The sequence below is a fragment of the Leucoraja erinacea genome, chromosome 23 (assembly GCF_028641065.1).
Source record: "Leucoraja erinacea ecotype New England chromosome 23, Leri_hhj_1, whole genome shotgun sequence".
NCBI classification, from domain to species: Eukaryota; Metazoa; Chordata; class Chondrichthyes; order Rajiformes; family Rajidae; genus Leucoraja; species Leucoraja erinaceus.
Window position 1 is genome coordinate 13,833,512 of NC_073399.1, and position 72,089 is coordinate 13,905,600.

At 43.4% G+C, this 72,089-nt stretch overlaps 1 protein-coding gene and 1 long non-coding RNA gene across 2 annotated transcripts; one reads left to right on the forward strand and one right to left on the reverse strand.

Annotated features, from left to right (window-relative positions):
* Positions 1-2,965: 2,965 nt before the first annotated feature.
* LOC129708257 (uncharacterized) lies at positions 2,966-52,191 on the reverse strand. The gene is made up of 3 exons (XR_008725313.1): positions 51,019-52,191; positions 14,625-14,749; positions 2,966-4,613 (listed from the first exon to the last, which is right to left on the reverse strand). It is a non-coding gene; the product is annotated as an uncharacterized LOC129708257 (long non-coding RNA).
* A 1,601-nt stretch (positions 52,192-53,792) lies between these two features.
* Positions 53,793-59,361, forward strand: sox9a (SRY-box transcription factor 9a). The gene is made up of 3 exons (XM_055653902.1): positions 53,793-54,429; positions 55,542-55,795; positions 56,932-59,361. Exons 1-3 carry the CDS (start codon positions 54,002-54,004, stop codon positions 57,666-57,668), a joined length of 1,419 nt encoding a protein of 472 aa, XP_055509877.1. The 5' UTR covers positions 53,793-54,001; the 3' UTR covers positions 57,669-59,361.
* Positions 59,362-72,089: the final 12,728 nt, after the last annotated feature.

The window sequence follows — 72,089 nt, forward strand, 5'->3', positions numbered from 1 at the left end:
GGCCAAAGGGCCTGTTTACACACTGTCTAAATCGAAAGTCTAAAGTCCAAAGATATTCATGATGTGTCCATATTTCAGCATTATTTCCGGATCAATTTGTAGGTGTGTTTTCATTCTCGATAAATGACAAAAAAAAATCTTCACTATCAAGATACATCAAATTCTCAATCTTGCAAAATTGCAATAAGATTAAAATCAGAAAAAATACTTACAAACTAGTTCAGACATGATTATGCCTTCAACAAAACCTTCATTTCCATTCATGTTCTTGCCCCAACTCCAGCCTTTAACCTTCACCATCCTGGCACTGTCCAGCAAATCACACTGACGCATCAGAATATGTAGGAAGGAACTGCAGATGCTGGTTTACAACGAAGGTAGACACAAAATGCTGGAGTAACCCAGCGGGAAAGGCAGAATCCCCGGAGTTGCAGCCTTCTTCAGACTGCAGTCTAAAGAAGGGTCTCAACCCGAAACACCTCCCATTCCTTCTCTCCAGAGATGCTGCCTGTCCCGCTGAGTTACTCCATTTTGTGCCTAGACCACCACACAAACCAACCTCCCTTCTATTGACTCCATTTTTATCTCATGCTGCCTCGGCAAGGCCAACAGCATAATCAAGGACGAGTCGCACCCTGGCCACTCCCTCTTCACCCCTCTCCCATTCAGCAAAAGATATAGCAGTGTGAAAACGCACACCACCAGATTCCGAGACAGTTTCTTCCCTGCTGTTATCAGGCAACGGAATCATCCTACCACAACCAGAGAGCAGTGCTGAACTACTATTTACCTCTTTGATGGCCCTCGGACTATCCTTGATTGGCCTTTGATGGCTAATGGGCCTTCCCCATTTAGGCTATTTTGGTGACTGCTGGCGACTGTCATAGTCGTAGCAAGTCACTGAAAGACCAGTGACTGGACGCCCCTTCGACATAACAATTGAAATAGAATCATTACTGTAACAAAAAAAATGAAGTCAGCACCGGCAACAACCTACGTTAACCTGGCGACAACTACGACAGCACCTACGTCAGGAGAAGTCAATCTACGCTCATTGGCGTCAAACCCACTGTCGCCGACTGTCTCCTAAAAATTTTCAACGTTGAAAAACAAGATGCTACGACTCTTTGGATGACTGAGGAGACGACTCACGACCGTACAGACGACACCCCGGCGACCCTGCGGCGACAGTCTAGTCACCTGTAGTCGCCTAAAAACATCGCCCAAGTGGGACAGCCCCTGTAACCTTGCACTAAACGTTATTCCCATATCATGTAGCAATACACACGGTAAATGGATGGATTGTAATCATGTACTGTCTTTCTGCTGACCGGTTAGCACGCAACAAAAGCTTTTCACTGCACCTTGGTACACGTGGCAATAAACTAAACTGAACTGAACAGACAGAACTGAAAATTTCCCGCTCACTGGCCAATAAATTTCTTCACAACCCTCCATTTGGCTTCTTGACGACAAACTTATACTAATGGCTTCAACTTTTAGTCTTTTCCACATCTGGAAACACTCTCTCTGTCCGCTCCATTGAAATATTTTATAATTTTAAAGACTTCTATAAGTCGTTCCTCAGCTTTCTCCTTTCAAGGGAAGAGATCCAAGTCTGTTTCTGATAAGTAAACTTCACATTTATCAAGCCATTCCTGTCTATATTTATTGTATCATCTACAGTTTTTTTTTAAAGTATGGCTACCAGAACTGATCGCGAAACTCCCTGTGTGGTGTCATCAAGATCAAATTCGCCTCACATTTCAATTTCATTCCTGGTATTTGCTTCAGTTTTGCTATATCATTAACAGAGTCATAGAGTGATACAGTGTGGAAATAAGCCCTTTGGCCCAACTTGCCCACACCGGCCAACATGTCCCAACTACACTGGTACCACCTGCCAACGTTTGGCCCATATTCCTCCAAACCTGTCCTTTCTATGTACCTGTCCAACTGTTTCTAAAACGTTGGGATAGTCCCAGCCTCAACTACCTCCTCTGGCAGCTTGTTCCATACACCCACCACCCTTTGTGTGAAAACGTTACCCCTTAGATTCCTATTAAATCTTTTCCCTTTCACCTTAAACCTATATCCTCCAGTCCTCTTTTCACCTACTCTGGGCAAGAGACTCCGTACATCTTCCCAATCAATTCCTCTCGTGATTTTATACACATCTATAAGATCACCCCTCATCCTCCTGCGCTCCAAGGAATACAGCCCCAGCCTACTCAACCTCTCCCTATTGCTCAGGCCGTCTAGTCCTGGCAACATCCTCGTGACAACTTTGCATTTTAAACCTTATTAATTCGATGAATACAATCGGAACAACATTATTATAGAATCTGAGAATCTTGAACAAAGTTCAAATCTATTTTTGCAAAAACTTTCCTGTAATTAGTGAATCACTGGTCTAAATGTAGTCTCCGTGACTCAGTAAGGCAATGGTCCAGATTGTATTGTCATTGCCTACTGCTATTACATCAGGAAATTAAATGTAACTCTGGAAACTCAATGCGTAGGTAATGGCAGGTTTGCTGCAAGCCGCACTATTGCAGCCTTTTGTGTTGCAATCAAAGAAAATCCCTAAAATTGACAGAAATTAAATATATTTATCAGCCATAGTTCTAATGTGGAAACACCCCAGCAAATATCAGGCTTTGTCAAATGAGGATTCTTTTTTAAACATCACCCATCCATGTTCTCCGCGGTTGCTGCCAGACCTTACTAGTTACTTCAGCATTTTGTGTCATTCCTTTTTAAATGGCAATCAAAATTACAATGACTGTTCAGCAAACAAAGAAACCGCAAAACTATATCATGCATTGGATTGTAATTTTTAGTTTAGAGATACACCACGGACACCACCGAGTCCACGCAGACCAGCAATCCCCGCACACTTACACTATCACACACACACACGAGGGACAGTATACAATTTTACTGAAGCCAATTAAGCTACAGACCTGTACGTCTTTGGAATGTGGGAGGAAACCGAAGATCTCGGAGAAAACCCACGCAGGTCACAGGGAGAATGTACAAACTCCGTACGGACAGCACCCGTTTACAGGGTCAAACCCGGGTCTCTGGTGCTGTAAGGCAGTAGCTCTACCGTTACGCGCCGTGCATTCTGTTTTTTCAGATAAATATGGCAAAGTACACTTTTGTTAGTACAAAGGTTGCCACCAGAGCTTCTACCTTAATATTATGTGTATCTTTCAACTTTCATTTCTAGCTTGGCACAATGTGTAAACAATGTTCAGGTGAAGATCTTCAACATCATCCATTTCTCTGTCCAACGATGCCATTTGACCTGTTGAATGTCTCCAGAATTTCAGTATCTGTCGTAGTTTTTCAATGCACATTCAATTTGACGGATAACTGCACTTAGGCTAGACATCTCCATGACTGATACCTGGCCACAATGGACAACATTCAGAGCGAGGTCCGTATAATGAGAGGCTGTTAAAGATGGACACAAAATGCTGGAGTAACTCAGGAGTCAGGCAGCATCGCTGGAGAAAAGGAGACATTTTGTGACATTTCGGGTCGAGACCCTTCTTCAGATTGAGAGTCAGGGGAAGAGGGAAACTAGAGGTATGAAAAGGTAAAAAGAACAAATGAATGAAAGGTATGGGAAGAATAAATCAAAGCCAGCACCGAAGATCAAGGAAATGTGGAGCCCACAATGGTCCATTGTGGGCTGCGGAAAAGCTGCTAACAAGCAGATACAAACAGTGAACTAAGACGGATGACAGTGAAACTTATAAGGGAGGGGAGGAGAGAGAGGGAATGCAACGATTACTTGAAAGTAGCGAAATCAATATTCACACCGCAGGTTTGTTAGCAGCATCGAGCAAAACATGAGGTGCTGTTCAATTTGCATTGGGCCTCACTCTGACAGTGGATGAGGCCCAGGACAGGAAGTTCAGTGTGAAAATGTGAAGGAGAGTTAAAGTGTTTGGCAGATCAGGAGATCGAGTGGGTCTCGACCCGAAACGTCCCCCATTCCTTCTCTCCAGAGATGCTGCCAGTCCCGCTGAGTTACTCCAGCATTTTGTGTCTGCCATCACATAGGTCAAGGCAGGCTTGTTCATTTTTGCTTATCCATTCCTTCCACCGATGCCGCTTTACCTGTTGAGTTCCCCCATCACTTTGGGCTTTAAAAAGAATAAATGATATCCAGGATATTCAGAAAGTGTTTCCCTTTGTGATGTCCTCAGACCAATAAGATCACTTTACAGTCTTAGATTCACTTCCCTATTGTTTATTTACTTTAATGCAGTAGAGACTTGTTATTATTCTATTTTTTGTTATTCATGCTTTGACTACAGCCATTCCAAGTGACATTCTTCGTTCCCCAGTTGATGCATTTATTATATGATGGTAATGATCAAAATCAAAATTGACAATATTAATAATATATGACTGATATACATGAAATGTTTATAATATGTGTTTGCTTCTAATAAAAATATATATTTTTTCATCAAAATCAATATTGCTTAACTATTTTAAAGTTTATTTTCCAATAAAGGCTGATCAAAAATCAAATGTGTTTTGCTTCTTTCCTTTTGCTGGTCTTCTTCCCTTCAGGGAAATGCAGTCTTCAGCTATGAACAAAAAGGAGACATTTGGCAATATAGAGATTATATAGAGACAGATAGTAAAATGGCAAGGCACGCAGACATAACATGAAATACAAGAAAGCAATTCCTTAGGATTGGGGTAAGAATTATGTTCATACTCAGATCAAAACTAAGTATATTTTTTTGGCATTATTTAAAGCTGGATGTAAAATGATATTAATTTGCTCTGTGACTGGATGCACTACAAACACATTGCTGTGCAATATGACTCTCAGAGGAAATATGACGTGCCTCAGAGAAAGGCGAGATTCAGAATAATGGCACTGTCATGCAAAATTAGACAATAGACAATAGACAACAGGTGCAGGAGAAGGCCATTCGGTCCTTCGAGCCAGCACCGCCATTCATTGTGATCATGGCTGATCATCCACAATCAATACCCTGCCTTCTCCCCGTATCCCTTGACTCCGCTATCTTTAACAGCTCTATCTAACTCTCGGTTGAAAGCATCCAGAGAATTGGCCTCCACTGCCTTCTGAGGCAGAGAATTCCACAGATTCACAACTCTCTGGGTGAAAATGTTTTTCCTCAACTCTGTTCTAAATGGCTTTACTGGCTTTAGGAGTGTCAGGGGTTATGGAGAGAAAGTAGGAGAATGGAGTTACACTTGCAAGATGCCGCCCAACCCCGGTGACTATTTGCGTCCTAGCCACAGAAGCAGATGTACAAACTCATATTACAATTGCTCCACACTTTTAAATCTCTATAACTGAAGGCCTTCAGACTTTCCTTGATCGGGCTTTGCTGGCTTTCCCTTGCACTAAACATTATTCCCTGACCATTTATCGGTACACTGTAAATGGCTCAATTGTAATCATGTATTGTCTTTCTGCTGACTGGATAGCATGCAACAAAAGCTTTTCACTGTACCTCTGAACACGTGACAATAAACTAAACTTAAATACTGAGCAGGACTTGATGGACCGAATGGCTTAATTCTGCTCCAATCACGTATTAACTGATGAACTTTCTAGTCAAATCAAGTCAAGTCAAGTCAAGTCAAGTTTACTTGTCACATACACATACGAGATGTGCAGTGAAATGAAAGTGGCAATGCTCGCGGACTTTTGTGCAAAAGCCAAACAACAAAACAACCAAACAAATTATAAACACAATCATAACACACATATTCTTTTACATAATAAATAATAATGGAAGGAAAAACGTTCAATAGAGTTAGTCCCTGGTGAGATAGGCGTTTACAGTCCGAATGGCCTCTGGGAGGAAACTCCTTCTCAACCACTCCATTCTCACCGCATGGCAACGGAGGCGTTTGCCTGACCGTAGCAGCTGGAACATTCCGTTGCAGGGGTGGAAGGGGTCTCTAGTGCAGATCCGTGTGATAAATGTGTCATGAAGATTACTAACGAGAACGCCCCACCACCCAGATGATCACCTTCGTGAAGGCCGGAGTGCAGCTGCCAAGAACCACAGCAGCCAGGAATCAGTCAGGAATCCTGGCGACTGCGCAGGACTGGCAGCTTTCCGTAGACCTGGTGAAACAGCTGAAGTTTCCACACCACATTGCCACGACCACCCTGAGGCCAGATATCCTCCTGGTCTCAGAGGCGACCAAAAACATCGTCTTGTTGGAACTGACAGTGCCGTGGGAGGATCGTCTGCAGGAGGCCCACGAGAGGAAGATGGCCAAATATGAAGAGCTGGTCATAGACTGCCGCAAGCAGGGCTGGAAGACAAGGTGTATGCCCATCGAGGTTGGCTGCAGAGGTTTTGCAGGGTAATCACTGTACAAAGCCTTGAGTGCACTGGGCATCAACGGAGTGGCGAGGAGAAGGGCCATCAAGAACACCACAGAGGCAGCAGAGAAGGCCTTGAGATGGCTCTGGATCAGGAGAGGAGGTCCATGGGGAGGAGCGAATGCCACCTGAACACAAGTCGTGGTCGGATCAACCACGGCTGGGTCGCCTGGGTGAGGGTGTCTGATGTTGAAAGACCCGAAACACCCAATGACCCCAGGTTACATCACTGATGATGTGTTCAGGAGCATCTATCGATGTATTTGTATCAATCACTGCTCCGCGACTATTACTGATGAAACAAGTCAGCCTAAAGGAGGCCTTGCTGGGAGTTACAACATGGGTTTAAACAAAGTGATCTCTGTGTCTGTCCCCAGGTGTGTAGTCATCATCCCTATTCCCAGAAGAAGATTCAATACAACTGCTTAACTAATTGGTGTAGGAAGGAACTGCAGAAGCTTGTTTACATCGAAGATAGACAGAAAATGCTGGAGTAACTCAGCGGGACAGGCAGCCTCTCTGGAGAGAAGGAATCGGTGACGTTTCGGGTTGGAACCCTTGTTCATTGTAGATTTTAATGGGATTAACATCGGGAGGTTATGGAGCAAAAAGGTAAGCCCCAGCAAATTATATATATTTTTTAATATCGGAGCCAATTATAAACTCTTATAAATAGCTTTTGACAGCTGACAAGGTTCCACAACACACTTTATGGAGAAGGGTCTGAACTCAGAAGAAGGGTCTCGACCATTCCTTCTTTCCTGAGATGCTGCCTGTCCCCAACTGAGTTACTCCAGAATTTTGTGTCCATCATCAATGCTCTATTTTCTATGTGGTTGCCATTTCCCCACTTGACTTCTTCTTTTGGTCTTCCTTGTTCTGCTCTTTCAACCAACCCCTGCACTTTCCCCATCGTGATCAACGTTAATAGATTCTGTACCAACATCTTCAAGAGGCAAGAATGTTTAACTGTCTTCCCTGCTTAAGTAATTTATTGTTTACTCCTGATCAGCACAACAAATTCAAGCACAGCACAGTTAGTCTAACAGCTGAAAATGTGTCGATATAATATGAATGTTAACTCAACTCTCCTCTAATAGGCACTAATTGGTTGTTTGTTTTCTCACACTGCATCTCTGCCAATAAATTACTGAGCTTTGCAGAACAAGCTAAGAAAATGTTTTAGCGTCAGCTCAGGTGCTAGTTTATAGAATCTGCTGCAGAGGTATGTCACAGCTAATGAAGGCATCAGAGTTGTGATAAGCATTACTTACACTTTACTTGTACCCAAACACTATGTGTCAACATCAACCCGTGCCCAAACTCACTGATCAAGGTAGCCAAACACTCAATGGATGCAATAAATTATACCGTTTCACACTGGCCGAGTTATACCTGACATACTAAATGAAGACAGTTGTGCCTGTTCGAGGCTAATGATACAAACCTCGCCCGTCACTATCAGAGTTCCTCGGGGAAATGTTCCATGTCCCAGGCCATCACTCCTAAAGTTGCTCAGGGCAACAATCTCAGTCCTACCATTCAGCGCACACCTCCAGATTTAGGGACAGTTTCTACCCCAGCCGTCATCAGGCAACTGAACCATCCTATCGACAACTGGTGTGTGGTCCTGAGCTACCATCTGCCTTATTGGAGGCCCTCACTTTAATCTCACTTTACAGGACTTTATCGTGCATTATTCGTTATTCCCTTTATCCCGTATCTAATCATAATCATAATTTATTAGCCAAGTATGTTTTGCAACATACGAGGAATTCGAACTGCTCGATTGTAATCATGTATAGTCTTATCGCTGACTGGATAGCACCCAACAAAAAGCTTTTCACTGTAGCTCTTCACTACTTTCTATTTAATTTATTTTGGCATCATCTGCAAACTTACTAATCATACCACCTATATTTTCATCCAAATTGTTAATAAATATAATGAATAAATATGAATAAACCACCAATTTGTGGTCATCACTCGTCATAGATTCCCAGCTGAAAAAAATACCTCCATTGTCACCCTATGCCTCTAGCAGCAAGCCTATTTGGTATCCAGTTGGCTAAGGTCATCGTGGATCCTAAATGTCCTAACCTTCTGAATCACCCTACAATTTAGGACCATGTTAAAAATCGTTCCAAAGTCCAAGTAGACATGTCTACTGCCCTGCCTTCATCAATCCTCTTCCCCATGTCTTCAAAAAGCTCTGAAGAGGAACTTCAAAAGAGTCTGAAGAAGGGTCTCAACCCGAAACGTTGCCCATTCCTTCTCTCCAGAGATGCTGCCTGTCCCGCTGAGTTACTCCAGCACTTTGTGGCTATCTTCAAAAAGCTCAATCATTATAATCATCAAGTCAATCAGGAAGCACAGAGCATTTTCAATGACTTTTATATTAGTTAATAAGGACAGAATGGTTGAAAATGTTCAATCTGAAGCACTATTGCAGGCTCGATTATAATGATGTATTGTCTTTCTGCTGACCGCGACCAAAGCATTTACACTGTACCTCGGTACACGTGCCAATAAACTCAACTGAACTAAACTATCCTCAGCCTAAGAAGCAGTAGACCAAATCATGCTTATTTTGACCCACCACTCCCCTACTTCCTGAAGATGTCTGAGGAAAGGATCTCGACTCGAAACGTCACCTATTCCTTTGCTCCATAGATGCTGCCTCTCCTGCTGAGTTTCTCCAGCATTTTTGTTTGCCTACTTCCTCCTTCCTCCTTCTCAACCTACGTGCACTAACCTGGTGTGGGTATTTCAATTATCACGGGCCTCCCAGTCCTAGAATTGAGAAGATAGATGCCTCAATGTATGCCTCCGTGCTTGAAGACCCTGACAAACCTCAACAGAAGGCAAGTTTGGTGCAGAAAGACACAAAGTGCTGGTGTAATTCAACGGTTCAGGCAGCAACTCTGGAGAGTGTGGATAGGTGACATTTCAGGTCAGGACCTTTCTTCTGAGTTCAGACCCTTCTCCACAAAGTGTGTTGTGGATCTTTGACTCCTGTCAAAAACTATTGACGTTTTATAAGAGTTTATATAGTTGGCTTTGATATTAAATAAGTAAAATATAATTTGCTGGGCTTATTTTTTTAGCTTCGTAAACTCTGTTTCAAGAGGTTAGTCCCATTTAAATCTACACTGGAAGAGGGTTCCAACCCAAAAAGTCACCTATTCTTTTTCTCCAGTGATGATGCCTGGCCGGTTGGGTTACTCCAGCATTTTGTGTCTCCCTTCGGTGTAAAACAGGATCTGTAGTTCCTTCCAATGCAAAATCGACCGCAGGTCCATGTGGGGGTGGGGGGGGGGGGGAGGTTGGGAGGCGGGGGGGGGGGGTGATGGAGGGAGGGGGGGGGGGGGGGGGGGGGGGTGCCGTAGAGAACAGAGAGGGATCATTGGGGTCCACAAATGAACAGTTTGTAACTGTCGGCGCCCAATAGGTGGCGACTGTTTACATACTTTGTGTGTGATTCACAATACAAAGAATTTCACTGTCACATGTCACATGTGATAATAAAGATTCAATCAATCAATCAGTTTGGTGTCTACAGATGGAATGATTGGCAGGCGTACATGCATTTGTCATAGCCTATCCAGGCTGCAGCATATCACTCACTCAAAGGTTACCTACTAAATGCTTAAGAAGCAACTGCAAATGCTGGCTTACACCGAAGATAGACACAAATGCTGGGTTGACTCAGCGGGACAGGCAGCATCTCTGGAGAGAAGGAATGGGTGAAGTTTTGGGTTGAGACCCTTCGTCAGACTGGCCTCGAAGGGCCTCGAGCCGAAACGTCACCCATTCCTTCTCTCCAGAGATGCTGCCTGTCCCGCTGCGTTACTCCAGCATTTTGTCTTTTCCAACTAATTGATGCTGGTTTCCATCAGAATATCATCACAGTCACCTCTAATGGACTCATTATTAATTAATTGCCTCCTCATTTTTGATACTGATAAACCACATGGATGACATTTGGAGATTCTAACAGTCTGCTAAACTTACTAATGCAACATGTCTTAGCCTGTCAGATTTTTTTCCCATCTATTTCTGTTACAGTTCTTGTTTCATATAAATTTTTCCTCTATATTATGTCTTTAGCTAAACACACATTGGCTGTAATTCAATCTCTGGCATTATCCACAGAAACTTTACATAACGTGTATATAATAAAGTGACATTAAAAAATAACCATGCAATATAATTTAATCAGTGAGATGTCAAGCAGCATTTAAACTGCAAATTCATAAGTTCATAAATGGTAGGGGCAGAATTAGGCCATTCAGCCCATCAAGTCTACTCCACCATTCAAGCATGGCTGATCTATCTTTCCCTCCCAACCCCATTCTCCTGCCTTCTTCTCATAACCCCTGACAACCATATTAATCAATAATCTACCTGTCTCTGCCTTAAAAATCTTCACTGACTTGGCCTCCACAGCCTTCTGTGACCTAAAGGAGAAGATTGGTATGACTTGGCTTTTAAAAAAAGATTTAAAATTGAGTTTAATTCCCTTGATAATGTTTCAAATATTATGTAAATTTCTTACAGCAGCAACAGCAGTATGTTATGTTGTATAGAGGGAATAATTACCATGCACGTTTCAGAAGGTACCGCCCAGCAAATTGCAGGTAGATTTGAAAGACCCAGTTTGGTGTCTGACCCAAAGAATTATAGCTGTCAATGCACTCGGTATTTAAGTGGGACAACACTGAACTGGTGTATGGAATGGTTGGCGTGGATTCAGTGGGCCAAAGATCCTGTTTCCACGCTGTATCTCTAAACTAAAGTAACTAATGAATTTGATCAATAAGAGTTACCGTGAAATCAAAGAACTGATGTTTAAATAGAGCAGAAGGGTGGCACGGTGGCGCAGTGGGAGTGTTGCTGCATTACAACTCCGGAGACCCGGGTTCGATCCTGAATACGGGTGCTGTCAGTACGGAGTTTTTACGTTCTCCCCGTGACCTGCGTGGGTTTTCTCCAAGATCTTTGGTTTCCTCCCACACTCCAAAGACGTACAGGTTTTGTAGGCTAATTGGTTGGGTATAATTTCAAATTGTCCCTAGTGTGTGTTGGATAGTGTTAATGGGCGGGGATCGCTGGTCAGCGTGGACTCAGTGGGCCGAAGGGCCTGTTTCCATGCTGTATCTCTAAGCTAAACTAAATTCAATCGAGTTCCCTCAAGATCTTGGATTTGGTTGGAAGTCTGGGACAAATGCAGTCCAGGTGTCACCATTGGCCTCAATTCCCCCAAAGATCACGGCAGCGAAAATGGACAAAATACAGCTGGATTAAGTATTATCTCCTGATTGTTCCTTGGTTGCTGCCATGGGAACATGCACAAGCACAAGCACTTGGCCAAGAATCAGATCACCATGGTGACTTGCTCATCGCTTCTCACCACCTAAGCTCACGCATAGGGAATGGCCCTGTGGGTATCGTAAATCTTTGCAACTGCTTCATGTCAGCAAATGTACTTGGAAAGGAATAAAGAAAAAACAATATTGCAGTATGACAATTGAGATCATACAAAATTAGTTGTGTGCAAGGATCCATCTGTAAAACCCCTGGATGACTAGTCTAGATGGCCGGCGTGATCAAGTTGGGCCGAAGGGCCTGTGACTCAACAAGAGATAAGCTATGTCACTAATACTCTATTAGAAACAGCAAATACCTACTGCCTTAAGTAACATATGAAAACTTACACACAGGTGTAAAACCTGGTCACACTGGCTAACTGCCCTGCCATTTATCACTTGACTGTAGACTATCGAGGATTCCATCCATTCTTCACAGGATGTTCAGGGTTGAAAGTCAAACAGTTATCAATGTTCCCACAAGGAAACACTTAATCAAATAGCACAGCTCATTCCCACAGCCAACCCATTACGTTTGCCTCCTGCTTGCTGCATAAAGTGATACGTGCCAAACCTTAGTCAGGATGCCCCTTGTGTTTTCAAAAACATTCTAAGGTTGAATCAGGAAAAATGCATCAAGCATATCAAAATTATAGCATTCCGTATGATTTCGAAATTTGTCGGAGATTAAATCAGAGGACATAGGGGGAAAGATTTAATCGGAATCTGCGGGTGGTGGGTGTATGGAAAGACCTACCAGTGGAAGTAGTTGAGGCAGGGATTATTGCAATGTTTCAGAAACAATTAGACAGGTACATGGATAGGGCAGGTTTAGAGGGATGTGGGCCAAACGCAGACAGATAGGACTAGTGTAGATGGGACATGTTGGTCGGTGTGTGCAAGTTGGGCCAAAGGGCCTGCATCCTACATCAACAAGAGATACTACAATCAATTGCTACGTTTCTGTCTCAGTCAATAAATGGTGCACAGAAGAAAACTCATCACTCAGATTCAGAAGAAATATTTTGTTCTTTTACTTCAATATTAATGACTTTTGGGCCGAAGGGCCTGTTTTCTGCACTGTATGTTGAAAGCCTAAAGTCTAAAGTCCTTTCATTCATTGCAATTAATGCAAAATTGCTTCCACTGCTATCAGTTCATCACTTAGTAAATGGAGTTCCCCATCATTATTGTAGGGTAAATAGTTGCTGGGTGATATTATCAAATGAACACCTGGTGCTGCACAAAAAATGGAAATTTAACGTTGATCATGTCTAATGTGCCCAAACCAATTAACCAATGGTCGCTAGCCAACTAAACAAATGATTCAAGACATAAATCATTTAAAAATATTCTCAATTACAATCCTACCACAACTAGAGTACAGTCCTGAACATTCTGAAGAAGGATCTCGATTCAAAATGGCACCTATTCCTTTTCTCCAGAGATGCTGTCTGACCCGCTGAGTTACTGTAGCTTTTTGTGTCTATCTTTAGTTTAAACCAGCATCTGCAGTTCTTCCCTACATACTGCTATCTACCCCATTGGTGAACCTCGGACTATCCGTGATTGGACTTTACAGGCTTCATCTTGCACTAAACGTTATTCCCTTATCATGCATCTGTACACTGTGAACGGCTCGACTGTAATCGTGTATTGTCTTTCCGCTGACCGCAACAAAAGCTTTCCGCTGTACCTCGGTACACGTGGTGACAAACTAAACTACAAATGTCTCTGCTAAATTATAAAAACACAATCTAACCCTGCTTCTGTTTCCCACTGTTTTCTGAAAAATTAAAGAGATAAGTTATGCAAATATTTAATTAGTTCTGTGTCAGTCACATATACGTGGAACTGAGAAACAACATGATCTCCACTAGATTCCAGCATCAGTGTACACATGCCCTTTGAACCTGATACATGTATTATTAAAACCGAATGATAAGAGAAGCATTAGTCTTTTTTTTTTAACCAAGTTATTAACTAATCTAATTTACTGAAACAATCTGCCTTTCAGAAGAAATCCATGAGGCATCATCTAGGTGCCAATTGTGCAGTGCAATCACAGATAACCTGGCTGGTGTTTACTTATATGGAGCGTAATGGGGATGTAGTAAAAAAGGTTGTAATGCAAAGAAATAGCAAATGCAATAGTTACATTTCATACATTGTTGCTTAAGTACGATTATTTTCTTACTTTTTACAAGTTTAGTTTAGTTTAGTTTAAAGGGCCTGTCCCACTTACACGATTTTTTTCAGTGACTGCCGGCACCCATCATAGTTGCAGCACGTCGCCGAATATTTCCAACATGTTGAAAAACCAGCAGCGACCAGAAAAAGGTACGACTGTTAAGCGACTACTCACGACCATGCAGGCGTCACCCTGCGACATGGTCGTGAGTAGTCGCCCAAAGAGTCGTACCTTTTGGTTGGTCGGCGCTGGATTTTCAACATGTTGAAAATTTTCGGTGACCTGCGGCGACTATGACGGGTGCCGGCAGTCGCCGAATAAATCACGTACGCGGGACACGGCCTTGAGAGATACAGTGGGGAAACTAGCCCTTCAGCCACACCGAGTCCGCACCGACAAGCGATCCCCGCACATTAACACTATTCTACACTCACTAGAGACAATTTACACTTATACCAAGCCAATTAACCTACAAACCTGTGGGTAGACAAAAGTGCTGGAGAAACTTCAGAAGAAGGGATTCGGCCCAAAACGTTACCTATTTCCTTTGCTCCATAGATGCTGCTGCACCCGCTGAGTTTCTCCAGAACTTTTGTCTACCTTCATCTTTTTGTCTACAGGCATCTGCAGTTCCTTCTTAAACATTTTGTCTACAAACCTGTACATCTTTGGAGTGTGGGAGGAAACCTAAGATCTCGGGGAAAACTCACACGGTCATGGGTAGAGCGTACAAACTCAGTACAGACAGCACCCATAGTCGGGATCGATCCGGGGTCTCTGGCGCTGCAAGGTAAAATAAAATATTATAAATAAAATGAATATCTAGCTGACAGCACCTGTGGAGGAAGAAACAGATCATTGACCCAAGTCATCAGCATTATTTCTCTCTCCACAGTCGCTACCTGGCACGCTACCTTGAATATATGTGTAGGAAGGAACTGCAGATGCTGGTTTAAACCGAAGACAGACACAAAATGCTGGAGTAACTCAGGCAACATCTCTGGAGAGAAAGGAATGGGTGATGTTTTGGGTCGAGACTTTTCTTCCTCTTCCTCTAATAAGAATGATATTTATCCATTTTATTTTCTCGCAGATAAAATAATTCCACTTTTGTATTCTGTGAAAACACCAAATTAGACAGGGATATCGTAGTGTGAAAGGAACACAAATTATGTACTTAAAGGCACAACATTTTAGCAAACCAGAATCTGCTTTTTTTAAAGTATCAAACATGTTGCAACCTGCATCCCATCTACACACATTCAACCACACGTTCATTTAATAACTACATATATCAAGGCTTCAAAGATTCATTCTGGCACCTTATTCATCACCTGAAACTGCAGGGGTACTAAATTGCATTATATGTACAGTTCTACAAATCAAGGTGCAGCTACAGCTAGTCCGATAGCAAACTGTAGCTTTTATGTTGCTTCATACAAGCTGTAAATCTCTTGCAAACATCACTCAAAATTCCCACAAATGTTTCAGTCTTTCGAAAAATTGAATTTTGTCAAAGTCATTTTTTACAGTCTCCACGGAAAGAGTGGCAGTTCATGGGGCTCTGCTGACTTCTCCCCCTACTTTCGGAAGACTTTGGTTTGGATTCAATTTAGTTTAGAGATACAGCGCAGAAACAGGACTTCCCATCCACCCAGTCAGCACCAACCAGCGATCTCCGCACACTAACACCATCCTACACACACTAGGGACAGTTTTGCACTCATACCAAGTCAATCAACCTACAAAACTGTACGTCTTTTGGAGTGGGAGGAAACCGGAGATCTCAGAGAAAACCCAGGCGGTCACGGAGAGAACGTGCAAACTCCCTATGGACAGCACCCATAGTCGGGATCAAACCCGGGTCCCTGGCGCTGCAAGCGCTGTAAAGGGCCTGTGCCACTTGGGCATCATTTGCGCCTAATTTACGTGACATCATTTACGTGTCACGATGCACGACGCATGCGTCGTGTCACATATGTGATGCGTGCATGGTGCGCATTACACGGGCATGGTGCGTGGTGACATAGGCAGTGACGCACGGTCGCGCGCGGCGCCCCAGGAGTTTGGGATGTACAAAATCTTTGCGCGCCATCTGCGTGACACGTAAATAACGCCCAAGTGGGACAGGCCCTTAAGGCAGCAACTCTACAGCTAGGCCACCGTGCCACCCTTTTGCTTTACAAAGCCAACATAAATACTTCTTCAAAACGTCCATGTCTTTGACGATCATGTCTCAGAATCAAAACCAATTGTAATCTGACTTATATGATCAAGATAGACAATTGGTGTGGGTCAGATGTAACAATATGGTGAAGATTACTTAAATTAAGAAAACATTTTACACACTTAACACATATTCATTTTATCTTGGTAGCAAGCGTATTGTAACATGACTTATATGACCAAGTTATACCGCTGATGTCGGTCAGATTTAACAATACAGTGAAGTTTACTTACTTTTAAAAAACAATGCTTCAATGAATCAATTAATATTTATTGTCACTTATGCAATGAAACATTACACAGTGAAATTCATTTTGCATATAATGTCAGCGCCGTCACGTTTGGCGCCATTTCATCAGGTTCACAGTCCCAGCCTGGCCAAATGTAGTTGTGGTGTCCTCCGCCACTGCTCCACTGATGTAGGCAGCGTCTGGTCCACGTGTTCGGCCTCTTGGAGCAGTGCCTGGCCCACCTGACCCCCAGGTTGTTGCAGGGCCTCCAGCGGCCCGCTCCCCTGTCTAGGCCGTGCACTCCCTCACGCAGCCGGTCCACTTCCCGGCTCTCTGTCTGCCCTCCTTCTACACTGGAAGGGTGGGCCCGGCCTCCAAGCGGGGTCTCATTCCGCGGCACGGGTCCTCGATCCATGGCGGGTGAGTCAACAGTCTCCAGAGGTGTCAGGCCTACCTGACAGGTCCTTGGTCTTCAAGCCGCATCTCAAAGAAACATATAAAATTCTTAAGGGATGGGACAGGCGAAAATGGTCCCCATGTTGGGGGAGTCCAGAACCAGGGGTCACAGTTTAAGAATAAGGACTGAGCCATTTAGGACTGAGATAAGGAAAAACATTTTCACCCAGACAGTTGTGAATCGGTGGAATTCTCTGCCACAAAAGGCAGTGGAGGCCAATTCACTGGATGTTTTAAAGAGAGAGTTAGATTTAGCTCTTAGGGCTAACGGAATCAAGGGATATGGGAAAAAGCAGGAACAGGGTACTGATTTTGGATGATCATATTGAATGGCCGTGCTGGCTCAAAGAGCCGAATGGGCTACTCCTGCACCTATTTTCTATGTCGCAATGTTTCTATGACTTCCCGGGAAATATTTAACAAATATCATTTATTATCTTGGTAGCAAAAACATGTTTGTGACCAAGCCCTCGAGTCATAGGGTCATAGAAACATAGAAACATAGAAAATAGGTGCAGGAGTAGATCATTCGGCCCTTCGAGCCTGCACCGCATTCAATATGATCATGGCTGATCATCCAACACAGTATCCCGTACCTGCCTTCTCTCCATACCCCCTGATCCCCTTAGCCACAAGGGCCACATCTAACTCCCTCTGAAATATAGCCAATGAACTTGCCTCAACTACCTTCTGTGGCAGAGAATTCCAGAGATTCACCACGCTCTGTGTGAAAAATATTTTTCTCATCTCGGTCCGAAAAGATTTCCCCCTTATCCCTAAACTGTGACCCCTTGTCCTGGACTTCCCCAACATCGGGAACAATCTTCCTGCATCTAGCCTGTCCAACCCCTTATGAATTTTGTAAGTTTCTATAAGATCCCCTCTCAATCTTCTAAATTCTAGAGAGTATAAACCAAGTCTATCCAGTCTTTCTTCACATGAAAGTCCTGACATCCCAGGAATCAGTCTGGTGAATCTTCTCTGTACTCCCTCTATGGCAAGAATATCAGTCATAGAGTGATACAGTGTGGAAAGGCCCATCGGCCCTTCGGCCCAACTATGTGGGTGCAATACTAACTAGCTTGTTGGGAAATCAGTATTTAATACCCAAGTTATCAGAAACTGAATTTATCTGGGAGGAGATGGCTAGGTTTACAGTATTATCCTGAACTGGATACTTGGCACTGTGCATGTGCCCACCCATACTACACCATCAGTGGGTGAATGTGTCAAGCCTGCATGTGGTGAATTGACATGAAAGATGCAACTTTGGAACAAGACCCACCAAATCCACATCACCCATCGATCACCCATTCACACTAGTTCCATGTTATCCCACTTTTTCATACACTCCCTACACACTGGGAGTAATTTACGTCGGGGTCAGGATCGAACCCGGGTCTCTGGCGCAGCAGCTCTACCAGCTGGGACACTGTGCTGTATTGATCCACAGATGTTGCTTCTAACCAGTGCTTGAGTGCTAAATCTACAGGTTTCTGTCCTAGCACCTCTCAAGCAGTTTAACGAATGGTAATCAACAATTAGGATCAGTATTGGGTGCTAAAACCACACATTCAAACAGACATGTCATATTAGCAAGTACTTACTTGGCACTCACTAACAGACACTGGTCAAAATAACTCCCACTCAAATTTGGCTTGTATATGTTTGTACACATGTGCTCTTGGGAGGGAAGAATGATCTACAAAATACAGATCAAATTTACATCGATCTCCATTGCAATATTTCTAAAATTTGGAATGTTTCAGCTTAAACTACTAGTAACTGTGGACATATACAATCCGTCATTATAACTCTTTGTCTAGCCTTCTCTATTGCTCTAAACCGTGATTTAGCTGATATGCTAGTTTTTTTCAGCTGAAAATATAATGTAATTTATTAATAAGCTCAAAGTAATTAATCATTCAATTAAATTATTCACCTACATTCGAGTCCTCAAAATCGCAAGGAAAAATCTTGCTCCTTTACTAGACTTAAACGGACGTGCATTTGCATTCATTTGCAAGACTGGGCTCCTGTTTTGCATGGAAGTAATGTCATCTCTGTACCTGTTGCCATTTCTTCTTGTACATGTCTACAACATCAGGATTTGTCCAAAGATGCTGCCTGACCCACTGAGTTACTCCAGTACTATGCATCTTCTTTTGTAAACCAGCATCTGCATTTCTTGTCCACTGGGCGTTGGTTGAGCGAGTTTCATAACCCAAATCACACCACTAAATGGGAAAAGGGAACATTGCTGAGGGTAGTTTTAGTTTAGTTTAGTTCAGTTCAGGCATACAGTGTGGAAACAGGCCCTTCGGCCCATTGAGTCCATGCCAACCAGCGATCACCTAGACCCTAGATGCTGGAGTAACTCAGTGGGAAAGGCAGCATCTAGATAGAAGGAATGGGTGAAGTTTCGGGTCGAGAACAGAAGAAGGGTCTCAACCCGAAACATCACCCATTCCTTCTCTCCAGTAGCAGTTCCTTCCTACACATCACTCGTGCACCAGTTCGATCCTACACACTAGGGACAATGCTTTTTTTTAATGGTTTTGAAACTAGAATTTGAGCTTCTGTATCTCAATTAGAAACTTTATTTTACTTTATCCCTCTATTTTCAATGGAGTCAACAATTGACATCAAGCATTTGATGTTGTAGAGTTGTACATCACAAAAATAAGCCCTTCAGCTCACCATGTCCAAGCCAACTATTTTGCCCACAACATCAATCACAATCAATGTTGGGACGATGTCTTTCTATGCCTCACTTATTTAAGTGTACATCTAATTGTCTCTTAAACATAGCAACTGTATCTGATTGCACCACCTCCTCTGTCAGCACATTCCAGATATCAACCACTCGCTGGGTCAGAACCTTCATCCTAACATCCACTTTGAAGCAGAGAACACAAAGTGCTGGAGCAAATCGGTAGTTATCACTGAAGGACATGGAAAGGCAATGTTTCAGGACGGGACCCTTCTTTGGGATGCTTATCCACTTTAAATCTCCAAACTCCCACTGGAAAATGACACCATCTTGTTTTCAATAGCCTCATCATAGAAAAAAAAGATTCCTGAAGTTTAGTTTAGTTTAGTTTAGAGATACAGCATGGAATCAGGTCCTTCAGCCCACGGAGACCGCACCAACCAGTGATCCCTGCACATTAACACTATCCGACACACACCAAGGACAATTAAAAAAATATATATACCAAGCCAATTAACTTGCAAACCTCTACACTCCAAAGACGTACGGGTCTGTAGGTTAATTGGCTTGGTTAAAGTGTGAATTGTGTGTAGGATAATGTTAATGTGTGGGTATCGCTAGTTGGAGCGGATTCGGTAGGCCGAAGGGCCTTTTTCCTTGCTGTATATCTAAACTAAACTAAACTAATCTTAGGAGTGTGGGAGGAAACCAAAGATCTTGGAGAAAACCCATGCAGTCTTCGGGAGAACGCACAAACTCCGTAGTCGGGATCGAACCCAGATCCCTGGCGCTGTAAGCGCTGAAAGGCAGCAACCCTACCTCTGGGCCACCGTGCCACCCTGCTGCGCCTCCATGAAGGATCTGAAGAATGGTCCTGACCCGAAACGTCACCCATTCCTTCTCTCCAGAGATGCTGCCTGCCCCACTGAGTTACTCCAACATTTTGTGCCAGCATTCATGAAGGATCCTTCATTTTTGTTTTCATACCTTGTGCTATTCTTCACTTTGTTATCATGACAGTAAAACAGTGTGTGTTTAAATTAATCTGAATTCTGACTTCAAAGATTATTCCCAAAAGTAATAATTACAATGGGCTAAGCCACACACGCTAGCTAGCACGTTTCACTTTTAAAGCTGTAAAGATGTTAAATGTTTTTGTTAAGGCAGTAGGAATCAAATTAAGACATTTGGCTCATTGGGGAAACACATAAAGTGTGCTCATAAATCAAGTAATACAACAATTATTCTCAATCTTGCAATAATTTTAATCAAGTAATAGAAAAATACATGTTGCACATGGCCTTTCATACAAAGAATATATTTTTCCTCTCCCGCAAGGTATTTTAATAACTTGTATTGTTCAACAAAAAAGGGCAAGCCCTCAAAGTTACAAGCCAGCACACTCCAAAGATGTACAGGTCTGTAGGTTAATTTGCTTGGTTAAAGTGTAAATTATCCCATATCAATCTTGCTATGAGTGTTGAACTCACATGAGGTCTAATAATCGGAGCTGTGGAAATTTAGTAGAGAACTAGCCTGAAATATCAGCAATATATAAATGAAGCTTAAGTGATGTCCAAGGGTATTTCACCGTATGGAAAGGAGGTAATAGTATGAAGGAAGTGCAGATGCTGGTTTACAACGTAGATGGACACAGAAAATGCTGGAGTAACTCAGCAGGTCAGGCAGCATCTCTGGAGCAAAGGAATAGATGACATATCAGGTCGAGACCATTCTTCAGACTGAGAGGGAACTGGGAGATATGAAAAGGTGCATAGAACAAATTAATGAAAGATATGCAAAAAGACAGATCAAAGCCAATTATTTAGATCAATATAAATGGATATTTTCCAACGTAAAGGTGCTACTAAAAGAATACCTATCTACTATCGGTGCACTTTATATCCGAAAATAAACCAAAACAACATAAAGCTCTGACGAGGCAAGACAAATTCAACTTTCAAATTTGTATTTTGAGACAACACGCAATAAAAAGTTATCCCAGACTTTTCAGCACATACTTAGGACTAATTTAACCAAACGATGTCACAGCGAAACATTTCTGAGTGGAATCTAGCTCTAATGGAAGCACCCTAGACATGATTTAGCAGTTTGCTGACATCGTTTGTTCTGAATTCTGACAGAGACGCTCAACCTGGAGCTGAGAAGTTTCCCATGCCCACCGCCAAGCGGCAGGTCCAATAGGATAACATCAACACTGGCTGGGGGCTCACTCAAAATCCTGAGAACGCTACCAGCATGGGAGACAAATGTTCATAGCTTGGTGCAAAAAAACTCCAATCAGCTCCAAATAGGCTTCAGAAGGAGCGATTCAACAAAAGAAATGTGAATAATGTCAGACTCAACGATAGACTCGACGATTAATCTATGAAGATAAAACCCTCCCTATTTGATTACTTTTTTCCTCTGCAGCTGTTTTACAAAATTCTACTGATGAACCCTACATGTTGCTAATAATCTAACTTGCACTAATAAAATAAACAGTTTTAGTCATAGATTGATGTGCTACATGCTCTCTTTCTCACCGACCGAGAGCATACACTGTGGTGAAAATGTGCAGCAATGATAAATATTATAAAAGGAAAATTATAAAATGCAGCCGACATATTAATCCATCGCATTTGTTGACCTTGGTTTTGTTGAGCATTGCAATACCTCAGGAGCGTTGAGTGATTGACCAAGATGTTTTCATTTTTCTGAAGACATTTGCAGAACAGTGAGCAACATTGTAAAAGCTGAAGTGAAAATTAGGTGTGTTATGATAGCCACTGCATTCTGCAGCGAGATCTTTAATAATTTACAGTATTTTAAATTTTAGGTACAATCTATTTTTAGCTAGCGATTTTTCCTTCAGACTCACACTATTGTATCATATCACTACATAAATGTTTACTTTTTATGTGTAGATGGTTGCTTGCTGTACATACTTCTCTACTGTATGCTCGAATACCACTCTCTAGTGAATCAACATGTGGTGTATTTATATGAATTAGGGCTGCTCCTGCTAGCTTCCACCTCCTCGGCCCACTCCCAAAATAAAACGCTTCAAGTAGCAGCCAAAAAATCAAATCTGATTTGATTGTCAACACCAAGCCTGAACCCAAGCTGTCTCTAGCTCCAGTGGTTTCTTTTAAATTTAAAAGAAAATTTAGTTTAGTTCAGAGATACAGCATGGAAGCAGTTTAATTTACTGTCACATGTTGGGAGGTACAGTGAAAAGCTTTTGGTTTTCACGGGCCCTGCGGCCCACCGAGTCCACACTGACCAGCGATCACCTGCACATTAGTTCCATCCTACACACACTGAGGACAATTTTACAGAAGCCAATTAGTATACAAACCTGCGTATGTTTGGAATTTTGTAGAAAACTGGAGCACTTGGTGGAAACCCACACGGTCATAGGGAGAACGCGCAAACTCCGTACAGACAGCACCCATAGTCAGGATCGAACCCGGGTCTCCGGCGCTGTAAGGCAGCAACTCTACCGCTGCGCCAGGACCAGTTTCAAGTCTATTACTTCAGTCTGAAGAAGGGTCTCGACCCCAAAACGTCACCTAGCCATGTTCACCACAGGTGCTGCTTGACATGCTGGGTTACTCCAGTACTTTGTGTCCTCATGGGCTGGGGGGGGGGGGGTGGGGGGGGAGGGGGCAAAGGGCCTGTTTCCGCGCTGTATCTCAAGTCTAAAGTGTAAAGTCAATTTACAGAAGCCAATTAACCTACAAACCTGCGCGACTTGAGAGGTGTGGGAGGAAACCGGAGCACCCCGGAGAAAACCCGCGCAGTAACGGGGAGAACGTACAAACACCACCTTGACAGCACCCGCAGTCAGGATCGAACCCAGGTCTCTGGTACTGCAGCTCTACCGCTGAGCCACTGTGCCACCCCTTTGTGTAAAGGAACACTGCAATGTCGGTCAAACCTTGAGACTTTTACTCATTTACCATCAGGACAAATTACAAAATAATAAATATTTGCAAATAATCCATCATTTTCTACGTTTTGTTATCTTGACAAAGGTTAACAGCACAAACTCATTTTAAGGCCCCACGCACAAAAAAAATGTGGAGACAGAAAGGCTAGCAGGTAAGTTTACTCTGTTTTAATAATCATTCCTGCCAACTGAAAAAGGAGATGAAATGAACTGAATTCTGTATTAATCAACAATCACTTAATTATATTTAAATTCTCAAAGGAGACAAACTATTGGCATCGGTTACTTAAAATAAGCAACCAATTAGAAATACTTTCATTTTATCGGGTAGAAAAAGAAGGATTTTTACAGAAACCTATAACCCGGAGAAAAAGGGGGATATTAAGAAGAAAAGTAAACCAGATCCTCAAATTCCCAATCGTCTACATTTAAAACCCAAGCCTTCAGGCATTGGGTATTGGTTTATACAAATCAAAGTCAGATTTCTAAAAACGGTGACCAGGAATTTGCCTTGCCACACGTGATGCTTGAATGAATCAGTCAAAGAGCAGAATGTAAATTTGTTTATGTTCAAATTTGGTATATAGCCCTGGGGAAACATACAATATAGTTACCATAAACGTACTTAATCACATTAAAAAAATTATCCTTACCCGTTAATTATAACATGCCACCTTGCAATACAAGCCATAGAGAAACTTCTTTGTCACGCATGCCTAATCAGTCTGCTCTCCAAGCATTTAGACTCACCGCTGACATTTGAGAGTGCAGTGTACAAAACAGTTGGGATTAGGTGTTAAATCATAGCATCAACAATTTGTAGTTGTCTAATGCTTCCAATAAAATAAAGGCTTTCCTGAGAAGGTTTGCAGAGCAGTGGGATTAACCAGATGATGAGAAGGAGCAAGAGGAAAATTAAAAGCAGTCCTGGAAAATAACATCCAGGACACAAGCTTTCCAACAGGGTTTTGGATAGAGAGAAGCAGCAGCTCGTAGAGGTGCCGAGAGCACATTACAACATTTAGTTTCGGGATACTGTGCGGAAACAGGCCCTTCGGCCCACCGAGTCCGTGCCAACCAGCGATCTACGCATATTAACACCACCCTACACACACTGTGGACAAGTTACGATTTTACCAAACCAATTAACCTGTGCGTCCTTGATACTAACTACGGGTGCTGACTGTACAGCGTTTGTACGTTCTCCCCATGACCTGCATAGGATTTCTCCGGGTGCTCCAGTTTCCTCCTATGTTCCAAAGACATACAGGTTTATAAGTTAGACAAAAATGCTGGAGAAACTCAGTGGGTGAGGCAGCATCTATCTAAGACGACCCGAAACGTCACCTATACCTTCGCTACATAGATGCTGCCTCACCCGAAGAGTTTCTCCAGCATTTTTGTCTACCTTAGATTTTTCCAGAATCTGCAGTTCTTTCTTAAACAGGTTTATAAGATTGTATTGTATTCGTATTGTATTGTATTCAAATTTGAGACAACAAAATGAATTTCCCTTACAGGCAGTATCATAAAAAAATCACCAAAAAAATAAATAAATAATAAATAAATAATAAAACATATTAAAAATAAAATTGAAATTGAATTTAAAAAAAGCACAAACACAGAAAGTCCACGACACAACATAACATAAATGGCACCAATTGGCTTCGGTAAAATTGTAATTTGTCGCTCGCGTGCAGGATAGCGTTAGTGCTCGGGGATCACTGGTCGGCACGGACTTGGTGGGCCGAAGGGCCCGTTTTCACACTGTATCTTTAAACTAAACTAAACTAAACTAAATGTCTGCAGTCAACGGGACTGTTGGCTAGCAAGAAAGGAAACCAAAGCCTTGTGACCCATGGAGAATATGAACTTGCCAGGAATTGCGATGACAGGGAGGAATCTGACTTAATGGTTCAACTGCCCTGCACAGAAGGGTGTGAAATGGAAAGCCGCCACATGGAGTGTACTGGGCCTGGACTCGCTGGAGTTCAGAAGGAAGAGAGGACACCTCATTGAAACTTACCAAATAGTGAAATAACATGGATAGAGTGGATGTGGAGAGAATGTTTCCACTAGTAGAAACGCCTAGGACCGGACATCAGAGCCTCATAATGAAAGGATGCACTTTCTGTATTTCTGCATAATATATATAAAGTATATTTCAGGAAAACATAAAGATACAATGTTTATATACAAAAGATACCTATTATGATACAATAACAGGGCAAAAGGTAGAAATACGGCCAAAGCAAAGAAGTGCATAGTTCTGCTCTTGGACATCAAGTTATACACTTCTGAAGAAGGGTCTCGACCAGAAACAACACCTAATTATTTTCTCCAGAGTTGCTGCCTGACCCGCTGAGTTACTCCAGCCTCACACAATCACACACAGCAAAAAGCAGACGACACACAGTCTACCACACAAAAGCATAAGAGCAGTCCTGAGCTACTATCTACTTCATTGGTGACCCTTGGACTATCCTTGTTCGAACTTTGCTGGCTTTAGCTTGTACTAAACGTTATTCCCTTATCATGTATCTACACACTGTAACTGGCTCGATTGTAATCATGTATTGGCATTCCGCTGACTGGATGGCACACAACAAAAGCTTCTCACTGTACCTCGGTACGCAAGACAACAAACTAAACTGAACTATCTCAACCTATACATTTGTTCCTTACATTACGGAGAGGTGGGACACACAGAGGAAAGTGATCGGGATAGACTAGAAAGCAAAATTCTAGTCTGTCTTATAGAAACTTACAAAATTCTTAAGGGGTTGGACAGGCTAGATGCAGAATGATTGTTCCCGATGTTGGGGAAGTCCAGGACAAGGGGTCACATCTTAAGGATAAGGGGGAAATCCTTTAAAACCGAGATGAGAAGAACATTTTTCACACAGAAAGTGGTGAATCTCTGGAACGCTCTGCCACAGAGGGTAGTTGAGGCCAGTTCATTGGCTATATTTAAGAGGGAGTTAGATGTGGCCCTTGTGGCTAAGGGGATCAGGGGGTATGGAGAGAAGGCAGGTACGGGATACTGAGTTGGATGATCAGCCATGATCATATTGAATGACGGTGCAGGCTCGAAGGGCCGAATGGCCTACTCCTGCACCTAATTTCTATGTTTCTATGTTTCTATGTAAAATGAATGTCGTTGTGAATGGACGATTCTCTTATATTTTTGCCACTTTGCTGCCATAACAAATGGGAAGTTGGCGGCGAGTTGGCTTGGACCGCTCGGCAAATAGTCTACTCAACCAGCGTTACAAGTAAGTCACACTTACAGGAAACCCAAACGAGATTTTCTTGTGAAAGGAATTTTCTAAGCAACGGGACATTTATTGGGTCTCATAAAAAAATTGTCAGAAACTGTTTGCAATCATAACAAAGGAATATTTAAAAAATACCCGCTTCCACCAAAAATACAGGAGAGTGTTTTGAAAACACACGTAGTCTAATGATCATGGATGTTTGGTTTTGCTGTCGGCAGCATAGGTGAGGAGTATGCCAAAGTGAAGCTGTGTGCTGCCTGCTGCTAAAAGCCATAGGGTTAAGATAACATCCTCAGTCTTCACCTGGAAGCAATCCTTCATTTGGCCGAGAAACATAGGAAACAAGATGGGTTGACTCAAGTCAAGTTTAGTTTAGTTTAATTTAGATTAGTTTAGGGATACAGCGCGGAGACCGGCCCACTGAGTCCGCACCAACCAGCGATCCCCCCACATTAACTCTGCCCTGCACAAAATAGAGACACTTTTATATTTATACCAAGCCGATTAACCTACAAACCGAACATCTCACAGATAGGACATGTTTGGAGGGATATGGACCAAGTGCAGGCAGATGGGAGTTGTGTAGCTGGGACATGTTGGCGTGTGTGGGCAAGTTGGGCCGGAGGGCCTATTTCCTCACTGTATGACTCTATGCTCTATCTCAGAGAAAACCCACGCAGGTCATGGGGAAAACGTCCAAACTTCGTACAGATACGCACCTGTAGTCAGGATTGAACCTGGGTCTCTGGTGCTGTAAGGCAGTAGCTCTACCACTGCGCCACCATGCTCTGGAGAAAAAGGATGGGTGATGTTTCAGGTCAGGACCCTTCTTCAGACTGAAATTACGGGGTGTGGGAGGGAGGTGAAGAGCTGGAGAAGCCTCCTTCCCCCACCCCCTATAAAATCCAGCCCGGCCGGAGCCAGCAGATCCGTTCTCATAGACGACTTCTGACCCCGACTTTGCGGACAGGTACCTCGTCTAGTACCACTGGACTCCTCTCGGAAAAACGGATAATCCAGAAAGGCTCTGGAACCAAAGGTGCTGGAAAGTTGGTGATGGGCCTGTACTGCAAAGTTGCAAGATTTATCACTATTTCTGCAATCAGAATATATCCATTTCCCTTTCCTCTGCCAACTTTCCCCTTGGTATTTACTCAAGAGCAAAAGTCCCTGAATAAAAATAATGACACGTTCAATTACTTCCCATGACATCTATACCCATTGTTTAGCCAGGACATTAATTCTATGATAAGAGCTAGTATCCTGTAACATCCACAGCCTTTTCCCCTGCATTTTCAAAGCACCAAAGGCAGTCATTTTAGTCATGTTCCCTCTGCCAAAGTCAATGCAACATTACAATATTTGCATTAAAGTGAAAGGCATGAAGTTGGTTATAGATATACTGTTTCAAAAGGGAAACTAGTTTGCAGAAAGAGACTGAAATTCCAAGCCATGGTTCCAGACTTTGCGGATGACCTTATTATCCATGACCTGTTCACAAATTGAAAAAGTGGAAGAGTCCTTCAGGGACAGACGAAAAGCTACACTGGCTTTTGCAGGATGAAATTTTAAAGGTTGAATCCCTCGTCCAAAAAGAGAGCATGGGTATTAAATGAAGAGCGGACTGGGACCGATATAAAAAGAAGCTTCTTTCTAGCTCTGACAGCATAAAGCCACGTTGCTATCACTGCCCTATTGCATTACCTTTGCAGGAATAGTTTTCTGGGCCACAATAGCAGTAATGACCCGGTACTCTAACTCAATGGCATTGAAACACTTTGCAACTGATATCCATTCACTGCAACAAGTAGGAATCAAATGATTCTGTAGTTATCCCCCTTTTTACACCCTCTGCTTTCCCACCGTGTAAACAGCAGTAACAACACCAATGGGGTGGCACAGCGGTAGAGTTGCTGCCTTACAGCGCCGGAGACCCGGGTTCGAACCTGACCATGGGTGCTGTCTGTACGGAGTTTGTACGTTCTGCCCGTGACTGCGTGGGCTTTCTCCAGGTGCTCCGGTTTCCACTTATATTCCGAGACATATTATTTCAAACTTTGCAGTCGAAAGGGATGCAAAAGCATTTAATTTAGACAGGGGAAGAAATAACTATGTTGCCATTTCCCACCCCCACCCCACTCCCCCTTCCCTGAAACTGGCTTAGTCATATAGCTTGGAAATAGGCCCTTCAGCCCAACTAATCTATGCCAACCCAAGATGCCCCAACTAAGCTAGTCCCATTTGATCGTGTTTGGCTCATATCCTTCTAAACCTTTTCTGTGTATCTGTCCATGTGTCTTTTATACAATGTTTTATACAATTGTATCTACTTTGGCTTCCTTTCCTGGTAGCTCGTTCCATTTACCCTCCACCCCCGAGTTTAATGGTTGACCCTCAGGCTCCTATTAATTGTTCCCCCTCTCAACTTCAACATACGGTCTCTGATTCTTGATTCTCTTACCCTGGGTAAAAGACTCTGTTGGTTAACCCAATCTATTTCTCTCACGGTTTTATACACCTCTACAAGAACTCTGTATAAAACTTCTTTATAAGATTTTCTCCATAGTGAGTAGAGTTATCATTGATATTGGAGTCACTTCCTCAATCACCCTGAAACATTTACGTTTGTGTAATTAAACAGAATGTTGTAGCGGCAGAAGGGAGAAGACGGCTTTGAAACAGAGTGCCACAGTGTAATGGGGAAACCAACAATCATTCTACTGCATAATTATGAAACAGAGAGTATGCTTCTGCAGATTCCACATTATTTCTGTTTATCCATCACCTAATGTGCTCACACAGTGCTCCAGATATATCTAAACCTCAGCTTAGAAATCAGGAGCGGCACAATGGCGCAGTGGTAGAGTTGCTGCCTGGCAGAGCCTAGAGATCTGGATCAATCCTGACTGTACTCAAGGCTGCCAGGCGTGAGACTCACGCCCTCAAGCAAACTCTCACACCCTCACGCTGATCAGAAATTTCTCACGCTCTGTGGTGAGAACTTTTGTGATCAACGAAAATTTCATAAATGGTCCGCGGGTGTCGGAGAGCCGGGGCTGCGGGATCAGAACCAGTGGTGGGAACTGCATGGGCCGTGAGTGTTGAAAGCAGAAGCAGCGGCGGGGACAGATGCGGACGGGGAGCGGAGCTGGAGAGTGTTTGCCGGGCTGGCGATTTGCTGACTGCAGCTCCGGCCATGGAACAGCCTCAGTGCAAGAGTCCCGGGCCTTCGGAGGCGTCGAAGCGTTGCGCCGCTGCCGTGAGAGTCTCAGTGCCGAATTCACCCAGGTGACCGGCATGGATCAGGCTGCGGCTCGGTGCATCCTGGAGGACAACCAGTGGCTGCTGGAAGTAAGTACCAAGCACTGGGTAGATACGGTGGAAGATAGTGGACTTCAAATGGGGGTGGTTGGTGAAAGCATCCTGCTTGCCTGCTAGATTTTCACTTACTGTAACTGCAGGAAAAATGTTCCCGATGTTGGGGGCGTTCAGAACCATGGGTCACAGTTTAAGAATAATGGGGGGGCCAGTTAGGACTGAGATGAGAACAAATTTTCTTCACGCAGAGAGTTGTGAATCTGTGGAATTCCCTGCCACAGAAGGCAGTGCAGGCCAATTGACACGTGTGGACCCTTTGTGTGGATAAAGTTACCCCTTAAAAATTTACCTCTTAAAAATACTTCATACAAAAAACATTGAAATCAAACTTCTACAGTGCACTAAAACATGATTTTAATACATCAAATTTCAAAAGGTTCCTACCCTGGGAGGGGGGACACCCTTCTTCCACACCCTCTCCCCACTCGGTTGCTCCACTCCCTCACCAGGTACCCCCAAGGCCAGTGATCAGTGATTGCACAGCCTCCCCCCTTTCAAAAATGCTCCAATCCAATTTAAAGCATACATATTGCATTCAAGTGTAAGTTAAAAGACTCGCTAATGTATACACCATATTGCACAATTTCAAGCTGAAAAATGCAACTGTTCCATACTAATGGGAGGTGAACATCCTTCCCCCCCGGTCGCTATACTACCTTGTGCTTGGTCTCTCGCAATTTCTCACTCCCAACTCTCACCCAATGTTGGCAGCCCTGCTGTACTGTACGGAGTTTGTACGTTCTCCCCATGTCCTGTGTGGGTTTTCTCTGAGGGCACTGGTTTCCTCCCACATTCCACAAGATGTACAGGTTTGTAGGTTAATTGGCTCCTGGAAATTGTCCCTGAAGTGTAGAGTAGTACTAGTGTTTGGGATGATTGTTGGTCAGCATAGACTCGGTGGGCCGAAGGGCCTGTTTCCATGCTGTACTACTAAACTAAACTAAACTAAAATAAACCAAAGCTACAATTGATCTTTAAACTACTGGTATATAAACCACTGTAGCTGATAACCATTACACATTTCAAATAATTTCAGTGCTGGCAAGTTGAAATTAAAATACATACATACACAGATAGTTTTGTCTAATAGTTAACACTTAGTTCAAGCTGCCTGTTTAATGACTGCTTTATAAACTTCACAAGGAAAAGCAAAAATCTTATTAGAATGTTAATTGTTTTGCTAAATTTCTCCATCTCCCAGGGAGAAGATATCCTTCTTGTTCTTTCCTTGCGAGAAATACCTTACTTTCCCGAGCCCAGAGGATTCCTGAGTTCCCGAAGGCTCGGGGAAAACAACTCAGCAAACAGCAATTCCCAGCCCTCAAACAAATCAGTGCACCAACTACAAACAGCCCAATTGTAGAGCTGTTGGCTAAAGCAAACACAAAGTTATGGAGATGGAGCATTGCAGCTGCAGCTCAGAGAGGAAGCTCGATACACTGAGCACTCAATTTCTCCAAGAGACTAGGTGGGAGGTCAAAAATCATTAATGCCGCACTCAATTAATTAAAAGATGAAGCTAGTGTTACTGCACATTGCTGATGTGATCACTGGAGTTAGCCCAGTGACACGCTGATTATCCAGAAACATATATATTTACTAAGCAGCAGAATGACGCTTGTGTCATTTCATTCCCCCATTGCTTGGTTTTAGCTTGGTTTGTAGAGATATAGCATGGAAGCAGGCCCTTTGGGTTAGGCAGCATCTGTGGAGGGAATGGACAAGATGTTGTTACTTTTTAGTTTAGTTCAGTTTAGGGCAGAAACAGCCCCTCCGCCCCACCGAGTCTACGCCGACCAGCGATCCCCGCACACCAACACTATCCTACACACACTAGGGAGTATTGCCAATTGGCGCACAAACCTGCACTTTTTTGGAGTGTGGGAGGAAACCTGAGCTCCCTGGAGAAAACCCACGCAGGTCACGGGGAGAAAGTACAAATCTGTGGACTGACAGCACCCGCAGCCAGGATCAAACCAGGGACTCTGGCGCTGTAAGGCAGCAACTCTACCGCTGCGCCACCGTGCCACCCCAAACAATTGTAGTAGATCCAAGTACGGAGCTGTTGTAAATACAATTAATTTATAAAATTAACTTCTAAAAAGTTAGAAACGCGTTTTTTTTCCCCCACAGCCAGAAACAGCACATCCAGGGAACTATGCAGCTGGTCACAAGCTGATCAGAAAGCTGCTTCTGACAATAAAAAAATATTTTGATTGAAAATAAATATTAAATATTTAACACATCAAATGAATTTCTCCATCTGTTCATTCTTCTAACACCCAACATGTTCCTTTTTTGCAAAACAAAAATCTCTCGTATTCAGGTATGAATTTTGATTCCTCTAATTTCAGGTAACCCTTGCATTCCCTCCTCCCTCTGTCCTGCCCCTACCTTAGTCCTGCTAGTTCCACTGTTCCTATCCCCTCGTTGTCACCTCCTAACCTAAACTGAAGCTAAAACAAAACTTTCTCCTCGAAATGTAGACAACAGGCACAACATTCCATTCAAAACAGATTGGAATCAACGTGACCAAACCAAAAGCAGGTTGTGGAAGAGGAACTTCCTCTGGGCCTTTACACATTGGTGTTTCGAAGGATGAGTGTCGTACGTCGTGACGCGTAAATAATGTTGCGTAAATGACGTGCAACGAGGTCTTTCTGCAGTTGTACAGAGCCCTAGTGAGACCACACCTGGAGTATTGTATGCAGTTTTGGTCCCCTAATTTGAGGAAGGACATTCTTGCTATTGAGCGAGTGCAGCGTAGGTTTACAAGGTTAATTCCCGGGATGGCGGGACTGTCATATGCTGAGAGAATGGAGCAGCTGGGCTTGTATACTCTGGAGTTTAGAAGCATGAGAGGGGATCTCATTGAAACATAGAAGATTGTTAAGGGCTTGGACACGCTAGAGGCAGGAAATGTGCTCCCGATGTTGGGGGAGTCCAGAACCAGGGGCCACAGTTTAAGAATAAGGAGTAAGCCATTTAGAATGGAGACGAGGAAACACTTTTTCACACAGAGAGTGGAATTCTCTGCCTCAGAGGGCGGTGGAGGCTGGTTCTCTGGATGCTTTCAAGAGAGCAGAGTCAGGGGATATGGGGAGAAGGCAGGAATGGGGTACTGATTGGGGATGATCAGCCATGATCACATTGAATGGCGGTGCTGGCTTGAAGGGCCGAATGGCCTACTCCTGCACCTATTGTCTATTGTCAAATAACACCCATGTGGGACAGGACCTTTATAAATTGAGGTTGGTGTGACACAGGTTGAGATGCATAGTTGGAAAGGGCAAATAGTGAGGTGGAAGGAGGCAGACACAGTAAAGGAGACAGCAAGGACTACAATTTAGGGTTAAACCTCACACCAAAACCCCATCCCTCCAGATTATTGAGCGGCAGCTGAAAAAGTTAATGGACTCAATCAAGACTGTTGGACTGTAATTGCTGACAGCGGCCAGAGAGCATGTGTTGGCTTGCCCAGTGATTAGCTGCAGGAACACTTGCCTCATCTAGGTCTCGGTGCCAACCCACTGATTAAACAGTATGGAAATGGGCAAGGCATGAAGTTGTTCACATGTGGCGGTCAACCATAAATTGGCAGATGACTTCACAGAGGACACAAGTACAAAATTAGAGCCGTGTAGACTGTGCTGGCATCAGGGAACTTCAACTGGTTTCAATATTATCATCAATTTAGAAAAAAAGCTTCTGTGAAAAGATGATAAATAAATGCAGAAAGAATGAACTGCAGATGCTGGTTAACACACTAAAGGGCACAAAGTGCTTGAGTAACTCAGCAGGTCTCAGTACTGATTTGATACAGAGACTGAAGAAGGGTCAGCCCGAAACGTCACCTATTCATTTTCTCCAGAGATGCTGCCTGACCCGTTGTGTTATGGGCGATTTTTTTCGGCGACTCCCCACAACTGGCACAGTCGTAGCAAGTCGCTGAAAAAGCGGCGACTGGACTCCCCCTTACGACAATGTCTACGACAACCTACCGCCTAGTCGACGTCAAGCTACGGCAAGCTACTGACAACCGGCGACCCAATCATCGCGACTTAGGACGGCCACCTACGACCACACCTATGACAACCTACGACAACCGAAGTCAACCTCTGTCCACCCGCGACAAGCTACGACAAGCAACGACCGTGTCGGCGACAACTGAAGACAATTCAGTCGCCGGTACCTGTTGCCGCTTGACGTAGGTTGACGTAGGTAGTCGCCAATGGAATTCACCGAAGTCAGCACCCGGCGACAACCAACGTCACCTGGCGACAACCTGCGTCGTCCTGGCGACAACCTACGACAGGAGAAGACAAGCTACGTCAAGCCCACAGTCGCCGAAAAGTTTTGAGCATTTCAAAATCCAGCGGCGACCAGAAAAAAGTTACGACTCTTTAGGCGACTTGAGGAGACGACGCACGACCATACAGGCGTCACCCCGCGACCATGTGAAAATAGGCCTAGTCGCATGCAGTCCCCGAAAAAATCACCTAAGTGGGACAGGGGCATTACTCCAGCTTTTTGTGTCCCTGTGATCGTGTGGGTTTTATCTGGGTGCTCTGGTCTCCGCCCACACTCCAAAGCCGTACAGGCTTGTAGGTTAATTGGCTCCGTAAAGTGCAAATTGTCCCCAGTGTGTAGCGTATTGCTAGTGTACAGGGTGATTCCTGGTTGATGCGGACCCGGGGAGCTGAAGGGCCTGTTTCCATGCTGTATCTCATTACTTTATGGTCTAAAGACAGCATCTCTGGAGAGCGTGGAAAAGTGACGTTTCGGGTCAAGACCCTTCTTCAGACTGATCGTAGGTGGGGGGGGGGGGGGAAGAGACCTTGAATTGAAGTGTGAAAAATTGTGTCAAATTGTCTGAACATACATTTGTCAACATAACACAATATGCTTTCAATATTACATTTTCAGACGTATATATCCATTTAGCACCTTGGTCAACGTAGACATAGTGAGTTGAAGGCTTGGTTCATGTGCTGTCATGTTTCTATGTACTACAGTAGCTGAAGCATGGAGAATATCTGCCAAACTAGCAATGTTTAAATAGATTTTATTTTATTTTATGCAACAAAACCAACACAGAGAAATAAATTCCGACATCTTTCTTTTCAGCCGGAGTTACATAACTTGTCCAAATCACCAAAAGGAAAGCCATTTGCTGAAAACAGATTCTATTGTTATTGTACAAGTAAAAATGGCATAATTCATTAACAGGGGCAATAATGTTTTGACAGGGTTATATACAGGGCTGATTCTCATGTGAAAATTACAACTTTTCTGGCATGTATTCAGGTTATACAAATGCACTCGCGTTTGAGAATCAAAAAATAGTGGATTGTATCCAGGTGGAATGAAAATGTGGATCGGCAAGAATTATTATCTTCCGACAGATGAAGATTCAGTCATTCCTGAACTGCCTGAGGCCTAGTTTACAGGCCTTTTTTATTTCACCGATTGCAAAATTAATTATCTTTGCAGCAGTGTGGAATAAGCTTTTTTTCCCCTGGATTCAGCAAGGAGACGGGCTTGGTGCGTTTTGTTTTTGTTGGCCTTGTCGCGATATTTGCCTCAACACTCCCTCTGTCCTGTAAACTCGGGCAGCAGAGACCGCTCCACAAGTCACAGGTGGAGCAGTATACAAACATGAAACACTGACTTTTCTCTCTTCGTGCCTCAGAGGTACGGCTACAGTTTCTGAATACAAATGAAACAAATGTACAGGTGGTCACTCAGTCAAGGTGATTTGTTTTTGACAAATCGGGTTGCATTGGACTGTTGTTTCAACTTGCAAATACTTACCTTTCTCTTGTCTCCTGCTGGAATAGCTCAGCGGGTCAGGCAGCATCTCTGGGGAAAAGAAGTAGGTGATGTTTGGTTTCAACCCAAAGCATCACCTATTTCATTTCTCCTGAGATGCTGTCTGAACCGCTGAGTTACTCCAGCACACAATGTCTATTTCCAATTAATAATCTAATGTGGCACAGTGACGCAGTTGGTGGAACTTCTGCCCCACTGTGCCAGAGACCCGGATTCAATCCTGACCTCAAGTGGTCTGTCTGTCTGACGTTTGCACGTTCTCCTTATGTCTACGTGTATATACTTCGGGTGCTCCTGTTTCCTCCCACGTCCCAAAGATCGTGTAGGTTTGCAGGTTAATTGGCCTCTGTAAATTGTCCTTAGTGTGTAGGGAGCGGGATAACATAGTATGAGTGTGGGGGTGATCGATGGCCAGTGTGTACTCGATGGGCTGAAGGGCCTGCTCCCACGCTGTATCTTTCCATCAATTGATCAACACTAAACATAATGCCCTTTGTAGTCATACATTTCTCACATATTGGTGCAATATAACACTCTGATTTATCAATACCGTTTTCCCAACTGACATCCCCAAACATTTATTGGCCTTTATAATGAAAATACATTTTGAATGGGTAAAATAAATCGTATATATTATGATGTTAGCAATGAAACATTGTATTAGGAGCATTGTATAATCCAATGTAGATGCAATACATCCTTCAACTTTCTTTAAGATACATTTTGTTTGACCAATACATAGACCGACAGTGAATAGTAATTTTTGTGCTGCTGGAGAGAAGATTGTCTTTAAGTGAGACTACACTGAACATACTTAGCTGAACATTTCTTCATCACTTCATCATAGAGTCCCTTAACCAAGATATATTGCAGCTGTAAGGTAGGATTCTTTGAAAATAACTTATTCCATAAAACCTTTCTTGAAACTAACATCTAATATTTAATTGCTTGAATTTGAAAATAGTAAAACTATTGATAGTGATCTTAGTATCATTAGACCACCTTGATTTTTACTGTGGTGGTTTAATCCCCTAAGTACTAAGCGCATAAAAATGTAACTATTAAAATTCTTTCACAATGAATGGGCATCATTAAATTCCACAGTATCTCCATGTGCAATGATTCAAATGGAAAAAAACACACGAGGGAAATGCTGGTTCACACCGAAAATAGACAAATGTTGGACTAACTCAGCAGATCTGGCAGCCTCTCTGGATTAAATGAATAGGTGGCAATTTGGGTCCAAACCCTTCTTTTCTCCAGAGGTGCTGCCTGACCCACCAAGAGACTCCAGCATCTTGTGTCTATCGTCAGGTCAAGAGTATTTAATTGTCGTTTGCACCCGCGGTGGAATAATGAAATTCTTATTTAAGTACAGAAGAGCCTTCCCAAAAATGCAACACATGCCTCACACAAATAAAATAATCAAGAAAAAATATATAAATAAATAATTGTAATACCAGTGAAAAATAAAAACTAATTATACCGTGCAACCAAAGACTCAGTCATACAGAACACAAACAGGCCTTTCTGTCCACCTCTCCCATGCTGTTCAAGATGCCCATCTGCACCAGTCCTTGACTGTAAATCTGAAGAAGGGTCTCGACCCGAAACTTCACCTATTCCTTTTCTCCAGACATGCTGCCTATGCTGCTGTATTCCGCCATTTAGTGTCTATTTCCAATGGAAAAAGTTTGGATGGGAAAGACTAGCAGGTTGTGCACCCCATGTTTAGATAATGAAGTACTCCAGTCACTGTAATGATATAACCCATCGAGAAGGGGAAAAAAAGTCAACAAATCCTACTCTAACTCCGTTATTGTTATTGGCATTGATTTATTCTTGTCACATGTACCGAGTGTACATGTACCTGCGGTGGCGCAGTGGAAGAGTTGCTGCCTTACAGCGCTTGCAGTGCCGGAAACCCGGGTTTGACCTCGACTATGGGTGCCGTCTGTATGGAGTTTGTACGTCCTCCCCGTGACCGCGTGGGTTTTCCCCGAGATCTTCGGTTTCCTCTCACACTCCAAAGACGTACATGTATGTAGGTTAATTGGCTTGGTGTGTGTGTAGGATAGTGTTAATGTGCGGGGAACGCTAGTCGAAGCGCTCGGTGGGCCGAAGGGCCTGTTTCTACGCTGTATCTCTAAACTGAAATAAACTAAAATACAATGAAAAGCGTTGTTTGCATGCTGTCCAGTCAAATCATGCTATATTTGATTGCAACCATACCATTCACAAGTGTAACAGGTAGTACAAAGAGAAAAATAACCAGAGTGCAGAATATAGTGTCACAGCATTCGAGTGTTAGCTACAGAGAAAGCATGGAACTGAAAAAGTGTAAGGGCCACATCGAGGTAGGTTGGAAGATTGGGACTACACAGATTATGAGTGGTCCATTCAGTATTCTAATAACAAAAAGGAGGAAGTTGTGCTCGAATCTCCTTGTACAGGTGTGCTTTGAAACATTTATATTTTCTGTCATTTAAGGTTGCAACACTAAAGACACAATATCACATTTAAATGTTATGAAATGCTAATCATTTTAACTATGCAGCAAAATGCTATGCTTTCGTATTCTAGAGATTCACAATTTTACATAATTATTTCAGACTCCCAGTGTTTATCGTCCAAGCGCACAGTCCTAAACTACAAATAAAACTGGGCCAAAACACATCTCAAGCCTAGACACACACGTCAAGTGCAAATATGTCACGGGAATGCACAAGACATTGCCTGGTGTGGTTGGCATGCTAAATGAAACAAAACTCGCTCCACTTCCAGCAATTGAACAACTGAGGAGTTCCTTAATGTTGTTGGGATTTCCACATGCAATTGTATACTCCACACCTTCTTCCTCTTTCATCACACGAGCATCTTTATGAACTCGTACATAACCAAGAAGCCAATTCAATGGTACCACGTCTCCCATTCCACATTCATCAATGTATTTGGTACTATTCAAAGCTTAATTTTCACATAAATACACAGTATCAGAGTATTTGTTTCCATTAAATGACACAACGTGCTATAGCAACCCAATGGGTAAGGCAACATCTCCGGAGAAATGGAGAAATTTTTATTTGCAGCATTCTGCAGACTGATGACTACGGGTGCTTATCTGTACGGAATTTGTACATTCTCCCTGGGACCTGATTGGGTTTTCCCCGAGATCATCGGTTTCCTCCCACACTCCAAAGGTGTACAGGTTTGTAGGTTAATTGGCTTGGTATAAATGTAAATTGTCCCTAGTGTGTGTGGGACAGTGTTAATGTGCGGGGGTCGCTGGTCGGCACGGACTCAGTGGGCTGTAGGGCCTGTATCCGAGCTGTATCTCTGAACTAAATTAAACTACATTATAATTTGGTAAATCTGCATGGGAGCGACAGCCTTGGGGTCAATATTCACCAAGTATGAATTTCATGGATGATTCCTACGTTATTTGTAGTCTGTCGATTAAGTAGGTGATCCTCTGTATGCAAATGTCAGCAATAGAGGAAGAGCATAGTTGATCTCAATTCTTAAGTGAAATAAATTTGCAACCCAGGGATTAATCACTCCCAAATGTTTCAAAACAACACTTTGACGACATTTCCTAACCATTCTAACATTTCCTTATCATCATCTGCTTTGATCCGTCATTTTCACACCTTACCCTTCCATATCGCTGGACTCCCTCTCCCCTGACTCTCAGTCTGAAGAAGGGTCTCGACCCGAAACGTCACCCATTCCTTCTTACCAGAGATGCTGCGGGGTGGGAGATTGCAACCGTCACGTGGTCCACCCTGTTTCGACTAATGCAATCAACCCATCGTGCACAAACAAACAGATCAAATAGAACAAGTTGACCCACAACTTTTGGCTGTGCACACCATAAGCAAGAAGAAGAAGTAGAAGAGATACTGCCTGTCCCGCTGAGTTACTCCAGCATTTTATGTCTATCTTCGGTGTAAAGCAGAGGCTGCAGTTCCTTCCCACACACTTTGACTATTGTGATGTGGAATCTGCAGTGTCCAGAGTTAAATCTCTGAGCTACGCTGCAGTACAATATTCCAAATGTCCACACTTGCCACTTTCCACCCCAATAATACAGATTAATATCAGTTCTTCTCAGCTTCATTGGTGCTCTTTGGGGGACTGTAATATGTGCTGTAATTAATATAATAGATACAGTAAAATTGTCATAAGATTTGGAGCATGCGTGTGGCTGATAAATGACAATGGACTGCAAAAGTTGCCAGCATCAAAAATAGTGAAATATTGCTAATATTTAGCTCAATATTGAGGAGCCAGTGAAAACCAAAGTTATATTCCAATACAATCCTTGTACAATCAGATGGGAGTTGTGTCCAAGTTGTGAAGATCTTAAGATCTGTGGAAGAGTGGAATTCTCTGCAACAGAAGGCAGAGGAGGCCAATTCACTGGATGTATTCAAGAGAGAGTTAGATAGAGCTCTTAAGGCTAATGGAAGGGGTATGGGGAGAAAGCAAGAATGGGGTACTGATTTTGGATGATCAGCCATGATCATATTGAATGGTGGTGCTGGTTCGAAGGGCCGAATGGCCTGCTCCTGCACCTATTTTCTATGTTTCTATTAACAAGTTAACTGTTATTCCTAAAGTGTGGCAGTTGCCTGAACACTTTTATCCTCTGGATTTGTGTTATCCCATTAATCGTTAAAAGCCTGAATATTCAATAAAGGCACGAGACCAGTGTACAAACTGGTCCCCTCTCCCTTGCATCCCCACCCCCTCCGTCCTTCCCCCACCATGGTCATCGTACTAGTTTCACTGTCTTCCTGCTAATTTTCACCGTCTAACTCGTTATCTCCTACCCCACAACCAACAATGGACCATTGTGGGCTCCACCTTTCCTCCTAGGAGGCTGCAAGGTGACTTGGATAGGCTGGGTGAGTGGGCAAATGCATGGCAGAGGCAGTATAATGTGGATAAATGTGAGGTTATCCATTTTGGTGGCAAAAACAGGAAAGTAGATTATTACCTGAATGGTGGCCGATTAGGAAAGGGGGAGATGCAACGAGACCTGGGTGTCATGGTACACCAGTCATTAAAAGTAGGCATGCAGGTGCAGCAGGCAGTGAAGAAGGTGAATGGTATGTTAACATTCATAGCAAAAGGATTTGAGTATAGGAGCAGGGAGGTTCTACTGCAGTTGTACAGGGTCTTGGTGAGACCACACATGGAGTATTGCGTACAGTTTTGGTCTCCTAATCTGAGGAAAGACATTCTTACCATAGAGGGAGTACAGAGAAGGTTCACCAGACTAATTCCTGGGATGTCAGGACTTTCATATGAAGAAAGACTGGATAGACTCGGTTTGTACTCGCTAGAATTTAGAAGATTGAGGGGAGATCTTATAGAAACTTACAAAATTATTAAGGGGTTGGACAGGCTAGATGCAGGAAGATTGTTCCTGATGTTGGGGAAGTCCAGAACAAGGGGGTCACAGTTTAAGGATAAGGGGGAAATCTTTTAGGACCGAGATGAGGAAAACATATTTCACACAGAGAATGGTGAATCTCTGGAATTCTCTCCCGCAGAAGGTAGTTGAGGCCAGTTCATTGACTGTATTTAAGAGGGAGTTAGATGTGGTCCTTGTGGCTAAAGGGATCAGGGGGTATGGAGAGAAGGCAGGTACAGGATACTGAGTTGGATGATCAGCCATGATCATATTGAATGGCGGTGCAGGCTCGAAGGGCCGAATGGCCTACTCCTGCACCTATTTTCTATGTTTCAATATTTCTATGGTACATTATTATTCCATGTGACATGTCACCGTGAAATTCTTTGTTTTGCAAACCACACACAAGGTATGCAAAGAGTCACCTCACCGCGTATAAGGGCATCGACAAAGTCAAACCTAGCCGGACTCAAGTACAATAGGGCAGAGTGCAGAATATATGTGTGGGGACGAACTGCAGTTGCTGGTTTACACCGAAGATGGACGCAAAATGATAGAGTAACTCAGCGGGACGGGCGGCATCTCTGGAGAGAAGGGACGGGTGACGTTTCGTGTCGAGACCCTTGTTCAGACCAGAATATATTCCACAGGTTTACGGGGGGTTAGAGTTATTATTTTTTATTATTTCAAATGCAGCCCGAAAGTCAACGAAGTCTGAGAGTCTGCAACGAATCGAATTGTTTGACATTGACGGCTTCCCTCGGAACACCAATTAACACGGTTTAAACCAAAGATCTTATAGTGGAGCTCCGCTATAAGATCTTTGGTTTAAACTACAGAAAGAGAGAGAGAGGGGAGGGAGGCAGAGGTGAGGGTGATATGTTGCAGCGAATAGACTCTGCTCCCCCCCCCCCCCCCTGTTTTACTCTGTGCAATGCTATACAGCAAAACAATCCACTGCTTGCATTGACGTCGCTTACATTGCATTGAAGTCCCTTATATAGCACCACTCCTTGAGTGTTAACCTTGCGTTGTGCGTGGTTTCACTGCCAAGCCGCCCTGGGGATCATTTGTCCTCAAATAGTTCAGATCTTCTCGCTCGCAAGTTTTTGAATCTCCGCTACTGGTTGTTTTCGGGATGTCCCGGCGTGAGTTCAGGGGAAATAAAATCCAGCAATAACCAGCAGAGTAAAAAGACCCTTTATAACCGTCAGAGAGTCCGGCTGCCCAGTATTCCCCCCTTTTTTTACGCTGTTGGAAAACGACTTCGAAATTCTCGTCACTCCCTAAGACATTGAACCCGGGTCTTCAAATGTCTATTTCACCACCAAAACGAGCTAAACAAATGTAACGATATCTGTTGTCTGTTGAATTCAAAGCGTCGAATCCTTCATCGCAAATAAATTGGACACGAAAGAGATTAAGCTGCAAAATAAGCCTCCTATACTTCATTGGTAGTTTATATATATAATATATGTGCGTAGGAAAGAACTGCAGATGCTGGTTTAAATCGAAGATATACACTAAATGCTGGAGTAGCTCAGCGGGACAGGCAGCATCTCTGGAGAGAAGGAATGGGTGACGTTTCGGGTCGAGACCCTTCTTCAGATTGATATATATTCAAATATAATTCTCATAATTTTTATATATAATATTTCTATATTATATTAAATGTATGAGACTTTTGAACCGTAATATTGACTGAGGACGCACAAGGGAACTTGGGAGAAGAAATACAAATTGTACGTTAATTAATTTCATTAATGGAACAAAAAAATTGAGCCGATGAATAGGAAACGAACAAACGGAATAAACTGAAAAGAGAGACACAAAAAGCTGGAGTAACTCAGCGGGACAGGCAGCAAGCATCTCTGGAGAAAAGGGTTTCGGGTCGAGACCCTTCTTCAGGCCATTCCTTTTGCTCCAGAGATACTGCCTGACCCGCTGAGTTGCTCTAGCGTTTTTGTGTCTATCTTCCATACAAAATAAACTTGCGACTCGGTGGGGGAAGGAGGGGGGGGGGGGGGGGGGGGGGGGGGGACGAAGGAGCAAAATGGGTCTGTATGTATCTTGATTTAAACGGGTGTTGCAATATAGAATTCCAGGTCCATTTCAGCGGGAGTGCTGACATAACGTAAATAAACATGGTTACAAGCAACAGAAGACAAGATTTCCCCTGCAAAACACAGGACGCGTGCTTTGAAATGAATCTGCCCAGCAGCATCTGCAAGCGATTACAATTTAGAAGCCTTCAATTACTCCAGGTACTTGAAACCACACGCGCTGCCCATATTACACCCAGGAATTATATTTCCACAACTTTGGAAAACAAAATAAATATTCCCGATTGCATAACAGTTTTGCGGTAACTTGGTGCAAATGGCGAGTGCGTGCTTTTACAAAAGCAGAAGGCATTTTTTTTTTAAAGTGGATTTTAGAGGCAAGTTCTGTGGATGGCCGTTCCTGTCATTTGTAGCTGGGGAACGTTGACTACTTTGAAATGTCATTGGTTTACACGACGTGATATCGGGACTTGGGGGTACTTAGGAAGGAGCTGCATGCGCTGGTTTTCACCGAAGATAGACACGAAATGCTGGAGTAACTCAGCGGGTCAGGCAACATCTCTGGATAGAAGGAATGGGGGCCGAGATACTTCTTATATCCCGGTACAAATTACAGGCAGCTTATAACTGGCCCCAAACTTGCCGCCGCGGTTTGTGATCATATTTAAGTCAGTTCACAAAATATAAATGCTGAGGGCAAAATTACATTTACCATTCGATGGATTATCGCCAACTCTTGATTTGGGGAAAATATTATCTCAGCAGGGTATATATACCAGGAACTCTTATCCCGCCCTGTATAGTTTGGAAAACATCTTGATACAATTATACACAACTGATAAACGTGACATTTAAAACAACCTGCAAACAAAAGTTCGCAGTTTTGATTGCTCTGTACATTTGCTCCTTGTGTCTCAATTATTACGCCATCGGGTGAAGTAATTCTGATGTCAAACGTAAACTTCTGTTGGTTTTAGACTTCGCCTCACGCTGCATCTTCGAACTCAGCGCGAAGCAGCGAAAACGCGAATGTACAGGAATGTACAGCACAGTAGGCTCAAAACCAGAGTATCTTTGCTCAAAACCTAGTTGCAGACTAAACAACAAAATACTTTGGTTTCCCCCACTTCAATAAATAACTTTTATTTCACCACGAAGCTTGTTATTTGGTCTTTCATGTGTGTTAGATTTTCTTCAGAAATTGATTAAATTTTAAGCGACGAGTTTTTTTCTTTCATCAACAGAGATTTTCTCTCTCTCTCTCTCTCTCTCTCTCTCTCTCTCTCTCTCTCTCTCTATCCATCTACCTCTCCTTATTTATCTATCTCTCACACCTTCTCCCTCCCCAACCCCTATTATCTATCTATCTATCTATCTATCTATCCTTCTCTCTATCTATCTATCTATCTATCTATCTATCTATCTATCTATCTATCTATCTATCTATCTATCTATCTATCTGTATCTATCTATCTATCTATCTATCTATCTATTATCTCTATCTATCTATCTATCTATCTATCTATCTATCTATCTATCTATCTACTATCTATCTATCTATCTATCTCACGCACACACTCCCTCCCCCCCCCCCCCCCCCCCCCCCCCCCCCCCCCCCCCCCCCCCCCCCCCCCCCCCCCCCCCCCCTCTCTCTCTCTCTCTCTCTCTCTCTTCTCTCTCTCTCTCTGTGACCTTTGGACTGCATTCTAAACTCAAACCACGATTCTGTTTGGTTCTCCCTCCGTTTAATACCATATCATTGATTGAAACCTACCACATAACAATGATCCCTTTGTGAGAGCGTTAACAGTGACTGGACAGTTTTCAAAACGCACAAGGTGATTCTACCAAGACGTTCCAGGTAGCTCTGCACACTGTTTTAAAAAAGAAGTCTGCAGCCCAACAAGTGAATCAAATACTTCTCTGATAACATTTCAAAGATGGTATTTGAAGAACAAAAACTTATTGCAATGTAGTGTATTGAATAGAATTATTAACTTAAATACAACTATGTTGTTGATATGCTTGGACTAAGTTCTATCTTGTTAGGAATTCAAAGTGCAGCCAAATCAAACAAACGCCAGCATGTAACCTTGTCCAGTTATTAATTACTGTATATAATTTGTTATAGTTATATTGGATATTATCAAAGCCGAGATGACTTAACTACCGAACAGTTAAATAAATCTGGCCCATGTTGACCAATACTCTCTGACTATATATGAGAACTTACACTGAGAGTAATGACGGTGTGATAAGATAAAATTAATATAGATTTGGTTTGTGATATCAGGCATAGGGGATAATATTTTTTTCTGTGAGTTAAAGATTTGGCATTTCAGAAAGATGGATGCATAATATTTAAAATAATTTTTAGGAGATTAAAAATGCCATCGAGATGCTGTCAGAGTAAATCAAATTTAAATGGGGAGGGTTTTACTTTGAGATAGAGATTATGGGACAATATATACTGCACCAAAGCACATGCCACATGCCTGTCATGTAGTCCATAAAACACACACACAATCTCTTCAAAATCTCCCAGTGTTTATCATCAAATCTCCCAGTAGTTTGCCATCAAATGTCACCAGTTGAAGTGCCCCCGCCCATGTTGAACTCAATAAAACTAGGCGAAATGTTAGGAAGGAACTACAGATGCTGGTTTAAACCGAAGATAGACACAAAAAGCTGGAGTAACTCAGCGGGACAGGCAGCATCGTCTGGAGAGGATGAATCAGGTGACATTTCAGGTCCAGACCCTTATTCAGACTGAAAGTCGCGGGGAAGGGAAACGAGAGATATAGACGATGATGTAGAGATATAGAACAATGAATGAAAGATAATCTGCAAAAAAAAATAGCGATGATAAAGGAAAGAGGCCATTGTTAGCTGTTTGTTGGGTGAGAGTGTAAAGGGGAAAGCAAAACGAGAGATATAGACGCTCCACCCACCAAACAGCTACCAATGTACGAATGAACTGCAGATGCTGGTTTAAACCGAAGATAGACACAAAAAACTGGAGTAACTCAGTGGGACAGGCAGTATCTCTGGAGAGAAGGATACCCAATTCCCTTTCCCCAGACATGCTGCCTGTCCCGCTGAGTTTAACAGCTAACAATAGTCTGCTTCATAGAAACATAGAAAAATAGGTGCAGGAGTAAGCCATTCGGCCTTTCGAGCAAGCACCGCCATTCAATATGATCATGGCCGATCATCTAAATTCAGTACCTGTTCCTGCTTTTTCCCCATATCTCTTGATTCCTTTAGCCTTAAGAGCTAAATCTAATTATCTCTTGAAAAACATCCCGTGAATTGGCCTCCACTGCCTTCTGTGGCAGAGAATTCCACAGATTCACAACTCTCTGGGTGAAGAAGTGTTTCCTCATCTCCGTCCTAAATGGCCTACTCCTTATTCTTAAACTGTGACCCCCTGATACTGGACTCCCCCAACATCAAGAACATTTTTCCTGCATCTAGCCTGTCCAATCCTTTAAGTATTTTATAGGTTTCTATAAGATCCCCTCGCATCATTTTAAATTCCAGTGAATACAAGCCCGGTTGACCCAATCATTCATCATATGACAGTCACATCATCCCGGGAATTAACCTGGTGAACCTATGCTGCACGCCCTCAATAGTAAGAATGTCCTTCCTCAAATTAGGAGACCAAAATTGCACACAATACTCCAGGTACGATCTCACCAGGGCCCTGTACAACTGCAGTAGGACTTCCTTGCTCCTAAACTCCAATCCTCTTGCAATGAAGGCCAACATGCCATTAGCTTTCTTCACTGTCTGTTGTCCTGCATGCTTACTTTCAGTGTCTGATGTACAAGCACACCCACGTCTTGTTGCACCTCCCCTTTTCCTAATCTGACATAATTCAGATAAAAGAAGGTAGACACAAAATGCTGGAGTAACTCAGTGGGACAGGCAGCATCTCCAGAGAGAAGGAATGGGTGACATTTCGGTCCGAGACCCTTCTTCAGGCTGATTATCAGTCAGATAATAATCTGCCTTCCCGTTCTTGCCACCAAAGTAGACAGCCTCACGTTTATCCACATTATATTGCATCTGCCATGCATCTGCCCACTCACCCAACCTATAAAAGTCACCCTGCAACCTCATAGCATCCTCTTCGCAGCTCACACTGCCACTCAGCTTTGTGTCATCCACAAACATGGAGTTGTCACATTTAGGTCCCTCATCTAAATAGTTAATATATATTGTAAATGACTGGGGTCCCAGCACCGAGCCTTGCGGCACCCCACTAGTCACTGCTTGCCATTCTGAAAAGGACCTGTTAATTCCTACTCTTTGCTCCCTGTCTGCCAACCAGTTCTCTATCCATGTCAATACCGTACCCCCATACCATGTGCTCTTGTCAAAGGTTTTTTGAAAGTCCAGATACACCACATCCACTGGCTCTCCCTTATCCATTCTACTTGTTACATCCTCAAAAGATTCCAGAAGATTAGTCAAGCATGATTTCCCATTCCTACATCCATGTTGACTTTGACCGATCCTATCACTGCTTTCCAAATGTGCTGCTATAACATCTTTAACAAACGACTCAAGCATCTTCCCCACTACCGATGTAAGGCTAACTGGTCTATAATTCCTTGTTTATTCTCTCCCTCCTTTCTTAAAAAGTGGGGTTACATTGGCTACCCTCTAGTCCACAAGACTGATCCAGGGTCAAGAGAACACTGGAAAATGATCACCATTTCGCCCACGATTTCTAGGGCCACCTCCTCGATTGCTCCGGGATGCAGACCATCAGGCCCAGGGGATTTATCTGCCTTCAGTCCCAACAGTTTACCTAACACCATTTCCTGACTAAAGTGGGTTCCCTTCAGTTCCTCCCTCCCACTAAATCCTCGGTCCCCTAGTATTTCTGGGAGATTGTTTGTGTCTTCCTTAGTGAAGAATGAACCAGAGTACTCGTTTAACTGTTCTGCCATTTCCTTGTTTCCATTATCAATTCACCTGTCTCTGATTGTAAGGGACCTACATCTGTCTTCACTCATCCTTTCCTTTATCATCGTTACTTTCTTGCATATCTTTCATTCATTGTTTTTTTTTTTATCTGTCTATATCATCGACTATATCTCTCGTTTCCCTTTCCCGTGACTTTCAGTCAGAAGAAGGGGTTCAGTCTCGACCCGAAACGTCACAATTTCCTTCTTTCTAGAGATGCTGCCTGTGCGCTGAGGTACTCCAGCTTTTGGTCTCGGACAGAACCCGACACCGCTGGCGGTCGGTATTACCAATGCAACAACCAGGCTTCCTCTCGCTGACGGCACCAATCAATGTTTAAATGTTGACAATCAGTTTTTTTTTTTTTAAACACACGCCCCTGCCCATGTGCGTTTAATGTAACTTCTTTGACCACATGCCGAATTCGTCTTCCTTGACATGACCCTTACAAGTTGTTGATTTTGGCCTTGTGGTAATGAAATAACAACGTTATCCGTCAATTGCATTGGCAATGCGCAACATTTCAACGCTCTTGTATTGCGAAATTCTTCATTCTGCGCCTCGCGACCCATTTGCACCCTCTGCCACGAAATATCACCCGTTATTGCAAAACTTCATCGTTGGCACGTCGCAGCGTTTTAGATTAAACCACACACGGTGAAACTTGACCTGTGGGAAGGAACTGCAGATGCTGGTTTATACCGAAGATGGACACACCATACTAGGAGTAACTCAGCGCGTCAGGCAGCATCTCTGGAGAAACAGGGATGGGTGGCGTTTACCTAGATAGATTTAACCTGACAGTGGGTCTCAAGCAAACAGTCACTGTGGAAGGCTGCGATGATCGTTCAGGCAACAGTGAATTGTAGCGAATTAAATCCACCGATTCGTTGCATCAAGTCTGAGTTTTAGTGATGGAAGCGCTTTAGTGGGGTGGCGATTTGGCACTGGATGCATTTATTTCGTTTATGCCCTATTATAAAGAAAGATAACGGAATAGCTATTTACCTGCTGGCATGTCATGAACCACAGCACGATAAAACATCGGCTATCTTTCTAACTCTTATTAGTCCATTACTCACCATTGTGCTATCAGGGTCACAGCGTTAAGGTGATGGGTGGATGCATCATCAAGCCAAGATTCAGTACATTTTACACAAAAGTATAAAAGACGAGATATATTGTTCTTGTTTCTGGAATGATATAATTACCGCTCCCATCCACCCATTCAATAAACGCACTGATTGATTGTGGGGGGGTTTCTGTTGCAAAACTGGCAGCATCAGTTCGAAGAAAATGGTACCACCGATTTGAAACTCGTGTCACCCTTTTGATCTTCGCTCTGAAGACATGTGTTGTACACCGATCGCAAAACTAAAACTGCGCCGAGATTTATTGCAAAGTCGACGTTAACATGTCTGTAAATAATTTCTTCTTTAAAATAAAAACACTGTAATATCCGTCTCGGGGGAATTCCAGACAAAACTCTAAATGGAGAGTGAAAGAGAGTGTTCTAATAGGAATAACGAAAATATTATTCGCCGAATCAGGGGTTTGTGATCAATTTAATTTTAGATAAGCATCCTTGTGATCTTTTATCCGTGTTATTTAGGATTCATACAAGAAATAACCCAATAAAATTAACATACGGCACGCGGAAAAACAAAACCCAGTTTCCCGCACTTCAGAACATCATCTCTGATTATGTTATGTTAGTTACACTGCAAGCTGGAATAACTCAAATTCTTGCTCAGTCGTCTAACAGTTGTATCTAGCAGGACTTCGATGAAGCATACTGACTCCCCCCTCACTTATAAAAAGGCAACATCATTGCTTTCTGTGAAACCAGCTTCGATCGGTCAGTAAAATTGTCAGTATATCGTGTGTTATTTTATACAATTCTGCTGCATATAAGCGAATGTATTCAAATGTATTAAAATATTAATTGATACTTATTTTAAAAAAAACGTTCTACCAATCAAAATAAATTAAATTGGCTTGTACAACCTCAGAAACGTCCTAATATTGTTTCATCGACCCTAAAATAATTCTTTGGCTGAACATATATTTCTGGATTTGCATTTAACGAACTGTAAGAACGAATTAACAGCAAAGCATATCGGAACTTTGTATTTCTGTGAGATTAATTCAAATTATAACTCCTCCGACCAAGTCAAGGGGAGCTCTGTTCAGCCGGCTTCACTTCTTTACACACGGAACGACAAGATACGTTTCAAATCATATGATTTCAACTTTCTTCGCATGCTGGACAAATGTATACATTTTCTTTTGGTAACTCCCCTCTTCACAATCCCCACCGCACACCACTCCACAATTAAAAAAAAAGAAGTCAAACTGCGTATTTCCCGTGGATATCTAAAAGAAAAGAAAATGTATGTTCTTTTTTTGAGTGTGCCTGGTTCGGGTCGGTCAGAGATATTCTTGCTCAACTATTTACAAAAAAAAGGAAAGATCCTACACCCCCCTCCCCTCCCTCCCAAAAAAAGAAGTTTGCTCACGTTTTTGTTTTAAGAACCAGTCCAGTAAACGAATGAAGCATAACTTGGGGGAGGTGCGCTCCTCATGTTGTGATTCTTGGAGGGGGCATCGGTTGACATTGCCTTCCTTGCTGGCTGGTGGGGAGAAGTTTGATCAGGTTTTTCGGGACCGTGGCGCCACCTCTGGTCCCAATAAATTATTACAACTCCACAGCGTCCTGCCTTTCGCGAGTTCTGTTGACACGCCGCTTTCTTCAGCACAGATAAACAGTAGTCAATGAGACGATTAAGGCGATCTTACATTGTTCCCATGTTGAAGGGGGGCAGGCATTTCTCGGCGCGCTTGTTAATCGAACAAATTCGTTCCCACAAAACCCCGGCTGGCAATTATAAAACGGGTCACAACAGAGTTATTTTTGTTCATAGATCATTCGAAATAAACATTATGCAATGAGGATTTACCTTTGCAATTCATTTATTATCATTTATTATCATATCACAACTCAACCTTATTAACGTGGCAACTGTGCTTAATCCCTGAAAGGCTATTTGGGGAGATTTTTTAATATACTTTTTTTTTGCCACCGTTTAAAGAATATTGGGTTATTCCTGAAGTGCCATTTCACACAATCCAAAATCTAACTCAAATCCATTCCAACTGGAAAATAAAAGCGATGGGAGAAGAGCGTCGATGATTTTTTTTTTGTTCTTTCTTCAAAAGAGAAAAGCTATTGACAAGAACTTCCGAGAGCTAAACTGCGCCGGATGCATTTCTTGAATAATTGAACGTGTTCAACTATTCTTATCACGGAAAGCCAGCAAAAAAAAAAGTTGTTGCCGAGAAAGCGTTCAGTCACAGCATCCAAAGACCCATTAAAGTCATTATTAACGTGTCCTGAATAATAACAACTCTCATTAAAGTGGCTAATTTATTTAGATCGGTGAAAAGTGCAATTAAAATCCCAAGGAAAAGTCGCCGTTAATCAGGACTTTCCTCGAGTCAGTGATAACTAAACTAGATATATATGTGGCCTAAACACATCGAAAGTTACATGATTTACAGCCGTTTTTGAGGTGTAATGGTTGCAAGGAGAGGGTTTATTCGCATTTTTTATTGGGCCATTCTTAAATGTAATTCTAACTGAGATCAATTGATGGATCGTTGTATTAAGATTCTTGTGAATCCAATATTATATATATATATATATATATACGTGTGTGTGTGTGTGTGTGTGTGTGTGTGTGTGTGGGCAAGCAAGGAAAGTGCGGCAGACTCCTAATTAAAATTTCACCCACCGAAGGCCAGCATTCCCAAAGAAAACGTAGATTATTTTTTTTCATTAAAACCCAGACGGAAGGATTCCCATCCCAAAAATCCAAAAGTATTTGGATCCTTCGCAGGTCAAACGTTTCCACCGGACAACCTCACAGGTCGAAGCAGAACTGATTATTTCCCACCGAACAGAACGTGGTCCCAGATATGAAAAAGCCGCATCGTTTGACTTCGCCCGTAGGAAGTGTCTTTTTTGTTACCGATCTCGCACTCGCTATTTTTTGCACCGAGATGTTGTCGATCGGGGAAATGTAGCCGTGTCGAGGCGCACACCCGCGGAATTAGGATGGGGATCGAATAGGATTTGTTTTCAAAACACAAAACCACAGAAAAAAAACTACTCAAAACTGCCTTTCTAGTTATCGCACTGGCTTCCACACATGTATGAACCCGCACCCGTCGCGAACCCCCTCCCCTCCCCCCCCCATCATCTAACAAGAGCACTCACTGATAATGTCCAATAATTATTTCAGATGGCACCGATCATCACTCATTAAAACTCATCACTATCTCATTACTTTTGCCGTTTACATTTTATTCAGCTTGATTCCAGCACTTTGTAAAATATACTCCAGCTATCTCTGACCGAGTCTTCGGTTTCCGCGCGGAACGATGAGCATTTTATTTGAGTCTTATTAACTAGGGGGATGATGGTTTTACTTTGAGCTGACCCCGTCTTCCTGAGGCTGATAAAGGCGCTGCTACTAAGAACGCCCAGTTCACAGCGCTCAATGAAGGAGCCGATGGGCGCACCACTGCAACCCTGCACAGGACGAATTTGAACGCACCTACAACGCGAAGCCAACTGATCGCCAGGGCCGGCTATCGCCACAACGGGCATGGAAACCACCTGATTTATGGGTGGATTGAAGGAATTTGATTAGAATCGTGGCGTTTGGCACTTTCGCAGGGGGGCGGGGTGGGGGAAAAAGGTAGTCTAGATTTGACACTACGAACCGACTCAATAGTAAACTCCAATTGTAAAGAAATTCGGATTCAGACTGGGGTGGGGGGGGGGGGGGGGGGGGGGGGGGGTGGGGGTTGGTGGAGAGAGAAAAAGGCGCCTGTCTCCAGACAAAAGCGCAAACTCGCTCGAATAAACTTCTGTAGCTTTCGTCCCGAGGATCAGAGGAGATAATTCGCCCGACTATTTCCTGTTTACAGAATGTGCGGATTCTCAAACGGGGCAGACTAATCTTAATATGTGATATATGGGCGACAATAATGGCCAAAAGGGACAACACTGCCGCTCAAACTACCGGGATCTGTCGCCTGATCTAATTACATCACGTTGGGTCGACCTTACATTTCCCAGCTGAGACCGAAAACTTTTCTTCCCCGCCCCCCCGACTCCGACTCCGCCTTCGCCTGTATCTGTCACTTAAAACTTTGCACCAATTGCTCTTTCGGAAGGTCTAGGCGGTTTGCACCGATTGGCGAAGACGAGTTTGTGCTCCTTTATTTATACACTCAGAAGACTGCCCGAGTTTCAGCAACAGAGTCGGTTACTACTCCGAGCGGATTGCAGAGTCTCATACCCCCTTCACACAGAGAGAGGCAAGGAGAGGGAAGTCAAAGGCGAGTTTTATCCTTTGCCACCTCGTTTCCTCTCTCTCTCCCTCCCTCCCCGGGTTTGCTGAGTGCAGTCGCGCCTCCACTTGTCTTTTTTGCATGAATCTCCTCGACCCCTTCGTGAAAATGACAGAGGAACACGAGAAGGCTCTCTCCGACGTGCCCAGTCCGACCATGTCTGACGACTCGGCTGGCTCGCCGTGCAACTCGGGCACCGGCTCGGACGCCGAGGACACCAAGCCCATCCACAACGGGCAGGACGACCAGAGTTTAGACTCGAAGAAGGAGGACGATGACAAGTTCCCGGCGTGTATCCGGGAAGCGGTCACCCAGGTGCTCAAAGGATACGACTGGACCCTGGTGCCCATGCCCGTCCGAGTCAATGGCTCGTCCAAGAACAAGCCTCACGTCAAACGGCCCATGAACGCCTTCATGGTCTGGGCTCAGGCAGCGCGGAGGAAACTGGCTGATCAGTATCCCCACCTACACAATGCAGAGCTGAGCAAAACTCTCGGCAAACTCTGGAGGTGAGTTCAGCAACCTCGCGCTGTTAATGAAACAGTCCGAATTAAGATTAAGTTGACAGTGTTTTTAATTTGTTTTAATAACTTTAATGAAAGTGCGGGCTATTGTTGATCACCCATTCGCACTCACTGAAACGAAGATACCTAGTCTCTTTGAGAATTATTGTTTGAGCAGGAGATTTTGGCGATTATTTATTTACTACATGCAGTTGCAAGGTTTAAACTTTGGCGCAGTGTTGAACGCAGGTAAAAGGCACAGTTCCCGAGCCCCCGCGTTATTTTGCAAGCCGCGCTCCGTCTTAAGCAATTGGCTGCACCCGTTGCATGCTTTCTGCAAGAACGTGCCCGGGGAATGAGCGAAATGAGACTTTGCATTTTGCGCGAGTCGAGCGATTGAAGATTACGGTGCAGAATGCAAAGTTTCAACTCGAACGAATCGAGTGAGATTTAGGGCGCAGATTTCGAGCGGACTTGCAGAAAGCAAAAGTTGTTGCGCGTTGCTTGGCGGTGGAAGTTGGTGCAGGGGAGGGCTGGAAGTCAAAACAAGTTTGGTTGGTTTCGGGGAGAGAGAGAGAGAGGGGGGGGGGAGGCGGAGAGATGTGGGACGGGGAGGGAGGTGAATGCGAAACTCTTTCCCCCGAGTCTTGCAGTTAAATCTGCCTTGGGCGCGCGTAACTGGAGGGGACACTTGTCAAAAAATCGATCGGATTTCTGCACCGAAAACCTTCTCCTCACCTCCTCCGCCCTTTTTTTTTACAACTCTAAACCACTTTGTCCGGACGCGCTTGGTCAGTAACCTCGCAGAATCCGACCGCGCTCTCAAACTATCTCCAACTGTACAAAGCTAAAAAGGGTTTTCTTTTTAATCTGAAACGTCACCCGTTCCTTCTCTCCATAGATGCTGCCTGTCCCGCTGAGTTAGTTGTTCCAGCATTTTGTGTCAGTCTTTTTGCTTTTTATTAATTCTGTGCGATGTACTGCTAAATCTAATCGCTGGGTTACAAGTGACCGGCGCGCAGTTGAGGCAGAGATTGTTTTGCGAACACAGGGTATGGTGGGTGGGGAGGTGCTTGACGCATTGTTAATTCTGGGTCTCTCTTGGCTTTTGGTTGCAGGCTGCTTAACGAAGGCGAGAAACGTCCATTCGTGGAGGAAGCGGAGCGGCTACGAGTGCAGCACAAGAAGGATCACCCTGACTACAAATACCAGCCCAGGCGGAGGAAATCGGTGAAGAACGGGCAAGGGGAGAACGAGGAAGGTGCCGAGCAGACCCACATCACCCCCAATGCTCTGTTCAAGGTGTTGCAGGCCGACTCCCCTCACTCCGCCTCTAGCATGAGTGACGTTCACTCCCCGGCTGAACATTCAGGTGAGTTTCACATCCCGGGAGCAGAATGAGAGAAACAAGACAGAAGTATTGTGTAGGAAAGAACTGCAGGTGCTGGTTTAAATCGAAGGTAGCCACAAATTGCTGCAGTAACAGCGGGACAGGCAGCATTTCTGGAGGGAAGGAATGGGTGACGTTTCGGGTCGAGACCCGTCCTCAGACTGATATATATATGATGCATACAAACATGTCACCCCATTTCTTCTCTCCAGAGATGTCTATATTCAGAAGTAACATTAATGGATGGCGTTTTGGGTCGAGACCATCTTCAGTCTCCACCCAAAAAAGTCACCCATTCCTTCTCTCCAGAGATGCTGCCTCCCGCTGAGTTATTCCAACTTTTTGCGTCTATCTTAATTTTAAACCAGGGTCTGCAGTTCCTTCCTACACAGTGGCATTGGTGCATATGTTGTGGACTTCTGCAATGTTTTGAACGCAGTCCTTTGGAGATCCTGATTGTGGGTGGCAGTGCGTTAATACCGCGCTGTGCATAATCGCGAGCTGGTAGAGCCGCTGCCTCGCAGCGCCGGAGACCCCGGGTTCGATCCTGGCCTCGGGTGCTGGCCGTGCGGAGTTTGCATGTAACTTTCTCCTTGCCACCGCAGCAGCGTGCGTTTTCTCCGGGTGGCTCCGGTTTCTTCCCATGCCCCTAAAGTCGTGCGACTTTGCGGATTGGCACGCCCTCTGCAAATCGTTGCTGGTGTGCAGGGAGTGGACAGGAAAGTGGGATGACCTGGGACAAGCGTGGACTGGGTGGGTCGAAGGGTCCCGTTTCCACACCTTAAGTTTAAACTAAGTTACAACTAAACGAATTATTTTTTTTAATGGTGTGTGTGGGAAGGAACTGCAGATGCTGGTTTTAACCGTGGATAGGTACAACAGTCTGGAATAACTCGGCGGGTCAGACAGCATCTCTGGAGATAACGAGGAGGAGGAAGGGACTCGACCTGAAAGGTCACCTATTCATTTTCTCCAGAGATGCTGCCTGACCCACTGAGTTACTCCAGATTTTTTGTGTCCAACTCCAGTCTCATAGTTTAGTTTAGTTTAGCTTAGTTTAGTTTAGAGATACAGCTTTAAATAAAAGGGATTGTGTTTTTTTTCTTCTTGGTTTCCAGGCCAGTCTCAGGGGCCACCGACACCACCCACCACGCCCAAGACTGAGATACAGCCAAGCAAACCAGACCTGAAGCGTGAGGGTCGCCCCCTACAGGAAGGAGGCAGGCAACCCCACATTGACTTCAGCAATGTGGACATTGGGGAACTCAGCAGCGAAGTCATGTCCAACATGGAGACGTTCGACGTCAACGAGTTCGACCAGTACCTCCCGCCCAACGGGCACCCCGGAGTTGCGGTCACCCACGCCGGCCACGGGCCGAGCGGCCAGACGGGCTACACGGGCAGTTACGGCATCAGCGGTTCTTCGGCCTCCCAGTCCGCCCACCCCTGGCTGTCCAAGCAGCACGCCATGAGCGGCCTGGCCGGCGAGCAGGGGCAGCAGCAGAGGACGCACATCAAGACGGAGCAGCTCAGCCCCAGCCACTACAATGAGCAGCAGCACTCCCCACAGCAGATCAGCTATGGCTCTTTCAACATGCAGCACTACAGCTCGTCCTACCCCTCCATCCCCCGCACCCAGTATGACTACACAGACCACCAGACCAACACCAATTCCTACTACAGCCACGCGGCAGGTCAAACCACCGGCCTCTTCTCCACCTTCACTTACATGAACCCATCCCAGCGCCCCATGTACACGCCCATTGCAGACACCACCGGAGTCCCTTCCATCCCCCAGACCCACAGTCCACAACACTGGGAGCAGCCAGTCTACACACAGCTGACCAGACCTTAATAGCCCACTGGTCTAGACTCTCTCTCTCGAGTGCATCAAAGAAGGTTGATGGAGATCCCACAGAGATGTGCTTCCATGCACTAACGTGAACTGCTGTGAGAAGTGGCCAAAGTGTCCTACCACAAAGTGCTTCGCCGTGTCCATTCAGTACTGGTGACTGAACTGGCAAGTCATTGAATGAACAAGTCTGAACAATCAACTCAGCTGGTTTGGTCATTTCCTGTGTTTGGACTTCTCATTTTGTAGTATTGCACTCCTCTGTGAGGAGGATTTTCTTTTTTAATTTTTTTTGAATTTAGTATGTACTGTGTATGAGTCATTTCCATTTGCAGAGTGGGGATTTATACATATTTTAGCGAAGAAATCTTCTTATTTTGAAAGATCAAATGCCAAACCACTTTTGGTAGAATACTTCACGTTTGCATTTGCTGATGCCGTACGGCCTATTTTTTTATGAAATAGTATCTTTTTTCACTATTTACGATGATGTCCTTTTTGAAAAATATGTTCCTTCAATTCCAGTCAGAAACACGATCGCAGATCAATGCCAGAATCTAGCAGGAGGAAGAGATAGGTAGACCCTCATACTAATTTTAACACAGGAATTGGCTATTTCTTTTGACAATTAAGGTATTGATTGCCTCGCCAGTTCTTCCCCACACATGGTGGGATACGCTGTGTTACGAGATGGGCACAGATATTGAGGTGAATTGTGCATTCCTACGCTGAGAAGCGCATCATCCAGGCATTTGCTAGTGAGTCTGCAGCTGACTTCCAGCTTCCTGCATGAGAACGTGTGCATAAATGTATTTTACAGGAATACTACAGGAAATGTGTTCAACCCACTGAGTACAGTATGTGTTGTACACACAGGCAGCATAACTACGTTTTAAAGTCCAAATACTGTCAAATCTTCACTGGTGATGCAAAGGTGGAATCAAACAGCATGGTATATACTCATTACTATCTTAGGCAAAGGATTTGTACCAGTGTCCTGGGTGCCCATTGCTGTTTCAGTACTCAGCAGGGAAGAGCTGTAAGTGAACTTCCAAAACATGGTTTAAAAACTGTAAAACATTATTTATCTTGTAAAGTTTTTTTTAATTAAAAGTGCTTTTTAAAAAAAAAAAACTTGTACTTAGTTCTCTACTGTACAGTTGTGTGAAAGTTAAAAAGGAAAGAAATCAACTTTATTAAGCTGATCCGAAATGTATAAAGACTGGAAGATAATTTTTAAGGAATATGGAGATTGCAAATGTAGTTTACAGCATTTGCTAATTGCTTCAGCTAATACTTTTTGCTAACTAGTAAAATGAAAAAAACCTTTTCTAACTTTTTTTTACCTGACATTTACAGAAACCTCTTAAATTTTTCAATCTATTTTCATTAAGCTGCGGCATGATTGAACAGATCGCTTTTTAAAAAAGACAACAGGCATTCAAAAATATATATATTTGTTAACAGTTTTAATGGAAAACGTGTCATTGGGATTCAGTAGTACAGAATTCAGTCACTCTGTAATATGGCTGAAACTCTTATTTCTGTATAAAAGTTGGACATTAAAGTATTTCTGTAACTTAAAACTATCAAATCAGATATTTTGCCTTTTGGGTGAGTTTGAAAAGACCTGTCTTTAAAGAAACTTGCCTTTTGTACATTATTGTTTGCAATAAAAAAGAAATGTATTAAAATATAACACGCTTATGATCTCCTTGTTGCACAAAGAAACCACATCACTAAACCAAATCAACTCATTCAAAAATCAATGCGATGTATCCTCAGTTAAATTATTCTAAAAGAATGCTATTGCATTTGTAAATTACATATTCTTTTCCCCCACCGCACGATTCTGGTATCCTTTTTTTTTTGATGCCCATAAGAATATGTGAGCCCTCTATTCGGTGCTGTTCTCGAAACATCTTCAAAAACTTAAATGCACAAAAAAAAAATGCTTCCAGTGGAGAAAACCTCTTTGATTTGGATGATGCCTGTCTAATTTGACCACTTGCTCAAACACAATGGAATAACCCATTAAACCATCTGTATCATAAAACGGAATCCTGCAAACTGCATCATCTATTCACTGGCTGCTTCTCTGGGCAGTTCCCCCCCCCCCAGTAAATGTGCTCATTAATATGCTAGGCAGCCCCATGTGACAAGGCTTGGCCCCCAAGCATCCCCTTTGGGTGGTCTGTTGTTATGCAAAATCTGGTAGCTCACCCTTAGTCACACAATTGTCTGTAAAAACAAAAAAAAGCCATGAATACAACGTGTTTAATTTTTAAGCTTTACTTTGCAGTATTACTCTTCAGAGTGGAGTTATTTAAGACCAATAATTTTGGATACCCAGCTAGATTATTTCCACCCACACAATTAAACTAATTAATGCTGAAGCTTGGACAAAATGCTTATGAAAAGGCTTTTAACTTGCAGAGTGCTGCATATGGAATACTAACTTTCTCTGTCGTATGTGGAATACTAAATATTCCTGTATTGTTTAACAAAAATAAACTATGTGGCCAGTTAGTTACAGCAGCAGGCATCTAGATGCCAAGACTTTGACTAACACCCCCTTCATGAATTTAAACCCAGATTCTCCAACTTTGCGAGTTATGCCAGTTCTCTATTAGGCTGCTAGATGGAGCAAGCTGTGGGTGTTGGAGCACTCTCGGCTTAACGGAGGAGGAGTGAAGAGAAAAATGTCAAACTACTTTACCGAAGGGAACTTATTCTTGGCAGGACTGGAGGAGGCACTGCCAGCAGCAGGCATTATACTGTGTGTCACCTCATTCTCCTAATAACAGGAAGAGACATTGTGGGCAAAGATGCCAATGGAGAAACTAAACAAAATTAGATGTTTTCCATATCTTCCTGCATTTAGTCGCCTTAATAGGATTTAAAAGATTTAGTTTGGCTGCGTTTAGTTTAGAGATACAGCACGGAAACAGGCCCTTCGGCCCACCGACCAGCGATCCCCACACTAAAGCTATCTTACACACACTAGGGATAATTCACAATTGTAACAAACCATATAACCTACAAAGCTGTACTTATTTGGAATGTGGGAGGAAACCGGAGCAGCCAGAGAAAACCCATGCAGGTCACAGGGAGAACGTAAAAACTCCGTACAGACAGCACCCAATGTCAAAATCGAACCTGGATCTCTGGTGCTGTGAGACAGCAAATCTACCGCTGCGCCACAATGCCGCCCATTTAATAGGAGCCTGAGGGGTAACTTTTTCACACAAAGGGTCGTGGTGGGTGTATGCAATGAACTGCTTGAGGAGGTAGTTGAGGCAGGTAGTATAGTAACGTTTAAGAAACATTTGGACGTGTACATGGATAGGACAGGTTTTGAGGGATATGGGAGAAATGTAGGGAGGCGGGGCTAATGTAGATGGGACATGTTGGCTGGTGTGGGCAAGTTGGGTGGAAGGGCATGTTTCCATGTTGTATGACCAAAAACTCTGACTATTTATGCTTTTAACAAATATTACTGCTTTGTGCTCCCATACATGGGCCATTCAGTGTAGAAAATTACTTGACATTCATTTCATGGTATCAATTAATACTAAATTATTTGAATATAAAGTGCTGAATCCTACAGATTCCAATCTTTTCATTTCTCTTTAACCAGTAACATACTGGGCAACGCAGCACCATAGAGGAATAGATGCACAGTCTCTTGCCCAGAGTAGGGGAATCGAGGACCAGCAGACAGAGGTTCAAGGTGAAGGGGAAAAGATTTCATAGGAAACCGAGGGGTGTCCTTTTCACACAAAGGATGGTGGTTGTATGGAACAAGTTGCCGGAGGAGGTAGTTGAGGCTAGGACTATCCCATCATTGAAGAACCAGTTAGACAGGTACATGGATAGGACAGGTTTGGAGGGATATGGACCAAGCGAAGGCAGGTGGGACTAGTGTAGCTGGGACATTTTGGCCGGGGTGGGCAAGTTGGGATGAAGGGCCTGTTTCCACACTGTATCACTCTATGACTCTATTCTGGTCTAGGACAAGCTTGGTAATTTGGCAGACATGCCGTTTTTCAACGCCTTTTCCATGCTGTCACATGCAGTAAAAGAGCCTGCATGTGATGCACAAATTATACAGTATTTATATAAAGCAGTGTTTATGTAATAACTGCATTGAGGTCAGCAAATTGGGATCTTAGCCCTCGAGCAGTAGTTTCAATTTTAATAATCTTGAATGAAGAGGAGAAACCTCTCACATTTTAATACATACAGGGGGGCACGGTGGCGCAGTGGTACAGTTGCTGCCTTACTGCGCTAGGATCAATCCTGACTACGGGTGCTGTCTGTACGGAGTTTGCACGTTCTCCCTGTGACCTGCGTGTGCTTTCCCCAGGTGCTCCGGTTTCCTCCCACTCTCGAAAGACGTACAGGGTTGCAGGTTAATTGGCTTCAGTAAATTTGTAAATTGTCTCCAGTGTGTGTCGGATGGAGCTGGTTTGCGGTAATCGCTTGTCGGTGTGGACTCAGTGGGCCGAAGGGCCTGTTTGCGCACTGCATCTCCAAACTAAACTTCACTAAACAAAACATTAGACCTGGACAAGGTTTTATACGATTGATATGTCAAGGTACAAAAGGGGAAATCTTACCAACATTTTGGACTTCAATGACAATAAAATAAACATTATAACGTACTCATATCTTTTGATATATCCTCTGTACTTAGTGAATGTTAATTTGTAAAAAAAAAGGAACATTTGATTTCAAGATAGTTTTAGCTAATATTTTCCATTTTAAGATAACTATGTTATTATTGGTTTCCTCCGGGATCTTTGCTTTCCTCCCACATTCCAAAGATGTACAGGTTTGGTTAATTGGCATCGGTAACATTGTAAATTGCTAAACTAAACTCCAGATTCCGAAAGGGATCATTTTCAACTTTGCACTGGAATTTTGATTTATCAATAGGATTGATCAGTTTGATGCATTCTAGGTATAACAATCTAGGCATTCCATGACTAACTGGAACTAACCTGTGTTAGTTTAGTTTATTCTGCAGACAGTCATGATCATCTTAACACATGCTAATGGTCTCAACTTGGTTCCTGTGGTGCACCAATGATACCACTTATAATGTGATTAGCAAAACCTTTTGCTCTCACCTTCTGTGTTTGGTCCTTTTTTCTTGCTTAATGCATAACAGATCCCTAAATTTCCACAAGATTTAATTCTAATATTTGTGAGAATAATAATGCCCATCAGTGCAAAACGGAACCATCAGCAGTGGAAATGTGTTGTAACTAGTTCAGCTACTGCTCAAATGGACTGCTGAGAGAGAGTTGACATTTAAAAACTGATTATCACCATTTGGGGTCTGTTCCAATCCAAGTAGATTTGGGGAGTAATATGTCGAGGTCAGTATAAGTCAACTCTATTGATTGCACAGGCCAGCATTCCAACACCATGTTCAAAACATACGACATTGATCTTAGGAGTAAACCAAGCAAGGTCATCATTTGGCATTTGAAGAGTGGAAATTCCGTTCATTTTTAACCACATAAAGTCTATGGGAAGTAGGAGGTTTGCATGGAAATCCAACCAGAAACATAGCTGGGGCCTACCTGTGAGCCTGTGCATATGTGTGCATGCACATGTGTGCATATGCGTGTGCGTGTGCATTTGTGTGCGTGCGAGTATGTGGGTGCGTGTTTGTCTGTAGGAATGTGTGCATGTGTGTATGTATTCATAAGTGTGCGTGAGTGTGTGTGCCCAAGTGTATATCCCCTGCAAGTTCCAAGACCTCAGACTCTACCTTTCTTTTCAACTGGATCATGTTCATAAGTAGAGCCAGGATTTTGCCATAAGTGCCTTTTCATGCCTTTTTTGATGATTTCAGGAAGATAATGCCCTTTTCACGAAATCAGCCTTTTTTTGGCGTTTTAACGTAACTTACAAGAAAATTTACACCACCAGGGTTGGCCCGGCTGTAATGGGTGTTAAGTGGTGATTGGAGAGGGGTGCGTGCGAAAGGGTCCAGTCTTTGCAAACTGGAGTCATGCTTTAAGTAGGTGTGAAGTGGTGATTGGCGAGGAGTAGGTGGGGAAAGGTCCAGTCTTTTCAAACTGGAGTCAAGCTGTGAGTAGGTGTCAAGTGTTGGTTGGGGATGGGGTGTGGGGGTACCAGTGTTAAGTTTCTGTTTATCGAACCTGCAGTAGAACTCGTTCAGGTCGTTGGTCAGCTGACGATTGTCCAAGGAGTGGAGGGTTTTCCACTTGTAGCTTGTGATTTCTTGCAAGCCCTTCCACACTGAAGAAGAGTAATTTGCTGAGAACTTGCTCCTCAACTTCTCAGAGTACCTTTCCTTGGCAGCTCTGATTCCTCTTCTCAGCTTGTACTTGGCCTGCCTGTAGAGGTCTGCATCCCCGTTCCTATAGGATCTACCCCTGCAAATGTCAAAATGCCTAAAGTCAAGTCAATGCCTTGTAAAAAATTGAACGATTTGGTGAGAGTGTATGGGAGTGATATATTCTCTACAGACAACTGTGTGCTGTTTTGCAAAGCATGTGAGAAAGCAGTGAATCATGAGAAGAAATATTTAGTCTCCCAGCATGTACAGACAGCTAAACACAAGTCGGCGGCAGAGAAACTGAAGGTAGGAAATATGCAATCTTGTCTCCTCACAACATTTGCTGGCTGGCTCCAGTCGCAAATCTGAGTTTTGAGTGATCTGTGCAATGCATTCATTGATGCTGGAATTCCACTTGTGGAAATTGGAAAACAAATCTCTCAGAGGTTTTTTAGGGAAATACACCGAGGAACATATACCAAGCGAGTCATCATTACGGAAAAATTATGTTGACAGCAAATTCAACATTGTTGTGCAGAAAATTAGAGATGAAGTTGCATGCAACAAAATATGGATCTCAATAGACGAGACAACTGATGCTGTGGGGAGATATGTTGCCAATGTGGTCATTGGTACACTGGAGGCAGGTCAACCATCAAAGGAGTATTTCTTGACATCGGACGTATTGGAGAAGTCAAAGAGCTCAACTATTGCTCAGTTGTTTACATCTTCACTTGCTGTACTTTGTACAAAGTTCCTGCCGATGTTGGTGAAGACATACAAGGAAAATGTGAGAGGGTGATTTTAGCTGACAAAGATCTTGAAGAAATACAAAACATAGCTAAAGTTCTCAAAGGTAGTTGTAATGCACAAGATATCGACATGAATGTAGAGTTTGTAGCTTGTTTCAGGTATGCACCAGTGACCTCGGCTGGGGTAGAAAAAGGTTTTTCACAACTGTAGTATATTCTGTCTGACAGATGGCATAGTTTAACACCAGATAAATTGAAAACATGCTGGTAGTTATGTGCAACCAGGTATTTAATGTAGTATACCTTAATAATTATCATTTTTAACCATATTTTGGTGGTGGAAATAAATGCCTTTTTATGCCTTTTTTGTCAATAAATGCCTCGTTCGTGCCTTGTTTGTAATTTTATTATGCCTTTTTGCCTTCCTATTTCAGAGATTTTTAGTGCTCTATTCATGTGATAGGAGCAGAATTAGGCCATCCGGCCCACCAAGCCTAATCCACCATTCAATCATGGCTGATCTATGTTTCCCTCTCAACCTCATTCTCCTGCCTACTCCCCATAATCCCCAACACCAGTACTGATCAAGAATCTATCATCTCTGCCTTAAAAATACCCATTGACGGCCCCAACTGCCTTCTGTGGCAATGAATTCCACAGATTCACCACCCTCTGACTAAAGAAATTCCTCATCAACCTCTTCCTAAATGTACGCCTTTTATTCTCAGGCTCTGGCCTCTGGTCCTAAACTTTGCCACCAGCGGAAACATTCTCTCCACATCCGCTCTAGGCAGGCCTTTCACTATTCTTGGATCGATTCGGATCTATTGTTGGAATATAATTCCGGATGAGGACTTCTTCGTCAGCGGACCTCAATCGTTGCAGATCAGTAGAAGCATCTCTCCTCACTGGCCGTCAGCATAGGAGATACCTCAAGGCTGTGTACCTAGCCCCCTGTCCCAGGCTCATTATGCTGTGTCGCTAAGCACAGCTTCGATGCCATCAACAAATCCGCCAATGACGCCACTCTTGATTGGCGACTCGAGGTTGTGGAGACTCATATGTACGTGTGAGAGTTAGAGCGTCTAGTGGAGTGGTGCCGCAATAACAATAGGGGGTGGCACGGTGGCGCAGCGTTAGAATCACTTTCTTACAGCACCAGAGGGCCGAGTTCGATCCTAACCCCCGTTAGGTTTTTTCTCCGAGTGCTCCGGTTTTCTCCCACACTCCAAAGACGTACAGGCTTCTAGGTTAATTGGCTTCGATGAAATGGTAAATTGGGTAGGACAGTGTTAGTGTGCGGTCGGTGTGGACTCGGTGGGCCGGAGGGCCTGTTTCCACACTCTATCTCTAAACTAATCTAAACTAAACAACCAATGTCAACGAAACCAAGGTACTGGCCCTGGACCACAGACAGGAGAAGTCAGGAGAGCATGTGCCAGTTTTCAATGGTGGATTAGCCGTGGAAAAAGTTACCAACTTCAACTTCTCGGGTGTTAACATCTCAGATGACTTGTCCTGAGCCTAACACAGACGGAATCTTGAAGAAGGCGTGCCTGCACCTCCACTCTCTCAGAAGTTTAAAGACATTTGGCAAGTTATCGAACACTCTAACAAACTTGTACAAATGCACTATAAAAAGTATCCAGACTGGATGCACCATGGCCTGGTACGGCATTTTCAGTGCACAGCAATGTAAAAGGCTGCAGAGGGTAGTGGACTCAGCCTGGTCCATCACAGATACTGCCCTCCCCACCATTGAAAGCATCCACGTGAGGTTCTGCCTTAAAAAGGCAGCATCTGAGGATAGGAATCTGAGGGGTAACTTTTTCACACAAAGGATGGTGGATGTATGGATCAATGTGCCAGAGGAGGTAGTTGAGGCTGGGACTATCCCAACATTTAAGAAACAGTTAGACAGGTACATGGATAGGACGGGTTTGGAAGGATATGAATCAAGCGGGCGGGTAGGAATAGTGTAGCAGGGCCATGCTGGTCGGTGTGGGTAAGTTAGCCCAAAGGGCCTGTTTCCACACTGTATCACTCTTTGACTATGACTCCATCCCTCATTAAGGATGTCTGTCATCAGGGTCGTGCCCTCGTCTCACTGCTACCATTAGGCTGGAGGCACAGACGCCTAAATTCCACCCCAACAGGTTCAGGAACAGCCACATTACTGCAATTATAATCAAACTCACCTTGGCAATGGAACACCATGGACTGTCTCCTGCACTACCTTAAACTTGTTTTTACTAATTATGTTTTTTTCACTTAAATCTTGTTTATTAACACAGTCTTTTCCTTCTCACTGTCTTGTGTAATTTATGTATAATTTATTGTTTCTGTATGTCGACTGAGTCTATGTCTTCACTGAACCTGTTCCCACTGTACTTTTGCAAAAGACAATACACACAATTTGACTAGACTTGACTTGACTTGAATTACAATCAGGGTGGTGCAGTGGCGCAGTGATAGAGTTGTTGCCTTACAGTGCCAGGGTTCCTTACACCCAGACCCGGGTTCGATCTTGACTATGAGTGCTGTCTGTACGGAGTTTGTACGTTCTCCCTGTGACCGCATTGGGTTTTCTCCAGGTGCCCCAGTTTCCACCCACACTCCAAATACGTGCAGGTTTGTAGGTTAATTGCCTTTGGTAGAATAGCAAATTGTCCCTAGTGCGTAGGATAGTGCTAGCGTACGGGATTGCTGATCAGTGAGGACTCGATGGGCCGAAGGGCCTGTTTCCACACTGTATCTCTAAAGTCTAAGGTCTAAAGGTCAAATAAATCAGGCATCTTTTCTGAGGTTCACCAGGAACTACAGATGCTGGAATCTTGAGTAGAACATGGGCTTGTCGGCCCCCCACCTCTATTTTTCAGCGTTCGCCTCCACCCTATCTACAGTACAATCACTGAAGAAAGCTCCCGACTTGAACCGCCACCTATCCATTCCCTTCACAAATGCTGCCTGGCCTGTTGAGTTACTCCAGCAGGCCTTTGTGTTCACCTCTTTCCTGAGGTGGTGTACTTCATATTTTAGTAAAACAAATATTAAAAGTAGCTTCTTCAGCAGAAGGGCCCTGCCCGAAAAGTCACCTATTCCTTTTCTCCAGAGATGCTGCCTGACCCGCTGAGATACTCCAACTTTTTGTGCCTATCTTCGGTTTAAGATTCAGATTCAGATTCAAATTAATTGATTTGGATTTAATCCAGCATTTGCAGCATTAATCCTTTCTTATTCGTTAAAAATAGTATGTGTGTCTGATGTCTACCGGTGTCCGTGAGGTGGTCTCCCATCTTTCCTCGCCGCTGATCCATAGAGCATGCGTTCTCTCTGCTCTCTTGCTCATACCTGGGACAGCCACGACTCTGCTGGGTCAGAACAAGGTGTGGCTTTGGCAAGGGAACACTGTGCAGAAACAAAGCTATTAACGAGACTGAATCCCTTATGTACAGATTTGCTTGTTTCCTTGCTGTTCACACAACTTTACTTAACAAGTAGGAGGTGGAGGGGAGGGGGAGAGGGAGGAGGAGATTATATAGAAACACGAGTCTTTCAAAACCACACCTAAGGATAATATAGCCAAATAATCAATGGTTGCTGCAGCAATCACCAAAATAATATATACAGATTTGGATCACGTTGAGGTCAATCAAATAGAAGATATGCACATAAAACTGTAGTTAATCAACAAGTCAGACAGCATCTCTGGAGAAAAGGAATAGGTGATGTTTCGGGTCGAGACACATTTTCAGACTAAGAGTCAGGGGAAAGGGTAACGAGAGATCTAGACGGTGATGTAGAGAGATATATAACAAATGAATGCAAGATATGCAGAAAAATAACTCCGATAAACCAGCCATTGTTAGCTGTGGGCTGGGTGAAAATGAGTTGCAGACAATGAGACTCAACAAGACGACTTTGAAGCAAATGGAACCTCACTAGAGTCATAGCATCTTAGTGTGAATACATGTCCTTCAGCCCAAATTGTCCAGACCGGCCAACATGTCTACAACAGTCCCATATGCCCGCGTTTGGTCCATATCCCTCCAAACATGACCTATCCATGTACTTGTCTAATTGGTTCTTAAATGGTGGAATAGTCCCAGCCTCGACTACGTCCTCTAGCAGCTTGTTCCATACACCCACCATCCTTAAATCTTTTCCCCTTCACCTTAAACCTATTACACTATAGCTACTCTAGTCTTCACAACACCACAAGACGACTCTTTTGAGGACTCTGCCTCCATTTACTTTAAATTCCCCAATTGATCGATATGTCCACGAACATTACCTCTATACATTGTCTTTCATTGATTCCCTTTGGTTTAGTTTAATTTGTTATTGTCACGTGTACTGAGGCACAGTGAAGAGCTTTTGTTTGCACACCTGTATCCAGTCAAAGAAAATATTGAACATGACTACATCAAGCTGTCCACAGTGCACATGCAGTGCAAAGCTATAACATTGAAGTCTGAGAAAGCCCAGTTAAAGCCAGGTTTCCACTGAGGTTGATGGTAGGTCAGGACAGCACTCTAGCTGGTGAGAGGATTATTCAGTAGCCTGCTATCAGCTGGGAAGAAACGTCCGGAATCTGGAGGTGTGCTATTTCCAACTTTCCGTACGTTTTGTCTGACGGGAGAGTTGAGAAGGGGGAGTGATCAGTGAGATCAGATTCATAATTAGACCACAAAATATTAAATATATGAATTACTCAAAATGTTTGTACCAATTTTTGATTGATTGATTGAAAGGTACATCCTGGAAACAGGCCCTTCGGCTCAACAAGTCCACATCAATCACCCGTGCACACTAGTTCTAATCCTACTCGCATCCATTCCCTGCACTGTGGAGATAGCTTATAAAGGCCAATTAACCTACAAAACCCCACAGACCTTTGATCTTAGTTTTCAAGAAAATAGTCAAATGCAAGACCCATCAAGATCTTATGCTGTAGTAGTGTCGTCTCTGACCTTATGTCGGCATTTACACTCTGATTCTAACATAAATGTAACAGACAGGTACAAATTAATTAATTGTAGAGCTTGTAATAAGATACACCTGATCACCAGAGAACAAATAGTTTGTACTAGACAAGGTTACTTTGAAAGCCTGTGGCAATATCGGCAAACAGAGAATTTATTTTAAAAAAGGGATGTAACAGTTATATTGAGTTATATTAAGATGCAAGTTTAACATTGACAGATATTTTGTTTCAGAGATTGAAGTGAGACTATTGTCTTAAGAATCTAAAACCGATGCAACAACTAGACTAGTACAGAAAAAACAGGAGAAGCTAGTTCTGATCCACGTAGATTGGGCTAAGTGGCTCCACCTCATCGGGTTTTTTTGCAATAACCTCGCATGGCACCACAACAGATTCACTTCAGAATCCACAAAGCAAGGTGAATAGACAATAGACAATAGACAATAGGTGCAGGAGTAGGTCATTCGGCCCTTCGAGCCAGCACCGCCATTCAATGTGATCATGACTGATCATCCACAATCAGTACCTCGTTCCGGCCTTCTCCCCATATTCCTTGACTCCGCTATCTTTAAGAGCTCTATCAAATTCTCTCTTGAAAGCATCCAGAGAACCTGCCTCCACCTGAGGCAGAGAATTCCACAGACTCAATTCTCTGTGCGAAAAAAGTGTTTCCTCATCTCCATTCTGAATGACTTACCCCTTAATCTTAAACTGTGGCCCCTGGTTCTGGACTCCTCCAACATCAGGAACATGTTTCCTGCCTCTAGCGTGTCCAAACCCTTAATAAACTTATATGTTTCAATAAGATATCCTCTCATCCTTCTAAATTCCAGAGTATACAAGCCCAGCCACTCCATTCTAGCAACATATGACAGCCCCGCCATCCCGGGAATTAACCTTGTGAACCTACCCTGCACACCTTCAATAGCAAGAATGTCCTTCCTCAAATTAGGAGACCATAAATGCACACAATACTCCAGGTGTGGTCTCACTAGGGCCCTGTACAACTGCAGAAGGACCTCTTTGCTCCTATATTCAACTCCTCTTGTTATGAAGGCCAACGTGCCATTCGCTTTCTTTACTGCCTGCTGTACCTGCATGCTTACTTTCAGTGACTGTTGAACAAGGACCCACAGATCCCGATGTACTTCCCCTTTTCCCAACTTGACACCATTTAGATAATAATCTGCCTTCCTGTTTTGGCCACCAGAGTGGATAATCTTACATTCATCCACATTAAACTGCATCTGCCATGCATCTGCCCACTCACCCAAGCTGTCCAAGTCACCCTGCAATCGAAGTAATCAGAAGTTATGAGTGGCACGGTGGCACAGTGGTAGAGTCGCTGCCTTACAGTGCCAGGATCCCGGTTTCGATCCGGTGCTTATCTGTATGGAGTTTGTACGTTCTCCCCGTAACCTGTGTGAGTTTTCCCCAGGTGCTCCGGTTTCCTCCCACACTCCAAAGAAGTACATGTTAGAAGGCTAATAGATTTGCACGCTAAATTGTCCCTAGTGTGTAGGATAGTATTAATGTGTGGGGTTCTCTGGTCGGTGCGGACTCGGTGGCCGAAGGGCCTGTTTCCGCAGTATATCTCCAAACTAGTCTTAACACGTTTCTGAAGTGGAGCCCCAAAAGAGAATTGTCAGAAGGGATGTCCAAGTGAATTCAGGCTGCAGAATGAATCCTGCTTTGCAAATGTCATTACTTTCAATACCACAATAATAAATTCATGTCACATGCTTAGATCCACATTTCCATTTATGTAACCTGATGCCATTTATAGAAGTTTCAAAATGCCACACATGGTCTTCTTCTTATCGAGTCCACACACAAGATTAGAAGTTGTTCAGCCAGAGCTGAACACACTTCTCGACATCTGCACAATGGTGTATGTCTTGCGCTTCTTGTGCGTCTTGTGCGTGGTGGTGGAAAGATTGGTTGAAACAGGGCCGCAACGTGAACGCTCTTTCCTTGACCCCGCCACACATGGTAAATGTGTGTGTAAAGGCACAAATCCCGGCACAATTCCTGGTTACAATTCAGATTCATTGTCGTTTAAGTGAAAACCTTTTACTGCTGATCAGATCGAATTCTTAATTCACAAAATGGCAATAAGTTATGCAAGTCAAGTAGGAAAGTCTGTGAGGAAGTGGCAAGTTTTAGTTTTAGAGATACTGGCCCTTTGACCACCGGCTCTAATATATGGGTGACCAGTGATCACCCATATATTAGTTCCATTCTACTGACTAGGGACTGTTTTCACAGAAGCCAATTAACATACAAACCTGCACGTCTTTGGAATGTGGGAGGAATCCAGAACACCCAGAGAAAACCCACGTGGTCACAGGGAGAATGTACAATCT

Bases quoted from the DNA above. Each gene is read 5' to 3' on its own strand.
- sox9a (XM_055653902.1), top strand. From the start codon at position 54,002: ATGAATCTCCTCGACCCCTTCGTGAAAATGACAGAGGAACACGAGAAG. The intron at 54,430-55,541 runs GTGAGTTCAGCA...TTTTGGTTGCAG, and splicing joins ACTCTCGGCAAACTCTGGAG to GCTGCTTAACGAAGGCGAGA. The intron at 55,796-56,931 runs GTGAGTTTCACA...CTTGGTTTCCAG, and splicing joins CTCCCCGGCTGAACATTCAG to GCCAGTCTCAGGGGCCACCG.